The sequence below is a fragment of the Macaca fascicularis genome, chromosome 10, assembly GCF_037993035.2.
Source record: "Macaca fascicularis isolate 582-1 chromosome 10, T2T-MFA8v1.1".
Taxonomy (NCBI): Eukaryota; Metazoa; Chordata; class Mammalia; order Primates; family Cercopithecidae; genus Macaca; species Macaca fascicularis.
The window spans coordinates 54,796,861-54,868,949 of record NC_088384.1 but is presented as its reverse complement, the minus strand read 5'-3'; the positions used below and the strand labels follow the sequence as shown (position 1 = coordinate 54,868,949).

At 42.1% G+C, this 72,089-nt stretch overlaps 1 protein-coding gene, 1 non-coding gene and 1 pseudogene across 2 annotated transcripts; 1 reads left to right on the top strand and 2 right to left on the bottom strand.

Annotated features, from left to right (window-relative positions):
- Positions 1–26,348: 26,348 nt before the first annotated feature.
- LOC135965278 (POTE ankyrin domain family member G-like) lies at positions 26,349–61,713 on the bottom strand. The gene is made up of 15 exons (XM_065521801.1): positions 61,319–61,713; positions 60,845–60,970; positions 56,333–56,447; positions 56,000–56,173; positions 53,025–53,131; positions 51,557–51,694; positions 49,046–49,116; positions 43,123–43,193; positions 41,706–41,750; positions 40,517–40,683; positions 33,477–33,600; positions 32,645–32,821; positions 32,509–32,545; positions 30,947–31,061; positions 26,349–26,433 (listed from the first exon to the last, which is right to left on the bottom strand). The coding sequence occupies exons 1-15, from the start codon at positions 61,711–61,713 to the stop codon at positions 26,349–26,351; spliced, it is 1,947 nt and encodes a 648-aa protein (XP_065377873.1).
- Positions 50,225–50,331, bottom strand: LOC135965783 (U6 spliceosomal RNA). Its single transcript, XR_010578896.1, has one exon. It is a non-coding gene; the product is annotated as a U6 spliceosomal RNA (small nuclear RNA).
- A 3,964-nt stretch (positions 61,714–65,677) lies between the features above and the next one.
- On the top strand, positions 65,678–66,029 carry LOC135965339 (cyclin-dependent kinase 2-associated protein 2 pseudogene; annotated as a pseudogene).
- The last annotated feature ends 6,060 nt before the right edge of the window (positions 66,030–72,089 follow it).

The following is a 72,089-nucleotide window of genomic DNA, read 5'->3' as shown; positions in this document are numbered from 1 at the left end:
AAAATATTTTGAGCAATACCCACAAGCACAGGCAACCAAAACACAAATGGACAAATGGATCACACTAAGTTAAAAAGCTTCTGCCCAGAAAATGATACAATCAACAAAATTAAGAGACAATCCACAGAATGGGAGAAAATATTTGCAAACTACTCTTCCGACAAGGGATTAATAATCAGAATATATAAAAAGCTCAAACAACTCTTTAAGAAACAATCTAATAACCTGGTTTTAAAAAGGGGGTAAAATATTTGAATAGATATTTCTCAAAAAAAGACCTACAAATGGCAAACAGGTATAAGAAACGGTGCTCAGTATCACTGATCATCAGAGAAATGCAAATTAAAACTACAATGAGATACCATCTCACCACAGTTTAAATGACTTGTAAGCAAGCCAGGGAAAGTCTACTTTGATTGACTTATGGTCCTAGTCACCTGGCAGTTCCTTCAGATGTGGCTTCCCAGGTTTGTGTATCCATGTGACAATGTGCCTGTGTGCCCTTGTGTCCACATGACAGTGTCTGTGTGGTGGTATCTGACAGTGTGGAGGTGTGTCCATGTCACAGTGTGGCGGTGTGTCTGTGTGTGTGGCAGTGTCGATGTGGCAGTGTGTCTGTGTGTTCGTGTGAGAGTGATGGTGTGTCCCTGTGACAGTGTGGTGATGTCTCCGTGTGCCTGTGTTCATGTGACAGTCTGGTGCTGTGCCCGTGTGGTGACTTCTCCGTATGTCTGTCTGTCCGTCCATGTGACAGTGTGGCAGTGTGTCCGTGTCATAATGTCTCCGTGTGTCTGTACATGTGACAGTGTGGTGGTGTGTCTGTGTGTCCGTATGGTGATATCTCCATGTGTCTGTGTGTCTGTCCATGTGGCCATGTGGTGGTGTGCCCGTGTGGTGGTGTCTTCGTGTGGCGGTGTGTCAGTGTGACAGTGTAGCAGTGTTCCTTCTCCAGTGTGTGGAGCTGGCACCCTGCCCTCTCAGCCCAGGATGCCCCAGAAGGCCCCAGCTTGGCAGGCAGGAGGTGGCTCCTGTGGAGGGAGGTGCAGGGAGCCCCGAGAGCTGAGTTTGTGGGGTCCCCTACATTGGGTGGGAGTGAGGAGAAAGGCACCCAGGCAGCCAGGAGAAGGCTGGGCCTGCCCTAAGGAGGTGACCCGCTCTGGGCCTGCATTTCCTGGGCCGACTACTCCAGCTCAGTCATCTTGTCCTGAGTCCTTTGTGGGCCTTGGAGATTGCTGAGATTTGAAGAAGGGAAGGTCATCTTTGTTGCGGAAAGCCTGATGTGTTTCTCTATTGCTGTCACTTTTCAGCCTCATCGCTGGTGAAACATCAAATGTCGGACACCTTCTGCCAAGAAAACTCCTGGAAGTAAATGTGGGGACTGGCAGTATCCAACCAGAGTCACACGGGGATTTCTGTTTGTTTGGAAATCTGAGTTTTTCCCTGTGGGTGGCGGAAGCGGAGCAGCTCTGCGGCGGGAAGGCAGGTGGGTTCTGTGCTACAGGAAGGTCCTGGCCTGGGGCGGAGGCGCCAGAGGGGATGGGCGGTCAGGGGCTGTGCAGGCCACCGGGCAGTGTGCATTCCCCCGGCTGGTCGCCCAGGAGGAGGACAGGTCCCGGCCTGGCGGGATCAGAGGCAGCCAGGCTGCGCTGCGGTCTGTGAACCAGGCGTGATGGCTGGCAGAGCGGTAAGCCATGTCGGAGGGGGACTCCCGGGCACCTGCTGTGCATCCTCATGACCAGGACACACACCGGCCTCTGGAGGCCAGGCGGAGCAAACAAGGGGCGCCAGGCAAGGTTTGGGGTTCCCGCGGCGGGAGGTGGGTCCCTGGATCCTGGTGTCCTGCTGCTGTCCGGAACATGGGCCGCCTTCCCTCAGGCGCAAGCCTCCAGGGTCGCCTATCTGCAACCTCAGCACAGTTCCTGGCTGGTGGGAGGATGGGGCGGAGGCCTCAGGGCCCAGCTGGGTGTGCAGTTTCTGCCACTGGCGGTGGCGCAGGGGTGAGCTCAAGCTGTGCCCAGGCAGGAAACTCTCCGACCTTGCCAGCTTCCGCGCCAGCTTTGGTGACTCTCTCCAGCTCAGCTTCAACACCGTTCAACAGTTCTGTGTTCTCTATTATCACAAGAATTCTTTCTGTATTTGCTATCCTTTATCACATAAGAATTTAAAGATGCATGTGGAGTGAGATCACAGTTGAAACATTAAAAATATATAATTTCAAGTGTTGTTTAATTTTAATTTTCTAACAAGTAAAATTATGACCCTAGTGCTAATATAAGATAAACACGTATCAACAGTGTTATTCAACTCAGTAAGCAATGAAGTTTCCAGTAAAAGGTTGAAATCATTGCAAGGAACATTAAAGTAGCTTTACAGCCAATGTTCAGGTGAGATCGTTGGTTAGTTACAATACTAGATAGTATCCAACATAGTCAGAATCTGTCATCTTTGTGAGTTATCTCTTCCATGGCACAGAAATTATGCGTTTCTCTACTGTACAAAATATTTATCTTTTCTACTACTTCTGCACATAAAAATATTGCTAGTCACAAAAGACCAGGATTGCACTGAAAAAAAAAAAAATCTGAGTACTATCTCTCACCTGTCTTCATACTTCTTTTCTTCCTTTATGAAATATCTTTGAACTGCATTTTCTATCTGAAGGTCTCTGGAGAGAGAGAGTAAAATGAATAGAAGCATAGTAAGTGAATATTTTGATAACATTTACAGCTTTATTCATGTCGAATGAACATAAAATACACTACCAATATTTAAAGCGTAATGAGATGAATTTGATGTATACATGTGCCCATTAAACAATCACCATGAAGGGGTCAGTGAGCATATCCAATACTCTCAAAGCTTCTCAGTTCCCCTTGGTAATGCACGCTCATACCTCTCAGGTGTGAAGTACTGAGCTACACACACACACACGCATGCACACACACACACACACACACACACACACACACACACACACACACTGGGATATCTAATTGTTTCAGAAGCAACCCCGTCTCTACTAAAAAAATACAAAAAAACTAGCCGGGCGAGGTGACGGGCGCCTGTAGTCCCAGCTACTCAGGAGGCTGAGGCAGGAGAATGGCGGGAACCCGGGAGGCGGAGCTTGCAGTGAGCTGAGATCCGGCCACTGCACTCCAGCCTGGGCGACAGAGCGAGACTCCGTCTCAAAAAAAAAAAAAAAAAAAAAAGAAAATGTTATGTCCATGAATACTCTAAGAAGTTTATTAAAAACTAGCTGAAAGCTGATATACATGTGTATATCTATATTTGTACCACATTGTCTTAAGTACTGTAACTTGATAAGTCTTGAAACCAGGTGCTGTTAATTATCCAACAGCACCTGGTTTCAAAGTAATTGTTTCCTTTCAAAGTAATTTGCCTTTATAGGTCCTCTACCCATCGACATACATTTCAGAATTTTAGTTTCTCAATTTCTAAAATAAGGAATACAGCTGTGATTTGATTGGAATTCTTATAGATCAATGTGGGAAGAATAGACATTTTAACAGTATTGAGATTTATGACTCATATATTCCATTGATTGAGGTCTCTTATTTATTTTAACAATATTTTGTAGTTTTGTAGTTTTCAAACGTTTCTCTTTTTTGCAGGTTTATCCCTAAGTACTACACGCTTTGATATTTGCAATAATATCAAAATTATGGTAATATTAATGTAAATGTTTCATTTTTTCCTCCAGTAATTGTCAGGTAGCTTTAAATCATAATTTAATTGTATGATACAACGGGGTTTTGAGAAACGTATACACATTGTATATATACATTTTTTTCAGTTTGGCAGATTGACTCCACTATCATATCATAATTTAAAATTGCACTAATTACCACCAGCCTGCTCTCAAGGACAGTACATCAAAATATGTATTACGTTTCAGTTTATTTAGCATCATGAAACTCTCACATTGCACTTACTTTTGGAAACCTGGAATAAAACAATAATGTAAATATCAGCTCACAGGCAACATATGGGTACATGTGACAATTTTCTAAATATCGACCTTTCACTATTTAATTCTCTGTTTATATTGTCGATTTTTTCCCTCCTCTTGAAACTCTCTTACACTGCTTATTAAATTTTGGTTCAATTCTCTCCCTACTTTTTCCAATAATCTACTTTCTAATATTTTACTGATGCTGTGCTCCTTTTCATTTGGACACTTTTAAAAAGCTGCGTAATTTCTCCTTTGTATTAAAATGCAAATCCATATCCAAAATAAATGAGCGCAGGGACCAAACAGATGTTTGTGCAGTGTGTCCATGAGCAATATTATCCACAATAATCAAAGGGAAGGAGCAGCCCATGTGAATATTGATAGATGAGTAGTTAAAAAAATGTGGTATATACGGCAACGTCATAATATTCGGCCTTAAAATATATTCTGAACATGCTATGAAATAGATGAAACTTGAAGATATGCCAAGTGAAATAAGCCAGTTCGAGAAATTCAAACATTCTATATCATGCCATTTCTGTGAGATACTTTGTGAAATTTGTAGAGACAGAAAGTAGAATGGTGATTGCTACGGGGAGGGGGAGGGAGAGGAATAGGAAGTTGGTGTTCAATGAGTACAGAGTTTTAGTTGGAGAAGAAGACAAGTTTTGGAGGTCTATGGTGGTGACTGTTGCACAACAGTGCAAATATACTTAATGCCACAAAACCGTGCACTTAAAGTGATTAAAAACGTAAATCTTTTGTTCTGTATATCTTTCCAGAATTATAAACCTGTAATGACAGTATAGAAATAGAACATGTTATATAGCTTTAGGTGATGATATTTTACACATTTGCACATATAAAATGCTAAATAAATTAAACATGGAATGAAGATTTGTCCTTAAATATAATTTACAAGAAGACTTTGATATTTGTTTTTCACAAGTGAAGCATTCTTATAAAGTGTCATGACCTTTTGGGGGAACCTCTGGGAAAAATGGAGAAACTCTGAAGCTACATTCTCCCTAACCTCTCTTTACAGGGAGCTCCTGCAGCTCCTACAGAAATGAGTGGCTGAGATTCTTGATTGCCTAGCAGAACTTCTCATCCAAACCCTTTCCCTTTTTAGTGTCTCTGTATCAGTATGAAAGTTCTGTAAACTGTAGTTCCTTATTTTAATCCCAAAGCACAGTAACAATATATTTCATCCTAGCATTGACAGTTTCTGTGAGTGTTTTGTTTAATTCTTAAGACTCTATCTTTGGGATTCCAAAGAGCCTAAAAAGTAAAATATTTTAAAAAGGGAAAAGAGAAAAAGAGAAAGAAAATAAAATCAATAGCCCATTCTGTCTCTGTTATTAAACACCAGAATACCTTTCTGTTAATCTAATTAAAATTAGTGACATCATTTAGCATTTATGTCTTGAACAAAAGTTTGGAATCCTGAAAAAGAAATTTAATTTGCTAATAAACATATTTGAGTGGAATTGAAATCCTTATATATTACTTCAAATAAGAACACAAGATGAATTATGATATAGAAAATTCTATCTCTCATTGTCCAAAATCTAATAGTTAAATTGAACTTATTGAATAACATTATTTGCCAGGCATGTGGCTTACATCTGGAATCCCAATACTTTAGGAGGCAAAGGCAGGTGGATTGTTTGAGCTGAGGAGTTGCAGACCAGGTTTGGCAGTACAGTGAAACCCAATCTTGAAAAAAAAAAAAAAAAAAGCCAGGTGTGGTGGCTTTCCTGTAGTCCCAGATACTCAGGAGAATGAGGTGGGAGGATCACATGAGCCTGGGGAAGCTGGGGCTGCAGTGCACCATGATTGTGTCACTGCACTCCAGCTTGAGCAACAGACTGAGACCCTATCTCAAAGAAAGAAAGAGAAAGAGAACAAAAGAACAAGAGAAAGAAAGCAAGAAAGCAGGAAGGAAGGAGGGAAAGAAGGAAGGAAGGAAGGAAAGAAGGAAAGAAGGAAGGAATGAGAAAGAAAGGAAGGAAGGAAGGAAAAATAATGTTTTTGGTGCCAATAATCTTTGTGAAATTATACATGGAATTTTGCTTTAATGAAATAGATTTAACTCAGTTGTGACATGATTTAAGTGTACTGACCCTAGCAATCAGAGACCTCCGAATCTGCACAATGACTTGACAGTTACATTTGACAAGAATTGATTCTCCTATCTTACATACAGCATAGTCAGAATTTCAGAACTCCAACTTTCCCTATGCTATTTGTGCACATTGCTTAATATCTCTAAGACTCGATATTTTTACTCTTAAAATACGGCTAATAATAGTACCTAGTTTTTATAACATGTATCAAAAGCATTATACTTTAAGGCAAATAGTAATTTCTCAGTAAATATTTGCTAATGTGTGTTTTAGTACAAACAGGAAAATTGGATTATGATATTTATGACACTGTTGATTCTCCTTCTAGAAACATTTAATTGTTTCTAAAACTTGTTTTCAAGTAGAGCAGTATTTTGTGTTCAAATTGAAAATAATATATGTTCATACTTTTTTTTTAAACTATTCCTTGAATATTTTCATTAAAAAATTCCTAAATGAGCTTGAGCAAGGAGGACAGGAGAGATCAGTAAAATAAGGTTTTGTGGCATAGGAGACATTTGGTGGAGAGCTTTCAGCTCAAATAAGATTTGAAAAAAAAAAAAAGAGAGAGAGAGAATTTTTATAACAAATGTAAAGGCAGGATTTATCCTGATGAGCTTGTGAAGAAAATACAGAGTATAACGTAATCCAAAAGAGACTAATCAGTCAAAGTAGTTTTGAAGGAAATATCTCGAAGAGAGAGAACATAAAATGAAGATCAGGCATGTAATTATTTTAATAATCTACCCATGAGATAGAAAGTACTGGGTTTTTTTAATTGATCACAAAGGGAAAATAGTTTCAAGAACCATTCTTTGTTCAGCCTAAAGCAGATTTTACATTTTGAAACAATGACATATTGTGCTAAGTAGATAATATCAACATCCGTGTGTATATGAACAATTCTGTTCTCAATAAAAACACTTTATTCACACAAGTGATGATTATCTGCATTTGATTTAGTGCCGAATGACCAAAGGGGGACTAATAAAATTTTAGAAATGCAAGCGGCTTAACTGGAAAATCATGATCATATTCAACTCATCATGACTGAAATAAGAAAACAAAGCAAAAAATAAATAAGAAAAAAATTGACTACGTGAACATTTGCTTCTCTCCTAAGAATCAAAACACTTAATTTGCTGTGGCTTAAAAGCATCTAGGTCCACAAGCCATGCAAAAGTCTACTGTTTCTGGGAGATAAGAAGAAGCAAAACACATCAGCTTTCAGAGAAGGCTAAGAAACCTCTCACACCCTACTCCACCCCACCTGAGACCAGGCAAAGGATCACTGCTTCTAGGGCATGGATGGAGGAAAAATACTTCTCCATCAGGAGAGGAACAAGGATTGTTTTGGGGCCCAGGATTTTGCACTAATGCAGAGTCGTGCTACTGTGGTAAAGGGTTGGAAAATCTCCATCCAGCGACCACAGACAAAGGTGCATTGTTCCTATGGAAGGAGAAAGGAAAGAGTTAGCCCTTATTGTGGGTTTGAAAACTTTCAATGATATAAATCAAAGGTTTTCTACCACTGAGGTGGGAGGAGGCAAGATATTATTTCTTCCTCAAAAACCGACACAGATAAGTGACAGTTTGACTCCCACTGGAATAAAAGTCGTGAAGTGCTAAAAATATCCCTTCTCTGAGACTCTGATGTTGAAACTGGCTCCAAAATAACATGAATCATCCCTCTGCTCCCAACCTCAATTTTCTGCGTAGTCACACACACACAAGAAATGATGTTCTACAGTTAGAGAGGAACAAGAAAGTGGAGAGACCCTCTCTGTGACATAGGTGGTAAGGACTACCGGAAGGTAACTGTGGAACAGGAGCATTGGCATATGCCCTGCAGAGCCTAAGGCCCCACAAAAGGCACATGGTATGGCAGCCTACTGCTGGAGAAATTGAAGTTACATGGTTCACTGAATGTTTCAGACAACACAGCAAAAACCAGCCTTTGTTCCTGCCCACACTAATAGCAGGACACAAACCAAAATGAAACAGAAACATAAAACAATCTTGACATAAGTAATTATCTCATGAGCTACTGTTTTTGTACATCTGATGATTTGCATTTTTTAGAAACTGGGAGACACATAAAAGCAAGTTAGAAATTTGAGTTATGAGTTATAATATTTTCAAAAGATAAAAAGTCGACAGAATCAAATTCAGAGATAATTCAGATGTTGGAACTAAATGCAAGTAATTTAAAATAATAATGATCAAAATGTTAAAGGATCTAGTTAAAAAAAAAAGACATGCATGGAAAAATGAGGAATTTCAGCAGAGATGGGAACAGTAAAAGGCAAAAGCTAGAAATAAGTGAAAGCTTGAGAACAGAGATGAAGAATTACATCAGCAAGCTGATTAGCAGACTGGTCATCAGAGTTAAGAAAGAAGCAGCTAATTTTATATTAGGCCAACACAAATTATTTGAATGGCAGCACAAAGGGAAGAAAGAGGAAAACAAAATAAACCAATGAACCAAGCAAATAAAATACTCCGGTGAGTCCAAGAATTCTCTGCCAATACGAAATTAACTAAAATACAATTAATTGGAATTCCAGAAGGAGATTAAAAACAGAGTGTGAGAGAAGAAAAATTGGAAAAAGATGACTGAGGACCCCAAGCAACCTCAAAAAGCTCCAAGAAAGATTAATAAAAAATTTAAAGAATGCTAGAATAATCACACTAGTCTAACTGATGAAAACCAACGATTAGCATAAATCTTGAATTCAGTTACAGAAAAATAGGAACATTGTGTACAGAGATAAACAAAAACAAACATTACAGTGAACTGCTTGTCAGCAACTCTACAAGTCACAAACCAATGATACAAAATTTTTAAATAACTAAAAAAAAATCAGTCCCCAATCTTATATCCATTAACTATATAACTAAAATAACAATTAAATGAAGACATTTTCAGATTAACACTGGAAGAGTCCTTGCTAACAGGTCTGCACTAAAATAAACATCAAAACGATTTCTTGAAGCAAAAGGAATATGGAAGCAGATGAATGTTGAAACTACTCAAAGAAATAAAGAGTGCCAGGGAAGATATAAAGATATGTAGCCCAATTATTTTACATTGCTCTAAAGATCATGGATTGTCTAAATTTTTTTTTTAAAAGAGTAACTTCACATCATGGAATTCATAATATTTGAGACTATAGTGCATGACATAAATAGTGTAAAGGAGGGAGGAAACAGAAATATACAATTTAAGGTTTTTATGCCATAGTTGATATAATATAAACTGTAGGTTACTGTAATAAGCTAGAATAACATTTTTAAAAGATTATATGTGCATTAATGTTTTCATAGAACTTCTAGCTTTTATTTATTTGTTTTTATTTTATTTATTTATTTATTTATTTATTTTTGAGACGCAGTCTCGACCTGGAGTGCAATGGCGTGATCTCAGCTCACTACAACCTCCGCCTCCCGGATTCCAATGATTCTCCTGCCTCAGCCCCCCGAGTAGCTGGGATTACAGGTGCATAGTGTGTGGATATTTTCTTCCATTCTGTAGGCTGTCTGTTCAATCCCATGAGAGTTTCTCATGCTGTGCAGAAGAAGCTATTTAGTTTAAATAAATCCCACTTGTCAGTTTTCATTTTTCTGGCAATTGCTTTTGAGTACTTACCCACAAATTCATTGCGAAGTGCAATGTCCAGAAGAATATTTCGTAGTTTTTCTTCCAGGATTTTTGTAGTCAGAGGATGTAATCTTATGCCAATGGGTCTTATTAATCAAATGACTCCACAGTGAGAATCATTACTCTGAAAAATCAATTTTGTTATAATGATGGAAATTTAAATACTTGAAAGTAAAAACAGATGCCACCTTATTGCTAGAATTCTACAAGGCAAATTGCTATTAGGGAGGCAGAGGAAATATATATATATCTCCAAAATATAATTTGCAGTGAAATAAATAGAAGCACATTATAAATAAACTTACCTGATTTTGCAAATTAACCTGTAAAGGGATTTCTACTCATTTTTCTATTGCCTGCATTGCGCTTTCTTCTAGATCCAATTTATAATTTTATACATCACCAATTTGTCTTCACCTGTGTGTTCTTTCCATAAGCATCTTAAGATTTAATATTTCTTCTTCCAACATATTTTTATCCTCCTCAAATTTTTTACATTCCTGTTGTACTTTTTTCATAGATAGTAACTCCCATTGAATAACTTGATTTTATTTAGTCAAATAGACATATTTTGAAGATACAGCTCCCAGCTGTGTTGTAATATCATCAAACTACATTAATAAAATAATACAGCTTGATAATGAAGGAGGCTGAGAATAATCTCATACAAAACCAGTAACAAAATTTGAAATATATTTACTTGCAATAAAATGTTATCTATAACATACATTCTTTAAATGTTAACCCTTAAATTACTCAGAAATTCAAGAACAGAGTAAAAGCCACCATGAGTCACAATCATATATTCTTTACTATCATCTTTGCCACAGAACTTCTGCACTTGATCTTTCTTTTATTTTTCTGATAATTTGTGTTTGTTCCTCCTTAAATGGCTCCAAGTTAACTCTTATTAGAAAGTTTTGAACCCCCTTCTCTCATCATCATGCCCCAAAATTTGTCAAAAAAAAGTTTCTGAGATATTATATTGAGTTATTTAGGCCAAAGTCAATAAATGGATCTTAGAATAAGACTTTGAAAATAATGTAATACTCTATGCTAGGCATGGTGGCTCATGCCTGTAATTCCAGCACTTTAGGAGGCTGTGGCAGAAAGATCACATTAGGCTGGGAATTTGAGACCAGCCAGAGCAACATAATGATACTATACTCTCAACAACAACAAAACCACATTTAAAAAACTAGCCAGGCATGGTGCCTTATGCTTGCAGCTCCAACTAATTGGAAGACCAAGGAAAAAGGATGGATTGGACTCAGAGTTCATGGCGGTGGTGAATTACGACAAAATTACTGCACTTCTGCCTGGATGAGAGACAAAGACCATATCTCAAAAAAACACAAAATAATCATATAAATAAGGATTCTAATGCCATAAGCCTTTTCCTAGGCTGTAAATGTTTTATGCTAATTTGAATTGCATTTTAAAACATAAAGTCCTCCTCAAGATGGCTTGTGGAGGCAACCAAGAAGCCTGCAGTGCCATACAAGCCCTGAGGCATGGACTGGAGCCCTAAAGCAAGCACACACCCTGCCACTGAGCCTGCTGCTCATTTCCTCTGTCTGGCTCCATTTGCAGCACAATTGTTGTACTGAGGCTTGTGCATACCTGGCAAGGCCAAGCTGGATCAAAGAGCAATGAGCCAAATCTGCAAGGGTGTGCCAGGAGCCGGTGGACCAGCACACCAACCTCACTTGCTGCCGTTCAGGATACATCATTTCTTCTATCCTAGAGGTAGGGCCTCAGTGCCATCTGCTTTCCTCAGGCCTCTGCTCCAGCAGCCATCAGGTGGCAGGCACTCAGGCTGTGGGAACCTGGGGAATTGACTGGAGCCCTAAAGGCAGTGCACACCCTGCTCCTGAGCCTGCTGCTCCTTTCCTCTATATGGCCCCATTTGTAACACAATTGTTGCACTGAGGTATGTGCATGCCAGGCAAGACCAAGCTGGCTCAAAGAGCAACCAGCCAATTCTGCAAGGGTGTGCCAGGAGCCAATGGACCAGCCACCAATCTCACTGCCAGTCAGGGTACATCATTTCTTCTACCCCAGGGGTAAGGCCTCAGTGCCATCTGCTTTTCCTCAGGTCTCTGCTCCATCAGCCATCAGCAGGCAGTCACTCAGGCTGTTGGAATCCAGCCATCCCTGCTTCCTTGAGTGGGTGAGGTTGATGGGTGCTCCACCTGTTCTGGGTGCACACTTGCAGAGATGGCTGGTGGCCCTTTGAGCCAGCTTGGCCTTGCCTGGCATGCACAGACTGCAGGTACCAAAGTGCTGCTCTGAGAGAGCTTGTCCTGCCTGGGGCCAAATTCTAAGCCTGGCCAGAGCCACAGAAAACCGAGTCCCTTGGGTTTAAATCCTGGCTGCTTTCTGCACTTGAACATAAAGTCCTCCTCAAGATGTCATGTGGTCTCCCTGCTTGCAACCAAGAAGCCCGCAGTGCCATCTGAGCCCTGAGGAATTGACTGGAGCCCTAAAGGCAGCGCACACCCTGCTCCTGAGCCTCCTACTCCTCACCACTATACGGCTCCATTTGTAATACAATTGTTGCACTGAGGCTTCTGCATGCCACGCAAGGCCAAGCTGTCTCAAAGAGCAACCAGCCACCTCTGCAAGGGTGTGCCAGGAGGCTGTGGACCAGCCACAAACCTCACTCACTGCCGCTCATGGTACATCAGTTCTACCGTAGAGGTAGGGCCCCAGTGCCATCTGCTTTTCCTCAGGCTTCTGCTCCATCAGCCATCAGGTGACAGCCACTCTGTCTGTTGGAAACTGGCCATCCCTGCTTCCTTGAGTGGGTGAGGTTGGCAGCTGCTCCACCTGCTCCAGGTGAGCTTGTCCTGCCTGAGGCCAAACTCTAAGTCTGGTCAGGGCTACAGAAGACCTAGGCCCCTGGGTGGAAATTCTTTCTGCTTTCTGCACTTCAATATAATAAAGTCCTCCTCAAGACGGCCTGTGGTCTGCCTCTTGGCAAAAAAGAAGCCCGCAGTGCCATCTGAGCACTGAGGAATTGACTGGAGCCCTAAAGGCAGCTCATACCCTGCTCCTGAGCCTGCTGCTCTTTTCCTCAATATGGCTCCATTTGTAAGACAATTGTTGCACTGAGGCTTGTGCATGCCAGGCAAGGCCAAGCTGGCTCAAAGAGCAACCAACCACCTCTGCAAGGGTGTGCCAGGAGCAGGTGGACGAGCCACCAACCTCACTCACTGCTGCTCGTGTACCTCATTTCTTCTACCCTAGAGGTAAGGCCTCAGTGCCATCTGCTTTTCCTCAGGCCTTTACTCCGTCAGCCATCAAGTGGCAACAAGTCCGGCTTTTGGGACCTGGCCATCCCTACTTCCCTGAGTGGGTGGGGTTGGCGGCTGGTTCAACTGCTCCTGGCACACCCTTGCAGAGGTGGCTGGTTGCTCTTTGAGCCAGGATGGCCTTGCCTTTCATGCACATGCCCCAGCTGCTCCGAGTGATCTTGTGCTGCCTGGGGCCAACTTTTAAATCTGCCCAGGGCCACAGAAGGCAGAGTCCTCAGGCATCTACTCCATCAGCACCTGCTCCAGGCGCACCTTTGCAGAGGTGGCTGGTTGCTCTTTGAGCCAGCTTGGCCTTGCCTGGCATGCACAGACCGCAGGTACCGATGTGCTGCTCTGAGTCAACTTGTCCTGCCTGGGGTCAAATTCTAAGTCTGGCCAGGGCCACGGAATGCCTAGTCCCCTGGATTGCAATCCTGGCTGCTTTCTGCACTTGAACATAAAGTCCTCCTGAAGATGCCCTGTGGTCTGACTCTTGGCAACGAAGAAGCCCGCAGTGCCATCTGAGCCCTGAGGAATTGACTGGAGTCTTAAATGCAGCGCACACCCTGCTCCAGAGCTTGCTGCTCCTTTCCTCTATATGGCTCCCTTTGTAAGACAATTGTTGCACTGAGGCTTGTGCATGCCAGGCAAGGCCAAGCTGACTCAAAGAGCAACCAACCACCTCTGCAAGAGCGTGCCAGGAGAAGGTGGACCAGCCACCATCCTCACTCGCTGCCAGACATGGTAAATCCTTTCTTCTATCCTAAACGTAGGGCCACAGTGCCAACTGCTTTTCCTGAGGGCTCTGCTCCATCAGCCATCAGGCGGCAGTCACTCAGGCTGTCAGAACCTGGCCATCCCTGCTTTCTTGAGAGGGTGAAGTTGGTGGCTGAACCACCTGCTCCAGGCGCACCCTTGCAGAAGTGACTGGTTGCTCTTTGCGCCAGCCTGGACTTGCCTGGCATGCACAGGCCCCAGAAACTGACACTGCTCTGTGTAAGCTTGTCCTGCCTGGGGCTAAATTCTAAGTCTGGCCAGGGACACAGAAGGCCTAGGCCCCTGGGTGGAAATCCTGGCTGCTTTCTGCACTTGAATATAAAGTCCTCCTCAAGACGTCATGTGGTCTACCTCTTCACAATGAAGAAGCCCGCAGTGCCATCTGAGCCCTGAGGAACTGACTGGAGCCCTAAAGGCAGCACACACCCTGCTCCTGAGCCTGCTGCTCATTTCCTCTATAGGACTCCATTTGTAAGACAGTTGTTGCACTGAGGCTTGTGCATGCCAGGCAAGGCCAAGCTGGCTTGCAACCAGCCAACTCTGCAAGGGTGTGCCAGGAGCCGGTGGACCAGCCACCAACCTCACTCACTGCCGCTTGTGTACCTCATTTCTTCTACCCTAGAGGTAAGGCCTCAGTGCCACCTACTTTTCCTCAAGCCTCTGCTCTGTCAGCCATCAGGTGGCAGCCAGTCCGACTGTTGGGACCTGGCTATCCCTACTTCCTTGAGTGGGTGAGGTTGGTGGCTGGTGCAACTGCTCCAGGAGCAACCTTGCAGAGGTGGCTGGTTGGTCTTTGAGCCAGGATGGCCTTGCCTTGCATGCATGGGTCCCAGCTGCTCCAAGTGATCTTGTCCTTCCTAGGCCCAAATTCTAACTCTGACCAGGGCCACAGAAGGCTGAGTCCCTTGGGTTTAAATCCAAGCGCTTTCTGCGCTTGAACATAAAGTCCTCCTCAAGATGGCCTGTGGTCTCCTCATTTGCAACAAGAAGCCCGCAGTGCCATCCGAGCCCTGAGGAATTTACTGGAGCCCTAAAGGGAGTACACACCCTGCTCCTGAGCCTGCTACTCCTTTCCTCTATATGGCTCCATGTGTAAGACAATTGTTGCACTGAGGCTTGTGTATGCCAGGCAAGGCCAAGCTGGCTCAAAGAGCAACCAGCCACCTGTACAAGGGTGTGCCAGGAGCCGGTGGAGCAGCCACCAACTTCACTCGCTGCCCCTCATGGTACATCAGTTCTACCCTAGAGGTAGAGCCCCAGTGCCATCTGCTTTTCCTCAGGCCTCTGCTCCTTCAGCCATCAGGTGGCAGTCACTCAGTCTGTTGGAATCTGGCCATCCCTGCTTCCTTGAGTGGGTGAGGTTGGTGGCGTTCCTGCTGCTCTGGGCGCACTCTTGCAGAGGTGGCTGGCTGCTCTTTGAGCCAGCTTGGCCTTGCCTGGTATGCACAGAACGCAGGTACCAAAGTGCTGCTCTCAGTGAGCTTGTCCTGCCTGAGGCCAAATCCTAAGTCTGCCCAGGGCCACAGAAGGCCTAGGCCCCTGGGTGGAAATCCTTTCTGCTTTCTGCACTTGAACATAAAGTCCTCCTCAGGATGGCCTCCGGTCTGCCTCTTGGCAATGAAGAAGCCCGCAGTGCCATCTGAGCCCTGAGGAATTGACTGGAGCCCAAAAGCAGCCCACACGCGGCTCCTGAGCCTGCTGCTCTTTTCCTCAATATGGCTACATTTGTAAGACAATTGTTGCACTGAGGCTTGTTCATGCCAGGCAAGGCCAAGCTGGCTCAAAGAGCAACAAGCCACCTCTTCAAATGTGTGCCAGGAGCCAGTGGACCAGCCACCAACCTCACTTACTGCCGCTCATGGTACATCAGTTCTACCCTAGAAGTAGGGCCCCAGTGCCATCTACTTTTCCTCAAGCCTCTGCTCCACCAGTCATCAGGTGGCAGTCACTCAGTCTGTTGGAATCTGGCCATCTCTGCTTCCTTGAGTGGGTGAGGTTGGTGGCTGCTCCACCTGCTCTGGGCGCACCCTTGCAGAGGTGGCTGGTTGCTCTTTGAGGCAGCCTGGCCATGCCTGGCATGCACAGACTCCAGGTATGGACATTCTGCTCTGAGTGAACTTGTCCTGCCTGGGTCCAAATTTTACGCCTGGCCAGGGCCACAGAAATCCTAGGAACTTGGGTGAATATCCTGGCTGCTTTCTGCACTTGAACATAAAGTCCTCCTCAAGACGGCCTGTGATCTGCCTCTTGGCAATGAAGAAGCCCGCAGTGCCATCTGAGCCCTGAGGAATTGACTGGAGCCCTAAAGGCAGCCCACACCCTACTCCTGAGCCTCCTGCTCCTTTTCTCTGTGTGGCTCCATTTGTAAGACAATTGTTTCACTGAGGCTTGTGCATGCCAGGCAAGGCCAAGCTGGCTCAAAGAGCAACCAGCCAACTCTGCAAGGGTGTGTCAGGAGCCGGTGGATCAGCCACCAACCTCACTTGCTGCCGGTCAAGGTACTTCATTTCTTCTACCCTAGTGGCAAGGCCTCAGTGTCATCTGCTTTTCCTCGGGCCTCTGTTCCATCTGACATCAGGTGGCAGCCACTCAGTCTGTTGGAATCTGGCCATCCCTGCTTCCTTGAGTGGGTGAGGTTGGTGGCTGCTCCACCTGCTCCAGGGGCACCCTTGCAGAGGTGGCTGGTTGCTCTTTGAGACAGCTTGGCCTTGCCTGGCATGCATAGAATGTAGGTACCAAAGTGCTGCTCTGAGTGAGCTTGTCCTTCCTGAGGCCAAATTCTAAGTCTGGCCAGGGACACAGAAGGCCTAGGCCCCTGGGTGGAAATCCTGGCTGCTTTCTGCACTTGAATATAAAGTCCTCCTCAAGACGGCCTGTGGTCTACCTCTTCACAATGAAGAAGCCCGCAGTGCCATCTGAGCCCTGAGGAACTGACTGGAGCCCTAAAGGCAGCGCTCACCCTGCTCCTGAGCCTGCTGCTCATTTCCTCTATATGACTCCATTTGTAAGACAGTTGTTGCACTGAGGCTTGTGCATGCGGGGCAAGGCCAAACTGGCTTGCAACCAGCCAACTCTGCAAGGGTGTGCCAGGAGCCAGTGGACCAGCCTCCAACCTCACTCACTGTCGCTCGTGTACCTCATTTCTTCTACACTAGAGGTAAGGCCTCAGTGCCGTCTGCTTTTCCACAGGCCTCTGCTCCATCAGCAATCAGGTGGCAGCCAGTCCGGCTTTTGGGACCTGGCCATCCCTACTTCCTGAGTGGGTGAAGTTGTACGCTGGTGCAACTGCTCCAGGTGCACCGTTGCAGAGGTGGCTGGTTGCTCTTTGAGCCACCATGGCCTTGCCTTGCATGAACATGCCCCAGCTGCTCCGAGTGATCTTGTCCTGCCTGGGGCCAAATTTTAAATCTACCCAGGACCACAGAAGGCAGGGTCCTCAGGCCTCTGCTCCATCAGCACCTGCTCCAGGCGCACCCTTGCAGAGGTGGCTGGTTGCTCTTTGAGCCAACTTGGCCTTGCCTGGCATGCACAGACCCCACGTACCGATGTGCTGCTCTGAGTGAGCTTGTCCTGCCTGTGGCCACATTCAAAGCCTGGCCAGGGCCACAGAATGCCTAGTCCCTGGATTGCAATCCTGGCTGCTTTCTGCACTTGAATATAAAGTCCTCCTCAAGACAGCCTGTGGTCTGCCTCTTGGCAAAGAAGAAGCCCGCAGTACCATCTGAGCCCTGAGGAATTGACTGGTGTTGTAAAGGCAGCACACACCCTGCTCCTGAGATTGCTGCCCATTTCCTCTATATGTCTCCATTTGTAAGACAATTATTGCACTGAGGCTTGTGCGCGCTGGGCAAGGCCAAGCTGGCTCAAAGAGCAACCAGCCACCTCTGCAAGAATGTGCCAGTAGGCGGTGGACCAGCGACCAATCACACTCGCTCCTGGTCAGGATATATCATTTCCTCTACCATAGAGTTAGGGCCTCAGTGTCATCTGCTTTTCCTTAGGCCTCTGCCACATCAGCCATCAGGAGACAGCCACTCAGGCTGGGGGAACACGGCCATCCCTGCTTACTTCAGTGGGTGACATTGAAGGCTGGTCCAACTGCTCTAGATGCACCATTGCAGAGATGGCTCATTCCCCTTTGAACCAGGTTGGCTTTACCTGGCATGCACACACCCCAGCTACGGACATGCTGCTCTGAGTGACCTTGTCCTGCCTGGGGCCAAATTTTAAGTCTGGCCAGGGCCACAGAAGGCCAAGTCCCTTGGGTTTCAATCCTGGCTACTTTCTTCACTTGAACATAAAGCACAGGCCACCAACTTCACTCACTGCCGCTCATGGTACATCAGTTCTACCCTAGAGGTAGGGCCCCAGTGCCATCTGCTTTTCCTCAGACCTCTGCTCCTTCAGCCATCAGGGGGCAGCCACTCAGGCTGTTGGAATCTGGCCATCCCTGCTTCCTTGAGCGGGTGAGGTTGGTGGCTGCTCCACCTGCTCCAGGGGCACCCTTGCAGAGGTGGCTGGTTGCTCTTTCAGCCAACTTGGCCTTGCCTGGCATGCACAGACCTCAGGTACCAAAGTGCTGCTCTGAGTGAGCTTGTCCTGCCTGAGGCCAAATTCTAACTCTGGTCAGGGCCACAGAAGGCCTAGGCCCCTGGGTGGAAATCCTTTCTGCTTTGTGCACTTGGATACAAAGTCCTCCACAAGATGGCCTGTGGTCTGCCTCTTGGCAATGAACAAGCCCACAGTGCCATCTGAGCACTGAGGAATTGACTGGAGCCCTAAAGTCAGCGCATACCCTGCTCCTGACCCTGTTCCTCTTTTTCTCAATATGGCTCCATTTGTAAGACAATTGTAGCACTGAGGCTTGTGCATGCCAGGCAAGGCCAAGCTGGCTCAAAGAGCAACCAGCCACCTCTGCAAGAGTGTGCCAGGAGCAGGTAGACCAGCCACCAACCTCACTCACTGCCACTCCTGTACCTCATTTCTTCTACCCTAGAGGTAAAGCCTCAGTGCCATCTGTTTTTCCTCAAGCCTCTGCTAAATCAGTCATCAGGTGGCAGTCACTTAGGCTGTTGGGATCCGGCCATCCCTGCTTCCTTGAGTGGGTGATGTTGGTGGCTGGTGCAACTACTCCAGGCGCACCCTTGCAGAGGTGGCTGGTTGCTCTTTGAGCCAGCATGGCCTTGCATTGCATGCACATGCCCCAGCTGCTCCAAGTGATCTTGTCCTGCCTGGGGCCAAATTTTAAATCTGCCCAGGGCCACAGAAGGCAGAGTCCTCAAGCCTCTGCTCCATCAGCACCTGCTCCGGGCGCACCGTTGCAGAGGTGGGTGGATGCTCTTCGAGCCAGCTTGGCCTTGCCTGGCATGCACAGACCGTAGGTACCAACGTGCTGCTCTCAGTCAGCTTGTCCTGCCTGTGGCCATATTCACAGTCTGGTCAGGGCCACAGAATTCCTAGTCCCCTGGATTGCTATCCTGGCTGCTTTCTGCACTTGAACATAAAGTCCTCCTCAAAATGGCCTGTGGACTGCCTCTTGGCAACAAAGAAGCCCACAGTGCCATCTGAGCCCTGAGGAATTCACTGGAGTCTTAAAGGCAGCACACACCCCACTCTACAGCTTGCTGCTCATTTCCTCTAAATGGCTCCATTTGTAAGACAGTTGTTGCACTGACGCTTGTCTATGTCTGGCAAGGACAATCTGGCTCAAAAGCAACCAGCCAACTCTACAAGGGTGTGCCAGGAGCCTCAGGCCTCTGCTCCATCAGCCATCAGGTGGCAGCCACTCAGTCTGTTGAAATCTGGCCTTCCCTGCTTTCTTGAGTGGGTGCGGTTGGTGGCTGCTCCACCTGCTCCAGGCGCTCCCTTGCAGAGGTGGCTGGTTGCTCTTTGAGCCAGCTTGGACTTCCCTGGCAGGCACAGGCACAAGAATCCAACACTGATCCATGTGAGCTTGTCCTGCATGGGGCCAAATTCTAAGTCTGGCCATCCCTGCTTCCTTCAGTGGGTGAGGTTGAAGGCTGGTCCAACTGCTACAGGAGCTCCATTGCAGAGGTGGCAGGTTGCCCTTTGAGCCAGCTTGGCCTTGCCTGGCATGCACAGATTCGAGGTACCGACATGCTGCTCCGAGTGAGGTTGACCTGCCTTGGGCCAAATTCTAAGTCTGGCCAGGGCCACAGAAGGCCGAGTCTCTTGGGTATAAATCCTGGCTGCTTTCTGCACTTGAACATAAAGTCCTCCTTAAGACGGCCTGTAATCTGCCTCTTGGCAACAAAGAAGGGCCATCTGAGCCCTGAGGAATTGACTGGAACCCTAAAGGCAGTGCAAACCCCGCTCCTGAGCCTGCTGCTCATTTCCTCTATGTGGCTCCATGTGTAAGACAGTTGTTGCACTGAGGCTTGTGCATACCAGGCAAGGCCAAGCTGGGTCAAAGAGTAACCAGCCACCTCTGCAAGGCTGTGCCAGGAGACAGTGGATGAGCAACCAACCTCATTCGCTGCTGCTCATGATACATCAGTTCTACCCTAGATGTAGGGCCCCAGTGCCATCTGCTTTTCCTCAGGCCTCTGCTCCATCAGCCATCAGGTGGCAGCCACACAGTCTGTTGGAATCTGGCCTTCCCTGCTTCCTTGAGTGAGTGAGGTTGGTGGCTGCTCCACCTGCTCCAGGGGCACCCTTGCAGAGGTGGCTGGTTGCTCTTTGAGCCAACTTGGCCTTGCCTGGCATGCACAGACCTCAGGTACCAAAGTGCTGCTCTGAGTGAGTTTGTCCTGCCTGAGGCCAAATTCTGAGCCTGGCCAGGGCCACAGAAGGCCTAGGCCCCTGGGCGCAAAGCCTGGCTGCTTTCTGCACTTGAACATAAAGTCCTCCTCAAGACGGCCTCTGGTCTGCCTCTTGGCAATGAAGAAACCCGCAGTGCCATCTGAGCCCTGAGGAATTGACTGGAGCCTAAAGGCAGCCTACACGTGGCTCCTGAGCCTGCTGCTCTTTTCCTCAATATGACGCCATTTGTAAGACAATTGTAGCACTGAGGCTTGTGCATGCCAGGCAAGGCCAAGCTGGCTCAAAGAGCAACCAGCCACCTCTGCAAGAGTGCCTCTGGAGCAGTTGGAGCAGCCACCAACTTCACTCGCTATCGCTCATGGTACATCAGTTCTACCCTAGAGTTAGGGCCCCAGTGCCATCTACGTTTGCTCAGGCCTCTGCTCCATCAGCCATCAGGTGGCAGCCACTCAGTATGTTGGAATCTAGCCATCCGTGCTTCCTTGAGTGGGTGAGATTGGTGGCTGCTCCACCTGCTCTGAGCGCACCCTTGCAGAGGTGGCTGGCCTCTCTTTGAGCCAGCTTGGCTTTGCCTGGCATGCACAAGCCCCAGAAACAGACACTGCTGCATGTAAGCTTGTCCTGCGTGGGGCCAATTTCTAAGTCTGGCCATCCCTCCTTCCTTAAATGGGTGACGTTGAAGGCTGGTCCAACTGCTACAGGCGCACCCTTGCAGAGGTGGCTGGTTGCTCTTTGAGTCAGCTTGGCCTCGCTTGGCAATGCACAGACCCCAGCTACGGACATTCTGCTCCGAGTGAGCTTGTCCTGCCTTGGGCCAAATTCTAAGTCTGGCTAGGGCCACAGAAGACCGAGTCCCTTGGGTTCAAATCCTGGCTGCTTTCTGCACTTGAACATAAAGTCCTCCTCAAGATGGCCTGTGGTCTCCCTCTTTGCAACCAAGAATCCTGCAGTGCCATCTGAGCCCTGAGGAATGGACTGGAGCCCTCAAGGCAGTGCACACCCCGCTCCTGAGCCTGCTGCTCATTTCCTCTATATGGCTCCATTTGTAAGACAATAATTATACTGAGGCTTGTTCAGGGCAGGCAAGGCCAAGCTGGCTCTAAGAGCAACCAACCACTTCTGCAAGGGTGTGTCAGGAGCCAGTAGACCAGCCACCAACCTCACTCGATGCTGCTCAGGGTACACCATTTCTTCTACCCTAGAGGTAGGGCCCCACTGCCATCTGCTTTTCCTCAGGACTCTGCTCCATCAGCCACCGGGCAGCAGCCACTCAGGCTGTTAGAATCTGGCCATCTCTGCTTCCTTAAGTGGGTGAGTTGTCAGCTGGTCCAGCTGCTACAGGTGCGCCCTTGCAGAGATGGCTGGCTGCTCTTTGAGTCAGCTTGGCCTTGCCTGGCATGCACAGACCCCAGCTACCAACATTCTGCTCCGAGTGAGCTTGTCCTGCCTTGGGCCAAATTCTAAGTCTGGCTAGGGCCACAGAAGACCAAGTGCCTTGGGTTCAAATCCTGGCTGCTTTCTGCAATTGAACATAAAGTGTTCCACAAGATGGCCTGTGGTCTCCCTATTTGCAACCAAGAAGCCCGCAGTGACATCTGTGCCATGAGGAATTGACTGGAACCCTAAAGGCAGCGCACACCCTGCTCCTGAGCCTGCTGCTCATTTCCTGTATAAGGCTCCATTTGTAAGACAATTGTTGCACTGAGGCTTGTGCATGCCAGGCAAGGCCAAGCTGGCTCAAAGGGCAACCAACCACCTCTGCAAGGGTGCGCCAGGAGCCGGTGGACCAGGCACCAATCTCACTCGCTGCCGGTCAGGGTACATAACTTCTTCTACCTGAGAAGTAAGGCCTCAGTGCCATCTGCTTTTCCTCGGGCCTCTGCTCCATCAGCCATCAGGCGGCAGCCACTCAGGCTGTTGGAATCTGGCCATCCCTGCTTCCTTCAGTAGGTGAGGTTGGTGGCTGGTCCACTGGTTCCAGGTGCACCCTTGCAGAGGTGGTTGGTTGCCCTTTGAGCCAGCTTGGCCTTGCCTGGCATGCACAGACCCCAGCTACTGACATTCTGCTCTGAGTGAGCTAGTCCTGCATGGGGCCAAATTGTTAAGTCTGGCCAGGGCCACAGAAAGCCGAGTCCCCTGGGTGGAAATCCTGGCAGCTTTCTTCACTTCAACATAAAGTCCTCCTCAAGAGGGCCTGCGGTCTCCCTATTTGCAATCAAGAAGCCTGCAGTGCCATCTGAGCCCTGAGGAATTGACTGGAGCCCTAAAGGCAGCCCACATCCTGCTCCTGAGCTTGCTACTCGTTTGCTCTATATGGCTCCATTTGTAAGCCAATTGTTGCACTGAGGTTTGTGCATACCAGGCAAGGCCAAGCTGGGTCAAAGAGTAACCAGCCACCTCTGCAAGGCTGTGCCAGGAGACAGTGGATGAGCAACCAACCTCATTCACTGCTGCTCATGATACATCAGTTCTACCCTAGATGTAGGGCCCCAGTGCCATCTGCTTTTCCTCAGGCCTCTGCTCCATCAGCCATCAGGTGGCAGCCACACAGTCTGTTGGAATCTGGCCATCCCTGCTTCCTTGAGTGAGTGAGGTTGGTGGCTACTTCACCTGCTCCAGGGCCACCCTTGCAGAGGTGGCTGGTTGCTCTTTGAGCCAACTTGGCCTTGCCTGGCATGCACAGACCTCAGGTACCAAAGTGCTGCTCTGAGTGAGTTTGTCCTGCCTGAGGCCAAATTCTGAGCCTGGCCAGGGCCACAGAAGGCCTAGGCCACTGGGCGCAAAGCCTGGCTGCTTTCTGCACTTGAACATAAAGTCCTCCTCAAGACGGCCTCTGGTCTGCCTCTTGGCAATGAAGAAACCCGCAGTGCCATCTGAGCCCTGAGGAATTGACTGGAGCCTAAAGGCAGCCTACACGTGGCTCCTGAGCCTGCTGCTCTTTTCCTCAATATGACGCCATTTGTAAGACAATTGTAGCACTGAGGCTTGTGCATGCCAGGCAAGGCCAAGCTGGCTCAAAGAGCAACCAGCCACCTCTGCAAGAGTGCCTCTGGAGCTGTTGGAGCAGCCACCAACTTTACTCGCTATCGCTCATGGTACATCAGTTCTACCCTACAGGTAGGGCCCCAGTGCCATCTACTTTTGCTCAGGCCTCTGCTCCATCAGCCATCAGGTGGCAGCCACTCAGTATGTTGGAATCTGGCCATCCGTGCTTCCTTGAGTGGGTGAGATTGGTGGCTGCTCCACCTGCTCTGAGCGCACCCTTGCAGAGGTGGCTGGCCTCTCTTTGAGCCAGCTTGGCCTTGCCTGGCATGCACAAGCCCCAGAAACAGACACTGCTGCATGTGAGCTTGTCCTGCGTGGGGCCAATTTCTAAGTCTGGCCATCCCTCCTTCCTTAAATGCGTTACATTGAAGGCTGGTCCAACTGCTACAGGCGCACCCTTGCAGAGGTGGCTGGTTGCTCTTTGAGTCAGCTTGGCCTCGCTTGGCAATGCACAGACCCCAGCTATGGACATTCTGTTCCAAGTGAGCTTGTCCTGCCTTGGGCCAAATTCTAAGTCTGGCTAGGGCCACAGAAGACCAAGTGCCTTGGGTTCAAATCCTGGCTGCTTTCTGCACTTGAACATAAAGTCCTCCTCAAGGTGGCCTATGGTCTCCCTATTTGCATCCGAGAAGCCCACAGTAACATCTGTGCCATGAGGAATTGACTGGAACCCTAAAGGCAGCTCACACCCTGTTTCTGAGCCTGCTGCTCATTTCCTCTATATGGCTCCATGTGTAAGACAATTGTTGCACTGAGGCTTGTGCATGCCAGGCAAGGCCAAACTTGCTGAAAGAGCAACCAGCCACCACTGCAAGGGTGTGCCAGGAGCCGGTGGACCAGCCACCAACCTTACTCGATGCCGCTCATGGTACATCAGTTCTACCCTAGAGGTAGGGCCCCAGTGCCATCTGCTTTTCCTCATGCCTCTGTTCCACCAGACATCAGGTGGCAGTCACTCAGTCTGTTGGAAACTGGCCATCCCTGCTTCCTTCAGTGGGTGAGGTTGGTGGCTGCTACACCTGCTCCAGGGGCACCCTTGCAGAGATGGCTGGTTGCTCTTTCAGCCAGCTTGGCCTTGTATTGCATGCACAGACCACAGGTACCAAAGTACTGCTCCGAGTGAGCTTGTCCTGCTTAGGGCCAAATTCTACGTCTGGCCAGGGTAACAGAAGGCCTAGGCCCCTGGGTGGAAATCCTGGCTGCTTTCTGAACTTGAGAAGAAAGTCCTCCTCAAGACAGCCTGTGGTCTCTCTCTTGGCAACAAAGAAGCCCACAGTGCCATATTAGCCCTGAGGAATTGACTGGATCCCTAAAGGCAGCACACACCCTGCTTCTGAGCCTGCTGCTCCTTTCCTCTATGTGGCTCCATGTGTAAGACAGTTGTTGCACTGAGGCTTGTGCATGCCAGGCAAGGCCAAGCTGGCTCAAAAAGCAACCAACCACCTCTGCAAGGGTGTGCCAGGAGCTGGTGGACCAGCCACCAACCTTACTCTCTGCCGCTCATGGTACATCAGTTCTACCCTAGAGGTAGGGCCCCAGTGCCATCTGCTTCTCCTCAGGCCTCAGCTCCATCAGCCATCAGGTGGCAGCCAGTCTGGCTGTTGAAACCATCTCTGCTTCCTTGAGTGGGTGAGGTCAGTGGCTGTTCCACCTGTTCCAGCCACACCTTTGCAGACGTGGCTGCTTGCTCCTGGAGCTAGCTTGTCCTTGCCTGGCATGCATAGACCCCAGCTACCACCATGCTACTCTGAGTGAGCTTGTCCTGCCTCGGGTCAAATTCTAAATCTGGCCAGGGGCACAGAAGGCCGAGTCCACTGGGTGGAACTCCTGCCTGCTTTCTGCACTTGAACATAAAGTCCTCCTCAAGATGGCCTGTGGTCTCCCTCTTTGCAACGAAGAAGCCCACAGTGCCATCTGAGCCCTGAGGAATGGACTGGAACTCTGAAGGCAGCGCACACCCTGCACCTGATCCTGCTGCTACTTTTCTCTGTGTGGCTCCATTTGAAGCACAGTTGTTGCACTGCAGCTTGTGCATGCCAGGCAAGGCCAAGCTGGCTCAAAGAGCAACCAGCCATGTCTGCAGGGATCCGCCAGGAGCAGGTGGACCACTCGTCAACCTGACCCACTCAGGGAAGACGGGAATGCGTGTTTGTACCATGCATTTCACTGCAAGTACCTTTCTCTGCAGTTGGTGACCTAGGTTTTCTTCTATAGGTTTTTTATGGTTTTAGGTTTTGCATTTAACTCTTTAATCCATCTTAATATAATTTTTGTATTAAGTGTAAGGGAATGGCCCAGTTTCAGTTTTCTGCATACGGCTAGCCAGTTTTCCCAACACCATTTATTGATAGGGAATCCTTTCCCCATTGCTTGTTTTTGTCAGGTTTGTTAAAGATCAGACAGTTTTAGTTGCATGGTGTCATTTCTGCGGTCTCTGTTCTGTTCCATTGGTCCATATATCTGGATTGATATGAGTACTACGCTCTTTTGGTTACTGCAGCCTTGTAGAATAGTTTGAAGTCAGGTACTGTAATGCCTCCAACTTTGTGCTTTTTGCTTAGGATTCTCTTGGCTGTGTGGGCTCTTTTCTGGTTCCATATGAAATTTAAAGCAGTTTTTCTAATTCTTTGAAGAAAGTCAGTGGTAGCGTGATGGGAATAGCACTGAATCTATAAATTACTTTAGGTGGTATGGCACTCAGGCACAGAAATGTTCTTGAGTAGGGCAATACCATTCAGGACATAGGCATGGACAAAGTCTTCATCACTAGAACACCAAAAGCAATGGCAACCAAAGCCAAAATTGACAAATGGGATCTAATTAAACTACTGTGTCTGCAGAGCAAAAGAAACAATCATCAGAGTGAACAGGCAACCCACAGGATGAGAGAAATTTATTGCAATCTCTCCATCTGACCAAGGGCTAATATACATAATCTACAAAGAACTTAAACAAATTTACAAGAGAAAAACAAAGTACCCCATCAAAAAGTGGGCAAAGATATCAACAGACACTTCCCAAAGAAGACATTTATGCAACCAACAAACATGTGAAGCAAAGCACATCACCACTGGTCGTTAGAGAAATGGAAAGCAAAATCACAATGAGATACAATCTCATGCCAGTTGGAATGGCCATCATTAAAAAATCGGGAAACAATAGATGTTGGAGAGGATGTGGAGAAAGAGGAACACTTTTACACTGTTGGTGGGAGTATAAATTAGTTCAACAATTGTGGAAGACAGTGTGATGATTCCTCAAGGATCTATAACTAGAAATAGCATTTGACCCAGCAATCCCATTACTGGGTATATACCCCCAAAAATATAAATCATTCTAATATAAAGACACATGCACACATATGTTTATTGAGGCACTGTTGACAACAGCACAGACTGGAACCAACCCAAATGCCCATCAAGGATAGACTTGATAAAGAAAATGTGGCATATATGCACCATGGTGTACTATGCAGCCACAATAATGGATGAGTTCATATCCTTTGCAGGGACATGGATGAAGCTGGAAACCATCATTCTCAGCAAACTAACACAAAAACAGAAAACCAAACACCACGCCTTCTCACTCATAAGTGGGAGTTGAACAATGGGAACACATGGACACAGGAAGGGAACACCACACACCAGGGCCTGTCAGGGTGGGGAGCTAGGAGAGGGATAGCATTACCAGAAATTCATAATGTAGATCACGGACTGATGGATGCAGCAAGCCAGCATGGCATGTGTATACCCATAAAACAATCCTGCATGTTCTGCACATACACCACAGAACTTAAAGTATAATTTTAAAAAAGGAAATTTGCTTTTAAGTAAACTTTTAATCATAGAATTTAAAAAAAAAAATCCTTTTGAATCTTTTACTACCACCTCATAGCTTGGACAAACTGCTGATATTTTAAAAGTAACACAAACATCAAACAGAAAGAACTAGACTTAGGAACCAAACTCAGGTTTCTGTAGTTAACAGGCAGAATCCTAACACTGGGTCACCAAGACTACTCCTTCAGCCTGGCCTTGGCTAGCAAAAGATGGCCTTGTTATGTAGGTGAGCCCACTTATGTACAAACAAAAAAAATAAAAACAAAAAATATTTTCTGATAACTGGAATTTTTTTTTTTCATTTTTGCAGCCACAGGGCTTTTAGCCAATTCAGATGCCTTGCTCTCCACAATTTGGAACATTCCCTTGGATTTGACCAAGTCAGGAAGAGATGGGAGAAAAGTGAAACAACAACAATAAAACCCCAAACACAAACACACACAAAGAATTGAGCAAAACAAACAAATGCACCATTTATATGATTACTGAGTGTTCTCATGGTAAGGAGAAATTAAAAGTAGCTGGTGGATAATCTTAAATTTTAGTCATTAGAAAAAATTTTAAGACAAAAGTCTAATTCAGTTACTTACCTGGAAATAAGGCTCAGGCTGGTGATCGTTCTCTGCCATCTGAGAAGCTGGAAAAAACTGACACTCACCTTTCCTGTCAGAAGCAAGCCGAAACTCAGGAAAGGAGGTGCCTGCTCTCCATTGCCATGGAAGCAGGAAAACTTGCCTTCGTTGTTGGAAATGAGTAAAACTTCAGAAAAGGACTTGTACAGCAAAATCAACTTTAGATCTCAACCAAATTTTGGGAGATCAGGAACTCTCTGCAGGGGAGAAGCTCCCCAACCTCAGCAAATTATCCTATTGGTTTGGGCAATAAAGATAGCCCAGGTTGGTATCAATCAATAATGAGATTTATCAAAGGTCAGGACCACCTTTGTAATCTCCTTCTTTTTTTCCTTTTCTTTGAGATGGAGTCTCGCTCAGTCACCCAGGCTGGACTGCAGTGGCGCGATCCCAGCTCACTGCAAGCTCCGACTCCCAGGTTCATGCCATTCTCCTGCCTCAGCCTCCCAAGTAGCTAGGACTACAGGCACCCGCCACCGTGCCCGGCTAATTTTTTGTATTTTTAGTAGAGACGGGGTTTCACCGTCTTAGCCAGGATGGTCTCGATCTCCTGACCTCGAGATCTGCCCACTTCGGCCTCCCAAAGTGCTGGGATTACAGGCGTGAGCCACTGCGCCCAGCCCTCTGTCTTTTTTTATCTTTATTGCTATAGTCCGTTTGGTCAGGAACTAGGAGTGTAACACTTGCTTTTTTCTGTTTTCCATTTGCTTGAAATATTTTTCTCCATTCTTTTATTTTGAGCTTATGTATGGCACTGCATGCAAGATGGGTTTCTTGAAGACAGCATACTCAAATGGGTCTTGGTTCTTTATCCAGCTTGCCCCCGTGTCTTTCAATTGGAGCATTTAGCCCATTTCCATTTAAGGTTAATCATGGTATGTGTGGATTTGATCCTGTCATAATGCTGTCAGCTGGTTATTTTGCAGACTTGTGTATGTGGTTGGTTTTTGGCATCACTGGACTGTGTACTTCAGTGCGTTTTTGTACTGGATGGTGATGGTTTTTTCTTTCCATATTTAGTGCTTCCTTCAGGAGCTCTTGTAAGATAGATCTGGTGATAATGAATTCCCTCAGCATTTGTTTGTCTGAAAAGGATCTTATTTCTCCTTCACTTATGATGCTTCATTTTACTGGACATGAAATTCTGGGTTGAAATTTCTTTTCTTTAAGAAGTTGAATACCTTTTCTGGTTTGTCGGGTTTCAGCTGAGAGGTCTGCTAAGTCTGATGGAATTCCCTTTGTAGGTGACCTTGCCTTTCTCCCCAGCTGCCTTTAACATACTATTTTTTCATTTTGACCTTGGAAAATCTGATGACTGTGTGTCTTGGGGATGATCTTCCCGTGACATATCTTACTGAGGTTCTCTGGATTTCCTGAATTTGATTGTTGGCTGTCTGGTTAGGTTGGGGATATTCTCACGAATGATATTCTGAAGTACGTTTTCCAAGTTGGTTCCATTCTCCTCATCCCTTTCAGGTACATTAATTCGTCACAGATTTGGTCATTTATATCATCCCATATTTCTCAGCTATTTTGTTCTTTGCTTTTCATTCTTTTTTTTCCCCCATTCTTGTCTGCCTGTTTTATTTCAGAAAGCCAGTTTTCAAGATCTGAGATTCTTTCCTCTGCTTCGTCTGTTCTGCTGGGTGGTTTTGCACATGAGATGGAGCTGGTCAGACCTCTGCCGTCCTTAGTCTGTTTGCCTCTCCCAGGACTCCAGCCTGGGCACACTTGTTTACAGGGCACTCTCGGGTGCCCACACACACTACAATAATTTTCATAATGCCATCACACACAATCACCATGTGACTGCATTATGAAAATTCTTGTAGTGTGATTTACAGCTCTATCAGGTCAGTTATGTTTTTCTCTGTACTGCCTATTTTGTCTGTCATCTCCTGCAGTGTTGTACAATGATTTTTAGCTTCCTTGTATTGGATGACAACGTACTTCTTTCACTCAGTGAACTTTATTCCTACCCATATCTTGATGTTGACAGGGATGGGGTTTTTGGCTCTGTTCCAACCACAGCTTCATCTTCAGTGGCAGTTGGTGTGGGTTGGGGTGTGTGCTGCACTCCCATGTGCTATCAGGGTACGTACAGAAAAACCCACCTGTGTAAACACACACAGCAAAGGGATGTGAGAAGTTTCCATATAAAGGGCTGCAGTATGGAGAGGTGATGTGCAGGCTGGTGCATGGCTGTAGGGGCCACCTTGCTGCAGCTCTCCACTAATCAGGCACGGTCCACTGGTACAGAAGCTATGGTGTGTGCACCCGAGAGTGTCCTGTAAGCAGGTGTGGCCTGGCTGGGGTCCTGGGAGAGGCAAGCTGACTAAGGGGTGCTGAGGTCAGACCAGCCTCACCTGATGTGCAAAACTGCCTAGCAGAGATCAGGTCTCAGAGAACTCTCTCAAAAGTGAACCCCAGCACAGCACAACTGCTCTACACAAACATGGCCAGACTTCTTTTTTAAGAAACTCCCCTTTTTAAAGAAGGTAACTCTTAGACCTGATCTGTGCTGGGCAATCTTGCACATGAGACAGGGCTGGTCTGACCGCAGCACTCCTTAAGTGCTGGATAAAGTGTCTCATAAGAGCACGCAGAGCTAGAGAGATAGCTGTCCCTGCCCTCTGGGCTGCATATCATCTGACTTGTTGCTCTACAACTTTGTCTCCTGGAGGCTCCACCCGAGAGAGATGTAAGTTAGCAGTTACTTAATGTAATCAGCCCAGGATGGAGGGTCTGTGCTGTGAGCCCAAGTCAGGGTTCCCTGTCTGGTGATGAACAGTGCAGGGTGTGTGGTACCTGTGGGAAATGGACTGGTGTGTTCCTTGGGTCAACTGCAGCTTGTTGGAGGTGTCGATATGGCACTTAGGGTCTTTGCTCCCTTGATATTCTGAGGGAAGCAAGGGCAGTTCCACTGCAGAGGCAGCGGCAGAGAGGATTTCAGTTGCTCCTGGAAGCTCAGTCTAGGGAATTGCCAAGTTGCTACAGGCTTGATAGTTCCAGTGGGGGGCTGGCTGGAGACCCTGCCAGGAGGGCCTACCCATTGAGGAGATAGGGAAATGGGCACCCACATAACAGTCTGGCCACTTTTCTGTGGGGCTGCTGTGGTATGCTGGGGGTCCACTCCAGTCCCCAATGGCCTCCTATTTTCCAGTGCCTGAAGGTATCAGCAGTGAAGTCTGCAAAAAGGCAAAGATGATAGCCTGCCCCTTCCTCTGGGAGCTCTGCACCTCGGAGGTATGAACCTGTTGCCAATCTGTACACACCTGTAGGATATGGCTGGAGGCAAGTTGAGAAGTCCTGAACAGTCAGGAGGAACAGGAACAGGGACTTGCTTAAAAAAGAAGTCTGGTCACATTGTTGTAGAGTGGCTATGCTGTGCTGGGGGTTCACTTCAGCCCCTGGTTGCCTCAGACACTCTGAAACTTGAAGACTGAAATGGCTAAGTTGTCCAAACGGCAAAGATGACAGTCTGGTCCTTCCCCTGGAGCTCTGACTCAGGGAGGTCTGAAACCTCTGTCAGCCAGAGAACAGCAGTGAAGGTGGCTGGAGACCCTGGTTGAAAGCCTGCACCCAGTGTTTACAAACGTGGTTGGAGACTGACTTAAACAAGAGTCTGGCCACGTTTTTGGAGGGTGGCTGTGCTGCACTGAGACACCACTTCCACCCCTGGTCAGCTTGGGCTCTCCAAAGCCCATGGGCCAGAATGGCTAGGTGCCCAAACAGCAAAGGTGGTGGCCCTCCCCTCTCTCTGAGAACTCTGTCCCAGGAAGGTTTCAAATCTCCGTTGGTCAGGGAACACTGGTGGGGGTAGCTAGAGGCCTCAGGTGGGAGGTCCTGTCCAGTGATGAGGAACAGGATCAGGGCCTGCTTACAGAAGCAGTCTGGCCATGATTTGGTAAAGCAGCTGTGCCGTGCCACAGGATCTCTTCTGCCCTTGATGGGTTTGTAGTCTCCAAAGCCCACACACTAGAATGACTAAGTTGTCTGAACAGTAAAGATGGGGGCCTGCCCCATCTTGTCTCTCAGAATTTATCCTGTGTGATGCAGCTTAATGTTTAGGCTGTTAATTTTGCTGTCAACATTAGAGTTGTTCAGAAAGAATCTCACTGTTATCTTTTAGGTTAGATATATGAGAATTCATTTTTTCCTGTAAATAAACCTGTTCGTGTTTGTTCTCTGTAAAGAAGTCTCTTTCATCTATTTGACATTGATCACAGTCATGTAGGGCAGTAGTCAGTCTAAAGCGACATGATAGGATTTCCATTTCCAGTGTTTCCTAGCTGTGTCTTACATTCTGCAATTCAGAACTGAGCATTCTCAGCGGTCAAAATGCTAAGCTGTCCACTCTACTGAAATACTGATTTTTGCTAATGCTTCCTCATTCAATTTTACAGCCTTAAGAAGTTTATCATTATTCTCAGTTGTCAAAATGCTAAGCTGTCCACTGTACTTAAATGCTGATTTTTGTTAATGATCCTCCCTTAATTTTACAGCCTTTAGAAGTTTATCTTTCTTTGCTTTCACACTTTCAATTTCCTCCAAAAGATTCTTTTCCCTTAGCTGGCTCTGCTGTTTTATTCTGTCTACTTCCAGTCTCAGCATGGCAATTTCTTCCTGCAACATGCGATTTTCATGCAAGAGATCTTTTTCTTTCTTATTGGTAAGAGAAACCTAAGTAAACAAAGGGAACTTTTAATTAGCACTCAAGAGAATGACATATCATGATTTCTTCTGAAATTAAAGTATGACATTTATATTTGTATAAGGAAAGAATTCCCATAGTGGATATTTAACGGGAAAAAAGTTGGACAAAACTTCAAATCTAAAAATGTGTAAATTCCAAAAAGTTGAAATACTTATTTAAAGACCATGAAAAATAAGTCACTAGAGGATTTTTAGAATTTCAGAATTGGAAAAGCCTTTCTCTGAATTATAAAAAACCCAAATGCATAAAATATAAGATTAATATGCTTGAGTATATTTTTTAAATTGGGTTTATTCTCTGATATCTAATCTATCAACTACACCATTGTAAGAACCTTAGCTATGCATATATTTGGACAGAAGCAATTTCTTAAAGTTCTTTAAGTTCCTTTTACTGAATAAAGTTTTATCAATATACTACTTTTCTAATATTTTTACAGTCAGTTATAAGAATTGCATTTATTCATAACTGTTTAAGCATTGTACCCTTCCACAATGTACACGTAGGCATCTAAACATTGCACTTCTGTTTTAAAAATCCTGTGTACTTTCCAAAATACATAAAGTTGTCTTTTAAATAAATACACATATTAAAACATTTGAAAATGACTAAAGAAAATACCTCAGAATTCATTTTCTTTTCAGCCACTTCCATCTGCTCTTGTTTACCAGTCAGAATCTCTTCTTGTGATATTCCAGCATTCTGTTCTTCCGAAACTTGCTTCTGGGTATCATTTTGTTCATCACTAGAAGAAATTTTGATTTTCATGAAATACTGGAGGTGTCCCTAAAATGATCTACAGGGCAACATGGTGCCATCAGATGTCATTCACACAATGCATATCTGCACGTTAATCCAAGACAAGGCAAAGGGGTCTCACATCTCTTAACCCAGTTCTCCCCAACCATGTTGGCACCAGGGACTGGTTTTGTGGAAGGTAATTTTTCTGTAGACCTGAGTTGGGGGATGGTTGCAGGATGACTCAAGCACATAACATTCATTGTGCATATTATTTCTATTATTACTTATATATAATGAAATAATTACATAGCTCACCATAATGTAGAATCAGTGGGAGCCTCAGCTTGTTTTCCTGCAACTAGATGGTCCCATCTGGGGGTGACAGTAGATGGTGACAGATCATAAAGCATTAGATTCTCATAAGGAGTGAACAACCTAGATACCCTGTGTAAGCAGCTTACAACAAGGTTTGAGTCACGCTCCTATGACGATCCAATGCCACCACCGATCTGACAGGAAGAGGAGCTCAGGCAGTAATGTGAGTGACAGAGAGTGGCTTTAAATAGATGTAACTTTGCTTGCTCACCTGCCACTAGCCTCCTGCTCTGTGGTCCAGGTCCTAACAGTCCAGGGACTGGTACTGGTCCATGGCCTGGGGATTGGGAAGCCCTGTGATAACCCATACTTTTTATATTTATTTTTGGGAAACACTTTCCACTTATATTCTTGATTCCTCTGTATTTTATAGACAACTTAGAAATTCCTTTTGGAACAAGACAGGGTCTAATATTGTGTTTTTAACATACAACTTTGAATTAATTTTATCTGTGTATGCGACAGAGATGTGAAATAAAGTAATCATTAATCACTTTTGATTTTACTTTTATTTCATGCATGTTAAGAATAAAACTGGGAAGTCCTAGGCAGAGCAATTGGGCAAGAGAAATAAAGGACATCCAAATTGGAAAAAAGAAAGTCAAATTATCTCTTCACCAATGATATGATCTTATCCCTAGAAAACCCTAAAGACTCCTACAAAACACTCCTAGACTTGATAAATGAATTCAGTAAAGTCTCAGAGGCTACAAAATGTACAAATACCAATGAGTAGTACCACTATACACTACCTACAACCAAGTTGCGAGTCACGTCAAGAACCCAGTCTCTTTGACAATGGCTGCAAAAGAGTAAAATACCTAGGAAAATATGTAATGAAGGAGGTGAGTCAACTATAAAAGGATAACTGGAAAACACCACTGAAGAAAATCAGAGATGACACAAATAAATGAACATACATCCTATGTTCCTGGACTGAAAGCATTGATATTGTGAAAATGATCATAGTGCCCAAAGAAGTCTACAGATCCAATACAATTTCTATCCAAGTACCAATGTCATTCTTCACAGAGTTATTTTAAAAAGCTGCCATTCATGTAGAACCACAACAGAGCCTGAATAGCAGCACACACACCAAGCAAAAGGAACAAACATGTTGGCATCACATGACCTGAAAACTGTAATTATTTTTAATGAGGTAAAAATGCATAAGAATATTACTGTTATTGTACAGAGAAGACAGTGAACAAGAAAAGGAATTTAAAAAGAGAATATCACAACCATATACTTATATTAACTGACAAAGAGACTAAAATCTCCTACTGGAGTTTATGTTAGGACTTGAACAAAAGCTTCTAGAAATACCAATAACAGAAACAAGGCAATTAATTTTAAGGAATAAATTATGCAAAGAAATATGTATTTTAAAAAATGTAAATAGATCTTCCTGAGAGCTATTATTAACCAATTCATCGTGACCACAATTTTAAAATGAGGTCTAAAATTCTGGAATATAAAATAGTTTCATTTTGAACATAGTTAATTGAAGGCAATTTTTAAACAGAAAATGTTCAGTTAAAGTTGAGTGTAACTTAGGAAAGAAATGACCTGTACCAATGGTAACAAGAAGCCACCCAGAGCCAGTTTGAAATCTAATCAACCAATCAATGACCACTGGTCTTGCTCACCAACCAATACAGATGTGAGCAGCTTGCTTCTGAAATACAGCCAAGCAGCAGCACCTGCTCCATCAGAATAGCCAGTGCCGGACCAGTATTCCTCTTACTATAGGAAGCAAAAAATTTCCAACTCTGTCTTTTTATTTCAAATACCAAAGGTTCATAATCCCTTGAAAAGAATTTGTAAGTCCATTAAATGTGCCACCCCATTTTTTTTTTTTTTTAAAGCAGGTGGCCAGGTGCAGTGGCTCACGCCTGTAATCCTAGCACTTTGAAGGGCCAAAGTGGGTGGATCACCTGAGGTAAAGAGTTCGAGACCAGCCTGCCCAATAAAGTGAAATTAGTAGTCTCTACTAAAAATACAGAAATTAGCCAGGTGTGGTGGCATGCCGCTGTAATCCCAGCTCCTCAGGAGACTAAGGCAGGAGAAATACATGAACCCAGGAGGCGGAGGGTGCAGTGAACTGAGACCCCACCACTGCACTCCAGCCTGGGCGATAGAGTGAGACTCTATCTCAAAAATCAAATCAAATAAAATACTAGTAAAGTTTGCAATTCCTCTGACTCAGTTTACCATAATTACAATTATGATTATAAATAAAAGAATAAATAATGAATAACCACAATATTGGGCTTTTCTCCCTAAATAAAAAAATTAATATAAAGAATGTAGCTTATTATAAAAAGCCAAAACAATAATTAAAATGCATATAATTACCAGACAAAACTAATAGAATGACCCATGTCAAAATTTTAAAGTGAGAATCAATCAAACAACATACCCAGGATAAACTCCATTCATTCATTTAATAAGGATTTATTAGGTAGCTACATCCAATACGCTAGGCCTTTTTCTAGGCAGTGAGGATATAGTAGTGAAAAATAAAATCCTTATTCATGAGAGTGAGATAAACACACAATAACAACAGACAGAGAAGACAAAGTATACAGTACGTTAGAGGAGAAAAAACTAAAGCAGGAAAATGAAATGTTTATGTGTTTGATGGGGAGGGTGGTGGGAAAGTTGGGATGGTCAGAAAAGTCTCTGCTGAGAAAGGGGATTTCTTTCTTTCTAATACAAAAAAACCTTTTATTTGTATATCAAAGACTCTAAGAAATGATGATATAAGGTTAAGAGTGTTGATGTCAAGATACAAATGGATTTGAAGTTAGAGATGATAAATCACTTTGTTTCATTGAACCTTCCCTTGGTTACATTAGAGAGCCTCCCTGGTACACTCCCAGTTGAATCTTAAGCATGATGCATCTGGGTAGTACATGGTTCTTCCTCAGAAAGTGGTTGTTCCATAATGTGTTTCTTTTTACCCTTTTTCTACTTCTTAGCAGAAGGGAGGTTTTAAATAAAGAACTGAAGGAATGGAAAGAGTAAGCTAGGAGGATATCCGGGGAAAAAGCATTCCAGACACAGGGAACTGCCAAGTACAGAGGTGTGCTTGGAGTCTTTAAGCACTAGGGGTAGAGAAGGGATGGCAAGAAGTTCAGTGTGGCTAAAGCAGAGCAAGGGAGAGAATTAGGAGGAAATTTGACACATACTCAGAGTGAAATGGGAGGCAATCAGAAGGGCTGGGGCACAGGACTGACACAATTTGACTTATATTTTAAGTATATCCACTGAGTTAAGAATTGATGAAAAGGGAAGTTTTTAAAAGCCAGGACTATCAATTACCAGTCTATGACACTCATGTAGACTGCAGATGAGGGTGGCTCAGATGTAGAAGATATGACTGGTTTCTGGACATATTCTTCAGATAGACCTGACAAGATTTACTGAGAGAATAGATGTAAGGTGTCAGAGACGGAGAGAGAGATGAGTCAAGAATGACAACGAGATTTTTGGCAAAGCAACTGGAAGAGTTGCCCTTAACCAAAGTAGGAAAGACTACATGAGGGGTAAATTTCAGGAAGGCCATCAGTAGCCCAATTTTGGGTCTGACAAGTGTGTGATCCCCAATAGCTAACCAAATAGAGATATCAAGTAGGCAGGCTCATATGGAAATCTGGAATTAGGGAGAGAGATCTGAGCCAGAGACATACATTTGGAAATCACTAGCATATACACGGTAGAAAAAGTCACAAGGGGCTGGGTGCAGTGGCTCATGCCTGCAACCCCAACACTTTGTGAGGCCAAGGCAGAGAGATCACCTGAGGTCAGGAGTTTGAGACCAGGCTGGCCAACATAGGGGAATGCTGTGTCTACTAAAAATACAAAAATTAGCCGAGCATGGTGGCACCAACCTGTAATGCCAGCTACTCAGGGGGCTGAGGCAGGAGAATCACTTGAACCCAGGAGGTGGAGGTTGCAGTGAGCCGAGATCACACCACTGAACTCCAGCCTGGGTGACAGAGTGAAACTCTGTCTCAAAAAAAGAAAAAGTCATGAGAGAGAAGATTGAGGACTGAGCCCTCGGAAAAAACAATGTCCAAATGGAGAAAGATGAGGAGGAGCAAGCAAAAGAGGCCATGATGAATGGATTAGAAAGGCAGGAGGAAAAGCCTGAGGGACTGAGGTCCTGGAAGCCACGTTGAAGATGCTGTTATAGAAGAGATGTCCTCCATTGGCTCAAATTCTGCTAACAGATTAAATAAAATGAAGTGTACGAAAAATGCCTAGATTTATTACAGAAAAAAAATTAGTGATAATCTTGAGGAAAAACAACGTTGGAGGAGTACTGAAACTGAAGACTTACTGGTGTGAGATCAAGAGTGAATGAAAAGATAATTGAGTTCATGAGTTCTTTTAAGGACATCATACTTAGACAGTTCTTTTAAGGACATCATACTTAGAAGTCATGGCTGAGAATGTTGTAATTTTCTTCCACAGTCATGGAAAATAATAGACAATTAATTTCTAATTTTATATAACAGGTGTAGTCTTCAAATTTTACATAACAATTATATATTTTAAAAGTTACAAAATTATACACATGTGGCATTAAAAATGCCAGACTGAGGTGTTAAATCCTTAAAACTATAGAACTAAAAGTCACCTTAAACAATTCTAGATTCCATAAGCTGAATATCACTTTGTTCATGCTTATACATAAAGACCAAGAAACACTAAACGTTTCAAGGAGAGTATTTCTGGCTTGATAAAAATCAGCCAATTCTAGAACAGTTGATACTCATCAAATATACAAAGTAATTGATCACAGTAAACTACTGAGTTCTATTAACAGGAATAAAGTGGCAGAAATGCAGAAAATAGTCTTATGTTATAAATGAAATTTTAAAAATTATATGAAGTCACTGTGGAAAAATGTGGTGTGGTGAATACTGAAATATATCCTTTTCTAAAAGGAAGGATAATGTCACACATGCCGGACACTTTTATGAATAAGAGTTACTGCATTAGTAGCACCTTCCTTTTAGCACAAGGTCAGCACATTAGCACCTGTGGGCCAAATCCCACTGCCTGTTTTTGTAAGTCAAGTATCTTGGAACCCAGCCATGCTTATTCACTCTACAGTTCACAGAGTCAATTAGCTGGGTGTGATGTTGCACACCTGTGGTCCCAGCTAGCAGAGAGGCTGAGGTGGGAGGATCACTAGAGCCCAGAAAGTGGAGGCTGCAGTGAGCCATGATCACAAAACCGCACTCCAGCCTGGGCAACAGAGACCCTGTCTCAAAAATATATATACAGTCTGCAAAGCCTAAAATATTTACTAACTGACTCTTTGCAGAAAAATCTGACAAAATTCTGGTTTAGTAGATGAAAGATCCTTTGATACATTTTAATAAAAGTTTTACCCAATATACTGAAATGTTTATATTAAATATAGATCCCCATACAATCCCTTGGCAATATTCAGATTGAAGATCCAATATTTCAGCACTCAGGCACTGACAACAAAAATTTAACAACTAGCAATCAAGGTACAGTGTCAATGGAGCATGCAGCTTCCATTTGCAACACAGCAGATATTACAAGAATTCTAACAAAATTATCTTAAGATGTGTTATCAAAGCAAAGGTTTTAAATACATTTTAATTGTGAAATAATCCGTATACTCTAGATCTAACCTCATTTGTAAAAAATGGTTCCATACTACATTATTTTCTGGGAATGAAAATTGAGCTATTTCCTATTGGTAAGGATTTGCTTTTAATAATGATAAATTCCTACTGATAAGGATCCATCTTTTGATATAATGATGCTGTAATAAATGTTCTTATATGTAAGTATATACGTAACAAATCTATACAAGTATCCTTAATATACATATATATCCTTACTATGTTATATATGTGTGTGTGAATATGCTACTCAATTAATGTTCGAAATGCATTTACCAACAGTGTACGACATGTCTTTTTCAATGAGACCATTTCCTTTGCAGCAACACAGATGGAGCTGGCGGCCACTATTCTAAGCAAACTAATGCAGAAACAGAAAATCAAATGCCACATATTCTTACTCATTTAGTGGAAACTAAACAATGAGAACTCATGGACACAAAGAGGAAAATAACAGGCAAAAGGGTCTACTTGAGGGTGGAGCATGGCTGGAGGGAGAAGACCAAAAAACTACCTTTTGGGTATTTTGCTTATTATGTGGCTGACGAAATAATCTGTAGCCCAAACTTCCATGATACAGTTTACCTATATAACAAACTGCACATGTACCTCTGAAGCTAAAATAAAAGTTCACTAAAATGTAAAGAAATTCCTTTCCCCTCACATTTGCCAATACTCGTTATTTTTCAAATAAATTAATGACTGGAAAAAATGGTAACTCATTTTTTGCTGATTTTCATTTTTCTGATTACCAGGCAAGGCTGAATATCCTAGGAAAAATATAAAATTTTTAATCATGAATATTAGCCCAAATTAGGATTAGTTTGACAGCATATGGCTGTCTCCTATTAAATGTTGTCATAGGCTTACCTGTGATACTCTTCATTCTCAGTGTCAGGAAATTGCTGACTTTCAGGTGTTCTGCTCTTGCTTTGTGGAATTAATCCATCATCACCATTGCCAGCAGTGGCATCATTAGTCAGGTTTTCTGGTAATCCCATATTATTACTTCCGTGCTTCTTCATGTCTTCTTCAGCCTTGAGTGGAAGTTTGATATTAAGGATATTCACTTTATTGAATAAAAAGAACCTTTTTGATTGATTTTATCAATTGACTCAGTTTGTCATTATTGTAGTCATTAAAAATATTTCACACTTAAGTTTGATCATATATACAGAACAATTACCCTCTAATTTTAAGATGTAATTATCATATCATTGTAAAGTTTGCTTCATTTCTGCTTGACTGAATAAAACAGAATTTTTCAAAATTCAAAAAGGGCCCTCCTTCATTTTGTGCTTTTATTCCCAATGACTCTTCAGAATCTTATATATGTATTTATCCCATTTGACTCGTGGGAACACACAAATAAAAGGACAAAGATGCAAAATGTGTCTTCTTCTGTCTTTACCACCTAGATCTCACATTAAGCAGTCAGATTTAGAGGATGAGACACTGTGGGGCTTCAGGAATAGAAAGGAAGATTGCCCTTTTCTGCACTGAGATATTCTTCTCCCCCACTGCCTTTGATCATTTTTTTTCATTTGGTCCCTGGGATATCAAAAACATGATGGTTCTCACTGAAACATGGGAACCAAAGTTCGCCACAACACAAGGAACAGAGTGAAACTGCTGAGGTACAAGCGTGGATGCCCAGAAAATAAGATGTTCCCCAAATTTCACATTCGATAGCCGTACAATTTTCTAGCTGGAAGATACACAGAATAAGAAATTATCTTCTTTAGCCACATTAACTATTGATAATCAGACTAAAACCAAGAAAGATAAAATGATTGATCCAAAGCTCCTAAAGTCGCATGACCTAGCACTTTACGGCACCATTCAGGATTATTCCATAATAATGAAAGAATATCTCTGGGGTTTGTATCTCTTTAAAACTCAATCTACAGAATTCTTTCTGAGTTAAATATTAAATTTTTCACTGATGATTTATGCTACTTACATGATAGGATCATGTGTGCCTATACTTACAACACTTTATTAAACAACATAATGTAAAAATCTAATTCAACAGAAACATTTGAATATAATGGTATACCTCTCTATCACAATCCTTGTTTATTTCTGGTTCTTGAGACATTTCCTGCAAATGCAAAAATAGAAGGTTAATTTGCTTGTTGTATTTCTGTGATGTTTCCTCTTTTGGAATGCATGTTTTAAAAATAATTTTATTTTAAGTAATCAAGTATAGACAATGAAAAATTAGAAAATAATTAAAATTAAAATTTAACTGTTAAAATAAATAATTAATTAAAATTAAAAATTAACTTTTTAATCTACGTTCAGCTATTGCCACATCACTGGCTTCTGACTAACATGAGAAAAATAATTCACCTTAGCCAATGGGAGAAGATAAACATGAACCAGCAAACTTAACTTTGTCACCATTTGTTTGGACTCCACTTAATTTATTACGTGTTAAATCTGCCAAAAATGCATCAGCGGATGATTTGTAGTGTTGCAAAGTCTTCCTCACTTGAAAAGAGTTTACCTCACCAAACCCTAACCAGTGAGCCTCTACAGATTACTAACTGAATTGTAGGCATGCTTTCAGTTATTAGGAGCTGAAATCAACACCAAACAGAAAGAAATGCAAATTCTTAAATTTTAATTGAAATTATATGTCGTAATATGATAGTGTTGTGTATCTAGTTTATCTGCTTAAGTCCAGTTCTAATATATTCTAATGTGTACTAATGACAGTGGATAAAAATTTTAATAATCTGTACTCATTTTCTGCAACTGCAGTAAGTTCAAATGTTATTGTGTTTCTGCACTAACACCAAAGGTCCCACTCTGCAAGATACGATTCTTGTAATAGGCATTTGGGTTGCTTTTATGACCTGGTTCCCTCCCTGAAGAGAAACGCTGAGGTCAATGAGAGATCACAAGGCAGAATATATCTTTCACCTTGCTATCAGTGACTGCAATATAAAACTGCAGATTTTCAATCACTGGCCATGATTACTCTTCAACCACGAATCCAGCTCAGGGACCATCAGTGTTACATTGTTCATAATTCTATTGCTTAATAATATAATCCAATAATTGATGTTACTTTCTTTATCATGTCAGGGTGTTGTAAGAATAAAAGAACAAAGTTCTGGAATTTCTTTTGCCTCTATTACAAAAGGAAAGATTACCTATAAGCTAATCAAAAAGGCAGATAAGAATATTTTAAATAAGAATATTGTAAAGTAAGAGTATTTTAAAGTTTATAGTGGTTATGTTTTTTAAGTTAAGTTTCAAATGCTAACTTAGAATCTATTGATTCTTCTGTTAATGAGGTTGCTGAATTTATTAAATTTTATGAATCTATTAAAAAGTTCTTAGAAAAAAGAATCTATTCATCCTCAAAACCTAGTCTGAAAGATAATTTCATTTGGACTACCTAATATTATTAAAGCAAAGAAAACAACATTAAATCAAACATTTAAATGTAAAATTTTCCATGCCTCTGGCTGGCTATTTTCACTGCCTTTAAGCCTTTGTGATTCTTCCTCTGATGTCAGCTTTAAGTCTTGTTCTGTTGAGAAATCCATATATTCAGTTAAAATGAACCACTTAGAACAGTTAAAAACTATTGCCTTTATAAAAATAGATTTAAGACAACATTTTATGTTATCTCATAAATTGAGTGTTTAGTGTTTCATGAAATAGTTACTTAGGAAATCACTCTCTAAGACTTCAACAAACCACTTGGGGAGACGCCTGATGAGATTCACTCACAAATTCATCCACCCAACATAAATGAACAAAACCACCAGAAACACAACTTTAAAATACAGTAGAAACATATAAGGTAACACAGAATGTTGTTCTCCACTTCCTAATCATGAAGCAGTAAATGTAATGAAAAGGAAATTTAGTTTTAAAGAGAAACAAGTTTTCCTGCACTTAACTACTCTGACTCTAAGGATAGTAACAGGCAGGGCCCAGGTAAGGTTGTGTTGACCCTGTCCAAGAAGCCAGAGTCCACAGGTATGGGTCCAGACATCCCAGAGCAAGGTTAAGAAAACAAATTCCTTTACCGTCTCCCCTTCCCCTCAGCATTTACTCATAGCTATTTGTACAAATGTATATATTTTGCAAGTTCTTCTTTTCCTTCAATGTAGTTGCAAAGTCACAAGCTATGCTGAGGTTGCAAAACTGTCACTATATGATTAACTGCCTTTGTTCTGCTTCTGTAAGCTTGCCTTTATAAGCCAGGCTCTGTCTTTGTTCAGGACTCAGCATTTGGATGCAAATCCACTGAACCGGTGTGCACCTAAATAAAATCCTCCTGTTTCACCCACTGGGTCTCTCCCTGCCTCCTGTTTTCTGCAACAATAGTACCTTATAAATGATTTCCAAAACTACTACTGACACCTTTATTAGTGCACAATGTCTTCCTAATATCTAAAATGTTTCCCTCTACTATTCTGACAAATTTATTTTCTTTTCTTTTTTTTTTTCTTCTTCTTCTTCTTTTTTTTTTTTTTTTTTTTTTTTTTTTTTTTTTTTTTTTTTTTTTGAGCCAGGGTCTTTCTCTGTCACCAGGCTGGAGTGCAGTGGCACAATCTCAGCTCACTGCAACCTCTGACTCCCTGGTTCAAGCGATTCTCTTGTCTCAGTCTCCCAAGAAGCTGGGATTACAGGCATGCACCATCATGCCCAGCTATTTTTCATATTTGTAGTAGAGATGATGTTTCATGATTGGCCAGGATGTTCCTGATCTTTTGACCTTGTGATCCACCTCCTCCAGCCCCCCAAAATGCTGGGATTACAGTTGTGAGACACAACAACTGGCCTTATTTTCATCTTTTAAAACAATGATATGTGAAGTCTTCCTTGATTCTGCATGTCTTTCCCCAGATAAAAAGGTACCTCCTTCTTGAGGCTGCCTTCTGACTTCACTGATTTTTCTACTGCATCTTTACCACCTGAACTCTACGTTATTCCGCCACATATCTGTCCCCTCTGCTCCAAGACTGCAGAGAACAGTCTTGCACATCATCTTTGTAAAAACAGTCTTTATTTTACTCAGAAATTTCTTATTGAGTCCTGCTACATACATGCTAGGCATTAGGGTTTAAAAACAATGAAAATAAAGCATATCAGGGATGGCTTTTCTAGAACACATGCCCAAGCACAGACTGAAATATTGAGGCTAGCCAGATTAAAAGCGGTAGAGGGAAGGAAAGGGTAACAGCATTCCACACAGCAGCAAGAGCAGGAGTGAGGCCTGAAAGAGTGAACGAGTGAGTAGGACATTACCAGCAACTCAGTAATGCCAGAGAAAGGGCGCACAGGGAAAAGGGCTAAAGATGGAGAGTGGGGCAGAAGTCAGATTATGAAACCTGATGTGTAATTTTAAGATGCTTGGACATTAATGTTCAAGAGTGATCCCTGGTCCTATCTGCATTTAGAAAAATATCATTTTAATGCCAAAACCAATATTCCTAGTGAGCCAATAGTCATTAAGACAAGGTGACAGATAGCTCTTGTGGACACAGCTGAGATGTTACTATGTAGCAAATTCTCAATAATTCTCATGAGCACTTGGAAAGTCAATTCTATAATAAGTCAAAGAAATTATAATCAATCACTTAATATTTGGTTTGGGAAGGTGCTTTCTAAAGTTATAGTGCATACGAATATAATTCATAGTTGTGAATTCAGAGATGTGACAATAAAGCAATGAAACTACACTGTGTTTGAGTCAGTAATCTTCAGATTTCTATCTCGTCTTCCTACCCGGTCTGTAAATTCTAAGTATAATCTTGGTACTCACTCTCAAGTTTATGTTAAATACGAGCCTATAAAAAAACACACTTTCTCTTACTTCTTTTTGTTATTTATATGTTGCTGTTATTAAAGGAAGAACACAAAAATGCCCCACTGAAGGGATTCTATTTGGTTGCAGGCTACAAGAGGGGAAAAACAGAAAGCATATTTTGCAGAAAATAGTATTTCAGAAATCAGAACTATGACATGAAGTCAAGCAGGGCACTCTAGGACTGAATTTGCTGTGCTTCTTTAATACACTCCTTGCTCTCTTTCTTTTCTGGCAGCCGTGACTCACACAGGTCATGGAGACTATCATTCCCTAAGAGGAACACAATTCTGATATTCATCTTTATCTATTAAGTTCACCTATCCCAATTCTGTGTTCTGTGGATGCCAACTTTCGGTCACTGATGGTGATACACATGGACAGTTTCATCAACTTTCAGATTCTTTGATCTTTGATAAGTCTTGTTACTGAGAGTCAAAGTAGTAGGATGTGAGTTATAAATGCTGGTTATCCAATTACCTACTCAAAATATACTACATGAATATTCCATTAAACATGCATAGGAAAAAAATGGTCATTCCTGCTGACCTGCAGCTCTTTGCTCTTCTGTATTCACCAGAAAATTTCCTACTCCTTCCTCATGTCCAGGTTAAATACTAGTGTACGACCTGGAAACCTGTAAATCATCTGACATTTCTCTCGGTCCCCCAAGCCTTTCTCATTCAATTATCACTAAATCATATGGACTATACCTCTCTTCTGCCTCTGCTTTATATTCCCACTGCCACTGGGAACATAAACTTTACAAAATGGCTTCTATTTAAAAGAAAACCGTCAACTACTAATGTTAGTTCTTACATGAAAAAATTAAGCAAAACAAATAAAAAGGCATAACACCATAAAAACAAAGACCAACATATTAAAATGAGTAACTGAGATTCCTAACTTTATTCCACCATGGATGGGTGAAAACCTTATAATACATTGATACTAGTCCAAGGACGTGTGACGAAAACTATAGGTGACTATTGCAAAAGCTTCCTTTGTCTCCTGGTTTCTTTCCATGGTAACCTTCCACCAATCCCAGGAAACTATAGGCCACAGTCCAAATTAAATCTGCCTTATGGTTTGTAAATAAAGTTTTAAAGGAGCTCAGTCATGCCTGTTTGCTTACATAGAATCATGGTGGCTTTCACTCTACAACAGCAGACAACAGCAGGGGTAAGTAGTTATGACAGAGACCACATAGTCTAAAATATTTCCCACCTGGTCCTTTACAGGAAAAGCTTGCTAACCCATTTTACACCATAACCAGAATGCCTTAATACTCACATTTAATCTTGTGACTCCCCTGCTCCCATGTCTCCAATGAGCCCCTGCAGCAAACCTTGTCGACTCCCTACCAATAGCCATTCCTTATTCTTTCTTGCAGAAGAAACACAAGTCTATTGGGATGTTTATTATCCCAATCTCCCTCCTCAGCCTTAGAAAGGGAAACGTTAATTCTAAGCTAATCACGTGTTTGCATTCCCAGTGCCTGGTTTGGGAATGAGCAGGTAGTGTAACACAGCCAATGAAATGTTACAGGAAGCCCCTTGTGTACTTCTAAGTTTTCTCCCTGTTTAGAAAACACAGGTGAAGAAAAGAAGCCCTTGAGATGTTGTGTTGTGAGAACAAGATGTTTGGAGCTGTTGCAGATTACCCAACCATGAAAGGAGACATGAATAAAACACTGTCGACAGCACAGAAAGAGGGACAAGAGGGATCCCTAGGATATCACTGAACAAACAAAACAACTCTGGTTCCTACTGTTTTCGCCACTGCTCATCAGTATTTGCAGTCCAAAGCATTCTACCTGGTAAACTTCCCATGGCCCACAGGATAAAATCTACTCATCTCTGTAGTATTAAAAAGTCTGTCATAAACTTGCCTTACCTAAGTATTCACCTCATTCCCAACCTCTGGTATCTAACACTTTTGGTGCTAGCAGAACTGAACTGCTCAGAAACCCTGCAAAGTTCACTCAAGCATCTTGTCTTTTGCACTTGCTGCCCTTCCTGCCAAACAGGCAATCTCCTTAGATGTTCCTTCTGGCCAACACACAATCTTGTTGCATGTTTCTTCTGTCAAACATTATTCTTCTGCTTCTTTCCCTAGAAAAATTCTTCTCACTCTGCATGCTTCCCTTGAATCATACCTACTTTTTTTTTTTTTTTTTTACCAAAACTTTCCTTCCTCATCACTTATGTCTGGCACATAATCAATATATAATAAATTATAAGCTTCCAGTGGGCATCTAGCACACAGTAAGAACTGAATAAAGTAGTAAAATAAAAAAATAATGACAATGATAATAACAAACTCCTGTCTGTATTTTTAATTGTGTTCTATTGCATTAGAAAAATGCTTAGTATCTAAAAGACATTCAATAGTTATTTGTTAAGTGAAGTGAAAACATAAATGGAAATATTTTCTTTGTAAATTCTATTGAAAAAGCACAGAAATGAAATAGAGACAGCTCTATTATGAGCACCTTAAGGATCAAAACTACATCTGCTCCATCTTTATCTCCTGCAACTTATAAAACCAAACTTATAAAAGTTCTTTGATAAATTGATGGCTAAATTAAAGGTGTTCTCATATCGTTTGGGTTATACAATGTATTAGGTGTCCACAACCAGGTAGCATACTAGCATTTTTGTTATTGTGAAACATTTTTCTAATTTTATTATAATCTCCTGAGCCTAGAGTTGAGAAATTTGTATATTTATTATGACAATCTTTTGGCAAATGGTAGCAGAGCATTTGTTCTAACAAAATTGCTGTTATCATGACAACTAACCAGCAGGTAGAAGAGCACATCTTCCTCCAACAAAGTAAATGTGTCTCTTTCCAACTTCAAATGAGGAGGAATGAAGTCAGTAATAGTGAGACCTTGTTGGGACAAGCATATGTAACATAACTTTGCTTCAGCATTCTTTTGAGATCAAAAGTTCCTTACTTTTACTTTTTTATCTATGGTAGGACCACCCAGAGCAGGGGTCCTCAACTCCCATGCTACAGACCGGTAGCAGTCCATGGATTATTATGAACCACACCACACAGGAAGAGGTGAGCAGTAAGCAAACCAGGGAAGCTTCACCTGTACTTATAGCCAACCAATAATAATGGCTCATATTATTGCCTGAACTCTGCCCCTTCCTAGATCAGTGATAGCACTAGATACTCATTGGAGCATGAACCCTGTTGTGAACTGCCCACCCGAGGGATCTAGGTTGTGTGCTTCCTATGAGAATCTAATGCCTGATGATCTGTCACTGTCTCATGTTGCCCCCAGATGAGACCATCTAGTTGCAGAAAAACAACCTCAGATCTTCCACAGATTCTACATGATGGTAAGTTGTATAATTATTTCATTATATATTACAATGTAATAATAATATAAATAAAGTAGCACAATAAATGTAACATGACTGAATAATCCTGAAACTATCCCCACCTTCCCCCAGCCCATAGAAAGACTGTCTTCCACAAAACTGGTCCCTGGTACCAAAAAGATCAGGGACAACTGACCTAAAGTAATTCACTATCACAAGGGTTACCTGGATTGCTGTTTTCAGAAGAGATTTTTAGCATCTGTTTTTCTTCGTAGTCAGAAAGTAATTGGCAAATTCTATGTATAAAAATGTAATAAACCAAATTACTATTTTAATACTGATGTAAAACACTTACCAAATGTAAAATTCTTAGAGTATTTCAAACAATATCATAATATCAGAACTTAACAGTATTATCCCATCCACTTATGAGTACATTCTACAAACTTCTCTTGAAGCTTCTAAGTAAAGAAGACAAAAATGTAGGGTGAAATGCTCATAAATCGAGAGCAGTGTGACCCAGTAAATTAGCTTGCATTAGCATGACATAATAGAAAGCGTTCCAACTCTGCTTAAGTCCTAGCTCCATAATGAACAGCTGCTATTTGTTCTTGGATGACTTGCTTATCTTCTTCAACAAAGTGAGGACTCTGCTACCTTCTTTCACTAGGTTGTTACAAAGATTTAACAAGATAACATTTTTTAAATGCTCAGAGAAATAGTAAAGCAAAGTAATAATCTGTTCCTAAACATTATAACTAAAATTATCTTGGAATCCCAAATAAAACCCAATGCATATTTTGTTCATAGGTTCTAATATGCAAATGTTATAGTTTTCAGCAAATGTTATTAAGTCTTAATTTTGCTTCTTAGTTTTCCTGCTCCTTAGGGCTTATAATTCTGGGCATCTCAACTACGTCTTAGTTTGTAACTAAATTTACTCATAAATATCTCATTAAAGTAGATAATGTGAGTGTCCACTATTACGGAGTTGACCAATCACACCAACGGCAGAAAAACCAATGGATGTTAAGACCTGGCTTGGACCAGTGATCCTTCTGTACCGACTCCAACTCTGAGCCAGCAGATGTTTCTTAGGATAATGGTTTATATTGATGTTCAATTCCACCTGACATGGAGACCAAAACTCTACCTATATGTTTTTTAGTTTCCATGAAGAAGTTGTAAGTTGACATTCTCTAATTTTTGACATACACACTAACAACATATTTTGCACCAAACACATTATTCAGCTCTGAATCACCTCATAGACCATCTTACATGACTATTTTTTTAGTACAAATCACAATTTCAATATTTTGGTGGCACCCATTTTTTGCTTTGATTCACACTGTTTCCTCAGAGCTAGTCAGCAAATAGTCAAATGACCTTCCAGTGACTGACCAAACTATGGAATGCTTCAAAAATTTGTGCTGCTTCCTTATGCAGAAGCCATGCTAATTTTCTCTGTATTGTTCCCATTTTAGGATATGTGCTGCGGAAGCAAGCACAAAGCCCTATTTTTACACATGATTAGTGATGAGTCATGCACAGGGCTTGGTTCTGTTAAGTCCAACTAACCTACTTGAGATTCTGAGAATTCTCTTCAATGGTTCCCTGTGAGGTAGAATTTGAAGATATTTTAAAATCTTGAGTTACAGATGAAAGTAGCTTGGACGATTTTCATTATCATGTAAAACAGATCACTCAAGGGCCGACCACAACTGGGAGCCACTGCTTGGAGAAGGTTCATATGGGACTTTCTACTGCCTAAGGTTCTATAGAGAATATAAAGGTGCCTCACAGTACAGATCTGATAGCAAAGAAGAAGAAACAAACACTGATCTCTTTCTGTCACATTATTTGAACCCCTCTGACCCTTTAGAACAAGCCCAATTAATATCTGCCAGAGAAAAGACCAACAACGGCCTCAAAGGATTTCGTACCATGAAGGTCTCAGCTAATTCTTGGCTAAGATGTGGTTTCCACATTAGGTTCTGAATATGGGGGCAAGTGTCATTTTGCTCACTTTGTCTGCAGATCAAGTCAGGATGCCCAGCTGCCAGAGCAGGGTGCTGGTGCTTTGGGAACAATGGCTGAGCATAGAAGCATAGATACGGGAACTTAAAGACTTGAGGGATCTGAATCAGTAAGGGCATCTTGGTGTCAAAGGTCAACCATTACCAGGCAACAGGACCAGTTTGAGTGGCAACAACGCAGCAACAGAAACAAGGGAAACATCAGAATGACTGGAATGTCCTTTTTATTCTCCTCCTTCTGACTTGATAAAAGGGACTGTCTTCCTTGGATTTAGTGAATCCCTTCAGTTATTGAAAAATTCAAGGAGTATGTAGGAAATAGTCTCCAGAAGACAGTACAAGGTTTTCTGTTAAGCTGGACATTTCAAGACTCAAATAACTAAACAGAAAAATGAAAGATATGACACTGTTTTTTAATCCCATCCATAGGTGTTATACTTGGATGAAATGAACAATGTTGGGATCTCTAAGTATCAAGGTCTTAAAAGTCCTGAGATAAAGAATCCTGTATCCATTGGTACTTCTAAATCGTCTTGCTTTTTTTTTGATTTCTGGCTGATGCAGGGGACTAACTGACTGCCACTCTAAAACTAGCTGAACCGCACTATGACATCTCACCTGATATGTAAGATGCTATTGTTATAATTATTTTAAACCTCAATTTAGCATTAACTCGCCTTTTAATGTAAACACTTACACATTATGATGACTAGAAACAGCATAGTCTCTGGCTGTCTGTCCAGACAGATCTTTAGAAGAGACATCAATATTTTGCTCGAGTAGAAGGCTGACTATACTTGCTGATCCACAACGTACAGCAAGTATGAGAGCATTTCTAAAATGACAGAGATAATTTCTCCCTTAGGAACTGTAATAAACTTATTTTAAAAGCTAATTTGATATACTTTATCAACTTAACATCTTACCTGTCCATACAGAATTAAAGATTTACATGCACTAAAACACACAAGCACTTGGGTGCTTAAGTGTTCATCTTTGTAAAATACCAACAAGGTTTAAAAGAAGGGACAACAAGGAAACCTCTTATCTCGGTGAGGTATTGGAAAGTAGAAGACATTAATTTAAAGTCTTTCAATGGGCAAAAAACAATGCTAGGGCCACTTATCTGAAGTGGACAAAGTTATAAGTGAAAATTTCCTTACAGCTTCCCTAGACTGATATGCTGTAATAGAAAATCAGCTAGAGGGTAAGATAAGTAAGACCTCTCTGCTTGCTGAAAGCAGTAATATTAATAATAATGGTAAGAATAGACATAGGAGTTTCAGTTAATGATGCCAATAAGCATGTGCTAGGCACTCAATTAAATGCCATATATATCTTCCTTACTTATGCACAATCAATTTGAAGGATATATTCTCCTACTTTTCATATATGACAACACATTTGGTGGTAAATAAGATTCCCAAGGTCACACACTTACCAAGTAAGAAAGCTAGGGATTAAACCCAGTCTTGTGTGAATTCAAAGCCTAGCTCTTTTCTCCTTATCACCCACCTACGGCTTGCCTTCATTAAAGGAAAAGTGTATCCACTTAAAACTATCTTCACTCCCTCTCTCCATACCAATTAAAAATAAAACCATCAAAATACACTGGAAATAAAAAAGGAAAAGCTGTTGGACCCACAGTATGTGGGAATAGGAATTAATTGTCAAGTAGGGATAAGCTAACATTAATATTCTTCAAACAAGGCAACTTAAAGCAGAGTCATTGAATAGAAAAAAGGATTTTCAACTCCTATTTATGTTTCATGCAGCATATTTAGCAGAAAAGCATATAAGACACAGAGGTTAAAAACTACTAGAAAAGGTTAAGAAGTTCAATACTGGGTCATAAAGTAAACTAAAAGCTAAAGTTCACATTTCATAAAATTAACATGAAATCCCTTTAACTAACATAATCTCATCTAACCAAAAACATCATACAACAAATAACATCAGTCAATACAATGAGAGAAGATGAATCCTACTAAAACTGTTCTTCATGTTGCCCAGTCCAAATAATTGTTTTTCTACTTAACTGATTTGTGTTGATACTCATCACTATGTCCCAATAAGTATAATTTAATCTTACTAATTTATTATTTATGACTTGAGTGACTGCTATCAATCTCGAACAACACACAGATTAGAAGAAATAACTATACCTTCCACATCTGTCACGTGCACTTAAATTAGCTTTTTTCTTGATTAAAAATTTCACCACTTGCTGTTTTTGTCCATGTACGCCAAGCAAAAGTGGTGTGAGGCCATGCTGTAAAACAATATAAAACAAAAACAATATGTAATTCAAAAAATTACCTATTTCTCAGCTGAACTGGAAACTTTATATAAGATCCCGTGGACTTACACTCATAGAAAGTAAATCAAATGTAGCTGCTTCCATCTTACTCTTCTGTGCTTTCCCACATGCTGTTGCTTCCCTTGGAAACACCCCTTCGCTGCCTGACCACATCAACTCTGATCATCTCAAAAACTCACTTTCAACATTTACTGCTTCTAAGACTCTTTGCTTCTAACCCAGCATTTGGCATGGCACTTTTGGATGACGATTTTTTTTCCATTTAAACAAAGAGCTTCTTGAGGGCAGGAGATGTATCTTTTATCTCTATATTATCCAACCCTAAGACAAAATTCTTGTATATAAAGCAAGAATTTGAATGTAAAATATTTCTTTAGTTTCACATGTTTTACCAAAAGTTCAAGCTCCAATGTGCAATAAAAATTGCTATTAATACTCCTACTGCCCATTTGAAGAATTTTTCCATTCATTCATTTAAAATCTATTTGTATTTACTTTTTCCAGATTGTTAACTAAATCATCAGTTCATAGGATTACTGAAACTAACAGAATTCCCGTCTGTATTCTTAATAACTCCATGGTTTTTAGTGTTTAAACCTGCCATCTTGATTATGTCAAAGCTCTGCAAACATAAGAGACATAATGGATAGTCCACAATACAGCTTCAGTTGATTAAAAAAAAGGTTTAGAATTTGCTACAATTCTAACTGAGAAAACTCTGCTCTTAACAATGACTTACTGACCTAAGCACTTGAATAAGTGAACAAAGAGACACAAAATCCTGAGAGGGCCATTCTCTACTTAATGAAAGACTACTCACTGCAAATTTCTAAAGACCTTCTGAATGGCAGGGAATAACTGAAGGTATAAAGGAAAAGGTATTATTCCGTAAGCTGATAGTGCCAATAATATTCATTTTAATGTCTCATCCACATATAAAAGTCAGACTTGGCCAGGAATGGTGGCTCACACCTGTAATCCTAGCATTTTGGGAGGCTGAGGTGGGTGATTCACTTGAGCCCAGGAGTTCAAGGTCAGCCTGAAAAGCATGGCATTAACCTCATCTCTACTAAAAAACAAAAAAAAACAAAAAACAAAAACAAAAAAAACCACTGAGATTGGAGAACCACCTGAGCTTGGGGAGGTCAAGGCTGTGGTAAGCTGTGATCACACCACTGAACTACAGCCTGGGGAATTATTGAGACCCCACCTCAAAAACAAACCAAAAAAAAAGTTAGATTAATGTTATTGGAAAGGAAAGATTGAAAGGAATTAGCACATATGCAACTCCAACTCTTCTGGAAATATCTTAAGTTTCTGAGACATAAGAATTTACATATTACACTTATGTATTCATGGTTCTTAAGCAGAAGTGTATCCAGATTTTGAGAAATTTGTTGTTGTTGTTGTTGTTGTTAGAGACAGGGTCTCATTATGTTGACCAGGCTAGACTCGAACTCCTGAGCTCAAGCAATCCTCCCACCTCAGACTCCCCAGCAGCTGGGACTACAGCCCTGCAACACCACGTCTGGCTTCAAGGAAACATTTTTAAATGTACATATTAGACTTACTCTATCAAAACCTTCAGGGGAAAGCCTAGACTTGTGGATTATTTAAAAATTTTCCTGAGGTAACTGGAATGCACAACTCTAGCTGGAATCTAGTACAATAGATGATTACTTCAGTCTCAGCGCTCATCCACATAACCAATTCCCTTTACCATTTGAGGATTTGGCCAAAAAGAGGAAAGAGTAGGAGAGAGACTCATTTGCTGAAAACATCACATAATTTTCCCCGGTAAGAGTAGAACAAGGTCTAGTAAACTCAAAATCCAACCTGATCTTGCTCCTTATAAGCCCCTTATCACCCACCTTCCCATCAAGATATTCTAGAGTTGAAAGCAGAGTTGAGACTCCAATTGGCCATTTTTACCAGAATAGGACACTAAGTCAGTTAATTACTTGTCGTTCCCTCTGCTCAAGTGTTTCCCACTACATTACCACCTATTCACTGCCTATCTGGATCCTCAGAGGCTTCCTGAAATTGATCTCTAAGCAGTTTACAACCCACTAACTCCCTCTCCCAAACTGAAAACTGTCATTCTCTAAAATTGAAAAGAACCTTGTCTCACCATACAAAGGAAACAAATGAACGATCAACAGCAACACACACACACACGTGCAGAGACACACACACACACAGAAAACCTCTTCATGGTCTTTCCCTCCATTACCCAATTTCCAAATTGGCCTTGATATTTCTGATTGCTGTCTTTTTCCCTTTCCGCTTCTGCCTCATGTGCAATCAGAAATATCTTAAGACTTGTCACTGAGAAAAAGACTTGTCACTGAGAAATCCATCACCTCATATCTATTACTGTTTTTTTTTGTTTTTTTTTTTTGTGTTTTTTTTTTGGAACTTGCCAAAGGGGCAGGATTACTATTCACTGAACTCTGTTTGAGTTTTCTTGGAGTTTTAATGTAAAACCTATTTCCAGGGCAAATTTTGTCATTTTACATTTATTAGGGGAAAAAAAAACCTGGCATGAAAAAAAAAAACAAAGTATTACCTTATACAAATTCAGTGTTTTTAAAAAAAACATAAACCACAAGAGCATTAAAAAAAAAAAAAACTGTACCCTCGAATGCTTCTTTAAAAGTAACAATATTTAAAATAAAGTCTTAGATAATTAACTCATTTCAAACTATTTTCATTCAGGTTATGCTTGAGCTTCCAAATATGGAAAACTGGCCCTTACCCAGGTCAATGTTAAAATGAATGCATTTCAGTATTTTGAAGATGAAATTGGTAGACCCATACCTTGTTTTTTGATTCAATATCAGCACCGTATAAGAGCAGTGCTTTCGCCATTAATTTATCTTCATTGTAGATAGCATAGTGTAGAGCAGTATTTCCATACTCATCTGGAATATTTGGATCAGTGCCATGTTCCAGCAACATTAATGCACATTCATCTTCTTGGTATTGTACAGCCTGTCAGTATTAGACCAAAAATAAATTATAAGTCCTGAGAATTAAAACTAACATTCCACAGCTTTCACCAACTAGTTCCATTTAAATGAGAAAACTCATTTTTATGCTATGTATTGAAATCAAAGCCATCTCATGCTGATATAGTTGACTACTGCATACCTTGATCAGAGCTGTCCTCTTTTTGTTGTCAAGGACATCAAGTTGGCATCGTCTGTCCAGCAGGAGTTTTACTATTTCTGAATTCCCATTGGCAGAGGCCAGATGTAGAGCAGTCCTATGAGAGTGAGAAGACTTTTTAGGAAATTGTAGTGCACTATCTACAGCTACATCAATGATTCATGCAATAGCAAACACAGAAAGCCTGCTATTACTCTGCCTTCAAAACAAACTTAATTTCCCTTTGAAGAAAGCACACTACTTATTACCTCATGACTCACTGTATGAATGAAAGAGCAGCCTATTTGAATAGGAAGACCAGAGCCCTTGAATGGCATTCAACGTGGGCTGGAATCCTACTTGAAGCTCTGATGCTTCCCAGCTGTTGCTTACCTATTTTGGCTCTCAATTTCCTCATCAATAAAATGGGAATGAAAAGAGTCGATTTCTCAGAGGAAACCACAGTAATGCTTAAATAAGACTCTACATGAAAGATATAGAATAGTTCCTAACACAAATAACAGCTCAGTAATTGTAAGATATTATAATTTTTACTAATACCACTAAAGACAACATTTGAATTCAATGAGATGATACAATTATACCTACACTTTCAGGTATGTTTTAAAGATTACAGGTAACGATGTATTTTAGTGATTCTAAGATGATCATTGTCTCTATGTTTCACCATTTCTCACACTGAAATACCACTTATAATTCATGATTTACTATAACTATAATTGGCAGCATTTAAATAATTCTCTTATTGAGACATACAATAATGGGGCATCATACAATCCCTGGTGCCTTACATTAAGTAGAATATGTTACAATATAACACGTCTGGGGCGGTTCCAGTCAGATGACTAGCATTTAGATAAATTTTAGTTCTTAAAAGAAGTATGGAATAAGAGGGCTGAGGTGAAAACACAAACAAATTTCTAAAATAATCTATTTCTTACTTTGGTTTTCAAAAACTTTAAGCCAAAGAAAGCTTGAAATTCAAATGAATGGCATGGGCTCATTTTTATCAATACTTAGATTTATACAATGTATGTACATTAGATATTTCCAATCATTCATATTAGGATTTAAGACTGTTATAATTCTTATCCTTTTAAAATGAATTTATGAAACTATTTGTGGAGCTTTTTTTCAACGTTTACTTTCAGGGGTACAGGTGCAGGATGTGCAGGTTTGTTACATAGGTAAAAACGTGTCAAGGGGGTTGGTTGTACAAATTATTTCACTACCCAGGTGTTAAGCCCAGTACCCATTAGTTCTATTTCCTGCTTCTTTCCCTCCTCCCACCATTCACCCTCTGATAGGCCCCAGTGTGTGTCGCTTTCCTCTAGATGTCCGTGCGTTCTCATCATTTAGCTCCCACCTATAAGTGAGACCATGCGGTACTTGGTTTTCTGTTCCTGTATTAGTTTGCTAAGGATAATGGTCTTCAACACCATCCATGTCCCTGCAAAGGACATGCTCTCGTTTTTCTTTTATGACTGCATAGTATTCCATGCTGTTTGTGTGCCACATTTTAGTTCTTAAAAGTACTAAAACAGTCTTTACCCAAGACTTATACATTTTCAGAAGGGTAGTTGAGGGTTATCTTTTACTATTGTCTACCTTCAGAAATGCTTTTGTTTGAAAGGAGGGAAGAAAAGTTTCAATTGAGATTACCTCCTAATGCCCCAATTTTAAATCTCTCAACTTGCTCAGGCCCAGCAGGTAAATATGAAGTTTTCAAAGACGGAAGGATCCTGAGAGATGGTAGAATATGCCTTCCACATAATAGGTGTCTGGCTTATGTTTGATGACTAAACGGATTGAAAGATGCATAAACACAGCTTGGGAGTTCAATATTTTTAAAGAATGCTCCTGTTGAGTAGAGCAATACATTTACAATAGTAATGGTCATTTATATTTGCTATTTTAGTTTTCATAAATATATAACTAAAATAAAATAATTCATACCTTTTACACATGTTTATATATATAATGAAAAGATAATTTTATAATAAAATGTATATACAATAAAATCTACAGGAACAGGTAAACAGAAACCCTCTACTTCTCAACAGGGTAAAAGTTCACAGAAGATAGCTATCCACAGGAATAAAAATAAATAATAAAATGTGAGAAATTATTTGTATCTATGCAAGTAGCACATTCCTTCTCTTCCCAAGGATTATTTCATTACTAGTGAAATTTAACTAAAACTTTTCAGATATTCATTGCAGAAATCACAGATAAGAGAAAGGGAAGAACTTCACTTACAAATCCCCAGAAATAAGTTTGATTATGTTTTCTACACGTTTTCAGGTAACACAAGAGCAGATTCTGTTTGTGTAGGTGTATAACAAACTGATTTTTTCCTCACTTGATATAGCAAAGCACATCTTTGCACAACATATCTCTGTATCTACTGACACCTTCAATGGTTACATGTTATTCCATCCTATGGATGCACTGAAATTTTTTCATAAAATCTTTATGTGAGCTCTTCTCAATACACTGCTATTTTAAGCAATACTAAGAAAAACATATGTGTCTATTTCATATAGATATTTCAGTATAATAGAGTTGATAGGTAAAAGGCATACACATTTTTAACATGTGGTTCTTATCATCTAAGTGTGTTAGAAAAGTTGCAGCAGCTTAAACTTTCAGCAACTACATAAATACCACTGTTCTTCACCCTCACAAACTTGGTGGATAGAAGACAGTATTTCATTCCTTTATTTATTTATTTTTATTATTAATTTATTTATTTATTTTTGAGATGAAGTCTCATTCCATGATCCAGGCGGGAGTGTAGTGGTGCAATCTCAGTTCACTGCAACCTCCACCTCCCTGGTTCAAGCAATTCTCCTGCCTCAGCCTCCTGAGTAGCTGGGATTGCAGGTGCATGCCACCATGCCTGGCTAACTTTTTGTATTTTTTAGTAGAGACGGGGTTTCACCATGCTGGCCAGGCTAGTCTCAAATTCTTGACCTTGTTATCCACCTGCCTTGGCCTCCCAAAGTGCTGGGATTACAGGCGTGAGCCACCGCGGCCGGCCTTTCATTCCTCTTCTAACTTCAATAGAAAACAGTATTTCACTCCTCTTCTAACTTAAATTCCTTCTCTTGCCAGGAACACTACGTTTTCCTATGTGCACAGGTCACTGGTAGATATGCAAAAAAGTACCTTGCCCAATCTTAAATTGAGCTTATTTTATTATATCTGCATATATATGCTTGGTTCAGTGGCTCAGGCTTGTAATCTCAGCACTTTGGGAGGCTGAGGCGGGTAGATCACAAGGATAGGAGTTCAAGACCAACCTGGCCAAGATGGTGAAATTCTGCCTCTATTGAAAATACAAAAAATTAGCCGGGTGTGGTGGCGGGCACCTGTAATCCTAGCTACTCAATAGGCTGAGGCAGAGAATTGCTCGAACCCGGGAGGCGGAGGTTGTAGTGAGCTGATATTGCGCCACTGAACTCCAGCCTGGGCAACAGAGTGAGATTCTGTCCCAGAAAAATAAATAAATAAATAAATAGTTGCATATATAAATAGGCTTTTGTGTTTTCTTCTGGTATTTTTCTCCTTTTGTATATTTAAAAATTTTAATCTATACTCCAGGAACTTACTTTTGTGACATAAAAATCTAGCTAGTTTTCTCCAAACAGCATGCATTTCATTTATTAATGATTAATCTTGCTTTATCAATATGAAACATCGCCATTATCAAGTGCTAAATTCTTACATATATTTGGGTATTTCTGGATTTCCTATTCTGTTCTATTCATTGATACTTTTTCAGTTGTTAGTAAACAATTTATGGAAATAGCACATTCACATTTTGATATCTGGAAAAGCAAGTCTTTTTCCATTCTGTTACAAAAAATTAACTTATTACAGCAATAAAATACAGGATGTGCAGTGTAAAAATGCTAAAACTTTGCTATTTTTATTTGGCTTACGTAAAAGTGATAAACACAGAAAAAGCTCACATCTTAAGAAAAACGAATCTTCCTATTCAAGGACACAAACCATCTTCCCATTTCAGTTTCCTTGTAAGGTTCCTCAGTAAAGGACATATTTACATAGGGTACATTGATATAAAATCCATATTGGATTTTATTTGAAAAATATTTAGCCCAGAAGTTGATATATTATGGGACTTAGTTCTCAATATACACCTTTCTATAATGTATAGAACATTGTTTTAAAATGTGTACATTAAAAATAATCTGCTGCATCGACTTGATTTTGCGAGTTAAGTCACTTTCATACAGTCTATTAGTGTTCTATAAGGGAAATTATAATCGGATAGGAAATCAGCTAAAGTTTTGTTTCTGTGTTGTTGTTCATAAAGGGCCTGTGCCCTGACCTCTCTGAGGTTTCCACACCCAGGGTGGTGTGGGGCCTGCGGAGGAACAGAAAGCCAGGACCCCGATCCCGCCAGGAGGGTATGCCCCCATCATCATTCCCCCATGTCCCGCCTCCTCCCAGCCCAGGCCCGGTTACCTCTTTTGTTTGTCCGTCTTGTTCACGTCAGTGTCCTTGAGCATGACGATGAGATCCTTTCTGGGGACTTTACCCCACCAGGCAGCTCTGTGGAGCTTGTCCAGATCTTCTCCACGGACGTGGTACCTGGGCTCCATGAAGGCGCTGTCGTCGTAGTCTTCCCAAGCTTCCACGTTGCTCTCCCCGCGCCCCTTGCAGCTGGGGACGTGGTACCTGGGCTCCATGAAGGCGCTGTCATCGTAGTCTTCCCAAGCTTCCACGTTGCTCTCCCCGCGCGCCTTGCAGCTGGGGACGTGGTACCTGGGCTCCATGAAGGCACTGTCGTGGTAGTCTTCCCAAGCTTCCACGTTGCTCACCCCGCGCCCCTTGCATGGGGGGACGTGGTACCTGGGCTCCATGAAGGCGCTGTCGTCGTAGTCTTCCCAAGCTTCCACGTTGCTCTCCCCGCGCCCCTTGCAGCTGGGGACGTGGTACCTGGGCTCCATGAAGGCGCTGTCGTGGTAGTCTTCCCAAGCTTCCACGTTGCTCTCCCCGCGCCCCTTGCAGCGGGGGAAGCAGTGGCAGCACCACTTGGCCATCTTGCTCCTAAGTGTCTTCATAGCAGAGGCATGGTGGTCCCCAGAAGTGCCCACATTGCTCTTGCCGCTCCTCCTGCAGCAGGGGAAGCAGTGGCAGCACCACTTGGCCATCTTGCTTCTAAGTGTCTTCATAGCGGAGTCGTCCTGGTCTCCAGAAGCACCCACGTTGCTCTTGCCGCTCGCCCTGCAGCAGGGGAAGCAGTGGTGGCACCAATTGCCCATCTTGCTCCTGAGACCACATGGCTTCTTCACAGCGGAGGCAGCGGGTATTGAAGAAACCTCAGCCACCATCTGCTTTGAACAGCCAGGGGAGGCCGGTACTAGCGAGCACATCGCGTCTACCAACCAGTTTCACCAACTAGCAGGAAATTCTGGGTTTCCGATCTGTTTGAAGAGAAAGGTCAATCCCAGCCAAAACCTGCCAACCCCAGCAGGGGAGCCCAGCCCACCCCACCCGGGAAAACCCACACCCAGCCGGGGAAAGCCCACGCCCACCCGAGGTGATCCCACGCCCCCCCCCCAGGAAGGGCCAACCCCCGCCCCGCCCCGCCCAAAGGAAACACCCAACCCAGCCAAGGGAATGCCAAGCCCAGCAGCGAAAAGGTCAAGCCCAGCAAAAGAACGCGATGGAGGAAACGTCAATCCAAGCGAGAAACACCGGGCAAAGCGATTAACGCCGAGCCAAGCGAGGAACGCCAAGCCAAGCCAGGAACGCAGAGCCAGGCCTAGCCGTTACAGGCAAGCCAAGCCGTTACGCGGGTGCGCGTGCGGTGTGCGCGCCTCAGGCGGCGTCATTGCACGTGGCACAGACAGTGGCCAATGTGTGCAACCTGCGCACAAGTCTTGGTGCCACGAATATCAGTGACAGCCTTGCGTTCCCGGCAAACTTCGTGGGAACTGGCCGAGCCTTAAGGCTATGGAGGAGAGGCCTCTGGTTGGAAAAAGCCTCTTGAAGCAGGACAGGGGCTAGAGCGCCTGGAACTGGAGGATGCTGACAGGCTCCTCTGAGGAAAGCCCGCAAGACACTGGTGGCGGTGCTGTTGCCGGTGGCCACGGCTGCCGCTCAGAGCTCGGGCTTCTTTCTTATATTTGTTTTGGTTTTATTTTGCTACTATTTTCTACTTTCCTGATGTGATAGCTGAAATTTTATTTGAGAAATTTCTACTTTTCCGTCATACACATTTAGTGAAACACATTTTCCTGCCAGCACTGGCTTTACCTGTGTTGAATCAAGTGTGATATGTCGTATTTTTATTCAGTTTAATATATTTAATAGTTTCCCTTGAGACGTTTCCCTTAGGAGTGTGCTTGCTGTTTAGCGCTATTCACAATAGCAAAGACATGGAATCAATCCAAATGTCCATCAATGATAGACTGGATGAAGAAAATGTGGTACACATACAACATGGAATAGTATGCAGCCATAAAAAAAGAATGAGATCATGTCCTTTGCAGGGACATGGATGGAACAGGAAGCCATTATCCTCAGGAAACTAATGCAGAAACAGAAAGCGAAACACCTAATGTTCTCACTTATAGTAGGACCTGAAGAATGAGAGCACATGGACACAGGGAAGGAAACAACACACAATGGGGCCCCTGGATGGGGGTGGGAGAGGGAGAGCATCAGGAAAAATAGTTAATGCATGCTGGGTTTAATGCCAAGGCAATGGGTTGATATGTATAGCAAACCACCATGGCACAAATTTACCTGTGTAACAAACCTGCACATCCTGCACATGTACCCCAGAACTTAAAATAAAATAAATAAAAATGTAAAAAAGAAAAAAACCAACAAAACTAAAATGTGTGCTGTTTATCTTTCAAGTATTTAAGATTTTGCTGTTATCTTACTTTTTTATTTTGAATTGGATGCCATTTTGGCTGGAGGATACATTGTACATGATTTCAGTTCTTTTAAAACTCTAATGTTTATTAAAATGCAGGACACAGACCATCTTGGTTTATGTTCTGTGGGTACCTAAATGTTCTGCTGTATTCTGATGCTAGGGGGTGGAGGAGCAGGGGTTTTTGTTGTTTCGTTTTGTTTTGTTTTTTTGAGGCAGAGTGTCGCTCATTTTGCCCAGGGTGGAATGCAATGGCCTGATCTCGGCTCACTGTAACCTTCGCCTCCCGGGTTCAAGCGATTCTCCTGCCTCAACCTCCCCAGTAGCTGGGATTACAAGCACCCGCCACCACACCCGGCTAATTCTAGTATTTTTAGTAGAGGCAGGGTTTTGCCATATTGGCCAGGCTGGTCTCCAACTCCTGACCTCAGGTGATGCACCCGCCTTGGCCTCCCAAAGTGATGGGGTTACAGGCGTGAGCCTCCGCACCCAGCCAAGGGTGGAGTACTTTATAAATGCCAGTGAGCGGCAGCCGCCAACATCAGTAGCTGCTGACACTGCTAGCGACTGGGGCGGACAGCGGCCAGAGCCGGAACCCAGGCTTCCTGCCACCTGTGCGTGCGGCGCACACCTGGAAGCTGTCCTCCCACAGCCTACACCGGGGGGCACAGCAAAGCTGGGACTCATGTTTGAAGGAAGGAAAAAAATCGAACAAGTAACCCAGCACTGTTCTTTCCAGATCCATCCCGCTGGCCCTCTTGTTTCCCACGTTTTTGAAAACTGGCTACTCTGACCTCAGATCCCTAAATCGCAGCCACTGAGACCTGGCTCTCAGAAGCCAAAGCCCTGGCACTTTCCAGGCTGAGCAGGAGGAGGTGAAGGCAGACTGGAGGCTGGTCCAAGACAGCTGAGGGCTGACCATAGGGGGTCGTGCAGAGGCCACCACTGGGGCCGCTACACGTGACATGGGATTTGGGCCATTGGGTAGAAGGCGTGGAGATGGGGCACTGCCAGCGGAGCCAGGGAGGAAAGAGAACACTCTCCAAATTGTCTTCCAGGGTTTCCATGAGGATTTTATTAACTCAGAATCTGTCAGGAATAATACTAGGGAGTTACCTTTCCCTGAAGATGGCTCTTGTCAGAGTAGTGAGATAGGTGTGGGGGGGGGGGTAGGGGGGAGGAAGAGGAATGTGAGGCTCAGTTTACACATATTAAGATCAGCAATGGTGTGCCGCTGGCAGGAGCAGAGCGAGCCTGGAGATTTGGGTGGCTGCAGTTGGTAAGTGGTTGCAATCCAGAGAGTGGGACTGAGATCCTCTCTTGTCATGTTAGCATCCCGTTTCCTGGGCGCGGCTCTGACATCCTGCAGGTGGTCATTTCACTCATGGAGGCTTTGTCTCTCTTCCATCACCCCAGACTCAGCTTCACACTCCAGGGCTGCACACCACCAGCCACCGTCATGTTAACCCCTTCCCAGGTCAATGTGTCCCTCACCTGGAGCCCAATCTGCTGGACAGCCTTGGACCGTCCATTTTCGGGGTGGTGGGCAACCTGGTGGCCATCGTGCTGCTGTGCAAGTCGCGCGAGGAGCAGAAGGAGACCGCCTTCTACACACTGGTATGCGGCTGGCCACCAACGACCTGTTGTTCACTTTGCTGGTGAGCCAGGTGACCATCGCCATGTACATGAAGGGCGGGTGACCTGGGGCCAGCCCCTGTGCCAGTACAGCATCTTCATCCTGCTCTTCTTCAGCCAGCCCGGCCTCAGCATCATCTGCACCCTCATATCTATACAGGTAATTTGTGTTCGACATTCTCAGAGGAGTTTCATAAGCTTTATGTTTTATCTGGGTTATAAACAGAGTCCTCAAATGCGTAAAAAAGAAATCATACCAGGATTGAATTTCAGCAGGAATAAGTTTATTTTACCTAGTCAAAATTAAAATACTTTTGTTTTGTTTGATAATGTTTTTGTTAAAGATATATTTTTGAAAAAAATTTAGGTAAATATTTAATAATGTCCCCTTTTCTATCCCAAGAAGTAATTTCATAGTTTATTTAAATTTTTTTAACAAAAATGTAGCATAGATTTTTTAAAAAAATAATGCATATTTTAACTCAATAAATCCAAAATACTGTGGCAACATGTAATCAATGTAAAAATTACTAGAGATAGTTTGCATTCTTTTTTCTTATGAAATCTTTGAAATCCATTGTGTATTTTACATTTTAGTACGTCTCAACTCAAATGTGAAATTTTCATCGAGAATATCTGAACTGTATTTAGATTAATAAAAACGGCAGTTAAAAAATTTAACATAGATTTAGTACGGGGTGTGCAGCCAGCTTGCAAATCAGATCTCGGCTGAGCGGCCAGGCAGCCAACCCCCGAGGAGCGGCCTGCTGGCTCCGCAGTGCCCAGAAGTTGAGGATGTTCTACAGATCCATCATGCCTGCCCCCAGCAGCACCCCAGGCTCCAGCACCCCTGGGCCGGGCACCCCGGTCCCTACAGGAAGCGTCCTGTCGCCGTCGGGTTCAGTGCCAGGAGCCGCTGTCCCTTTCAGACCGCTGTTTAACGACTTTGGACCGCCTTCCATGGGCTGCGTGCAGGCCATGAAACCACCTGGCGCCCAGGGCTGCCAGAGCACCCACACGGAACTGCTGTCGGTCACAGGGGAGATGGGCAAAGGGATCCGGACCACCTTCGCTGGCAGCAAGAGCACCACGGAGCGCCTGAAGAGAGGGATCATCCATCCCTAGTCAGAGTGCCTGGCGGAGACAGAGCGGAACCCACACTTAACAGGAAGCTCCTAAGCCTCTGTGTCTGGACTTTTTCCGGCCACTCCAGAGCACCTGCTTCTCCCTGGCCCTCATCCCTAGTTGCACTAACCATCCTGGGCTTCCTGGGTCCTGTGTCCCTTGATGGTGCCCTCAGGAACCAAGGGGTGGCTCTCACTGCAGGTGGCAGCACTAACGATCCTCCCTTCCCCCCACCCCACTCCGCCAAAGCAACAAGAGTTAGCAGGGAGGTCCCCGTGAGTCCCACCCATGACCTGCCCACAGTGTTGCCCACTGGAACTTTCTGTGGGCCCCACCACTCAGCCCTTCCCAGCACTTCTCCCACGTGCCCCCAGCCTCCTTCTCCCTCAGCACGGGCTCAGGCCTCAGGCCTGACAGTTCCCTGCCTTGTGTCTTTTGCTAAATATGACCTTTCTACTTTCTACATTAATAAAAGATGATTTGGAGTTGTGCTCTCTAAAAAAAGTTTAATATAAAAGAGAAATAAAAGAAAATTTAGCAAAGGAATATATCGATGAATATTTAAATATTTAGATGACATTACTACCAGACATAATGAGATAATCAGATATTTCATTTACTTATGATTAATATGTTTGTATTTATTTTTTTATTTTATTTACGTATTTATTTTTAGTATACTTTAAGTTCTAGGGTACATGTGCACAACATGCAGGTTTGTTACATATGTATACATGTGCCCTGTTAGTTTGCTGCACCCATTAACTCCTCATTTACATTAGGTATTTCTCCTAATGCTATCCCTCCTCATGCCCCCCACCCCATGACAGGCCCCTGTGTGTGATGTTCCACGCCCTGTGTCCAAGTGTTCTCATTGTTTAATTCCCACCTGTGAGTGAGAACATGCAGTGTTTGGTTTTCTGACCTTGTGATAGTTTAAACAAACTAGCAAGTTCAGAAGTCACTTTATAAGAGAAATAATGAAAAATAAAGTATTACTGACATTGGTAACAGAATAAAAGTTAGAGTTAGACAAAGTATTAACAAATAAGCTTATTTATTTATAAGAGAAGGGAAAATATTAGAAAGGATTAAATGACGTCTTGTCAACATGAAGAAAAACTGTATTATATATAATTCATTTGTTAACTTATTATTGTGTTTCCTTGTATAATTTTCACTTGGTTTTGTCAGTTTTACTACTTGCTTCATTAGTTAAAAAACTACATCTTCATAGACCATTTCAGCTTTTGCTGTGTGGGCAGAATTATAAAACCCAGTTTCAAAATTTCAACTGAACGTTGTCAGCATTTTTCTTTGGGCTTTTTATTAAAAACAAAACAAAACAAAAAAACCCCCAAGTAATTGTGTGTGTGTGTATTTTAGCATTATCATGAATGTAATAACAATAAAATCAAACAGAATCAAATGGATAAGCAATATGTTGGACTAGCATCTCAAGTATGAAAATGGCATTGCCAACAGTGATATGATTTTTTCAAAATGGTCAACTTTTTAAAGTATAATCTTATTTCAACCTAAAATCTTACTATCGGAAAGTGTAGTGTACATTAAAATGTTCTGAAATGCCTTTATTCACATATATTAAATGGTCGTACTCATTCAGTTATCTACAAATTGGTTTTTCACTTCTGTAATTGTCTTATAGAATGTTCAGAAGTTATGCAGAATGTGAGATAATTTTCTATTGAATATGATCATTTTATCGTTGCAAGACATCAAACATACCTGTTGCAAGCCATTAAACACCCCTGTTTCCTACCAAATAAATGTACAATAGTGATAAATGTAAAGATGTTTTTCAAAAAAGACACATTTTTGAGTTATAAAACAAGGATTTTAAAACTTGAATTGTTACAGTGAATATGTCTTAATATAGGCTACGGTCACTTTAGATAAAAAAAATTACCTCACGTCTATTTTCAGTATTACTTAAAGGTATTTATGTAGTGGCAAAGAATTTTTTTTTTTTTTTTTGCCTAGAGGCAGATATTTTTCCACATGGCTATTTATGGTATGAAACTGTATTTAAATGCATGTATACATATAAAAGCTGCCACTGTGGCTGCAAACTATTAAAAGTTATAAAGATTAAAAAATAAATAAAAAATAATTGTTTTTCTATGAAATGTCTTTATTCAAGTCCAAATTTAGAGTTTTAAATGCTTGAAATGAATAAAAGTGAGTGTTTCACATATTTCAGTCGGAATGGCCTTTGTCCTAGTTTTATTAGTGAAGCAGCAGACTGCATTTTTTTTGCTCTCACACACCTTCAAAAGCTGGACAGAAAAATTTGATAAAACTTCTAGGACATTATGTGATGAAACACATTAAACACTGAAGGAGAAATACAACCTCACTGTTTATAAAAAACATATAAGAAGGAATCCTGCATACATATATCTATCAGTTTTGTATTTTCAAAAAGTATTTGCCTTAAAATGAGCTTCATTAGAATATGTGTTCTCCCAGAAAGCCAAGGAAAGTACGTTAGACACAGGATCTGGAAGTCTACATGTGTGATGTAACTTCATTGAATACATTTCACAAATAAGGCAGAAATGTATCCGTGTGACCCAAAATATTCTCTAAATTTTCTCAAAGCAATGTGGCCACATCTATTATCTTTTACCATGACTAGTGTTCATTCCAGGGGTTGGATATTACCTCGCCCATTTGCAGACTCCTATCTCTGCGATTAATTATGGCTAACATTCTCAGCAGTCAAACATCTTGCAAGTGACAACTTGAAAAGGCCTACCAGCATGATGTTCACTCTGCCAACTGACTAGCTTGTCTTCCATCTACACATTGCAGTATTTAGAAGAGCACTTTAGTATTGTAAATTTGATCCAACATGTGTTCAACGAGATGAAATCTTCAATATTGCACTACCTGTGAATCGGGAGAATGTTAATTTGCTTCTGTAGTTTTAAGTGTATTCTCAGAGGTAGAGGAAGCCATATTATATCATTGGATTCAAGAAGTAAAGTAAATAGAAGAAAAAAAGATGTTATTCTAGTTTGGTTATGTTTATATCTTAAGTTTTCTTTTCCAGATATATGAGAACCTACTAAATACACTGAATAAAATGTGGTAGCCATGGGTTAAATATCATACTTTATGTTTTGCTAATTAATTCCAAGATACAGTAGAAAAATAAGCTCTCTTATATAATACAAAAATGATATGGGGGAAAGAAGTAAAAAATTAACTTAGAGACATCATTAATTAATTTCTTTTCTAAATGAAACACTAAATAATTTCTATTTGTTTTGACAAATAGATAATATATTTAGAATCAATGCTTTATTACTTGGAAAGTGGAGTAAAATTTTAAATGTATTATTCAGATTGTATTATTACTATTTACTACAGATCACATACATTTGTCTTTTCTTCATATTAGACATTAATTAATGGCAAACGTCCCTTCGAGGCCTATTTAATATGAGTAGTAAAGTATCTGGAATTTCTGAAATAATAAAAGTGACCTAAATCACCATGTTTGGTAAATTCACAACATTCAAATGGCAGGAGGGGAGTAGTGGATGTAGGGAAGGGAATGCTCATGTTCTCATTATTCCCAAACGGATTCTTACAAGTCTTCTCACTCGGCACATGGATGCATCTCAGTAATACACAATGTCTTACTTAGACAGCCACAACTGTCTGCAGTTTTTAACAAGGTACAATTCAACATTATTATTCCTTGCCACCTCAATATCAGATATTTTCTCACGTCATCTTTTACTTCTGAAGAGCTGAATTATTGATTCATAAACTGAATCCATAGCTACATATCTGTGGATGTTTTTAAATTATGTGAAAATTTTGTATATGCTTTCTTCTGGGGAAAGTATCGAACCTGGTGATTGTAACAAAAACAATCACTCGTGTTAATATTTAAGTCTTAATTAATTCAGAAAACTTTGCACACACCTTAAGGTCAGATATTATTTTGTACCCTACATATAAAAACTTTTTTTTTTTTTTTTTGAGATGGAGTCTCACTCTGTTGCCCAGGTTGGAGTGCAATGGAGTGATCTCTGCTCACTGCAAACTCCGCCTCCCATAACATTAATGATCACTGATCAAAGATCACCATAACAAATATAATAATAATGAAATATTTAAAAAATTGTGAGGATTACCAAAATGTGAAACCAAGACACAAAGTGAGCACAGGCTGTTTATTAAATGGTACCAATAGACTTGTTTCACCTGGGTTGTCACAAACATTTCATTAGTAAATAAAAGAAAAAAAGGCCATATCTGTGAATAAAGAGAAGTGCAATAAAACATGTTTGTATTAATTTGGTTAACTTTATTCCAACTTAATGTAAACTAGTTTGTTTGTTTGTTTGTTTGTTTGTTTATTTATTTATTTATTTATTTATTTATTTATTTATTTATTGAGACGGAGTCTGGATCTTGCCCAGGCTGGAGTGCAGTGGCGCATCTCGGCTCACTGCAGGCTCTGCCTCTGGTGTTCACACCATTCTCCTGCCTCAGCCTCCTGAGTTGCTGGGACCACAGGCGCCCGCCACCACGCCCTGCTAATTGTTTGTAATTTTTAGTAGAGACAGGGTTTCACCGTGTTAGCCAGGATGGTCTTGATCTGATCTCGTGATCCTCCCACCTCGGCCTCCCAAAGTGCTGGGATTACAGGCGTGAGCCACCGCTCCTGGCCATAAACTAGTTTTAAAACAGTTTATAAAACTCTAAAATGAACCTGGCAAATTTAGAACAATAATAAAATGATTTAAATTAGAGAAGTATTTTTTAAAAAGGTTAAATAACAAATGTCTCATTGGAATTATTCAAGTTGTTTCAAGCTCAGCTCTGAGGTTCTTAGAAACTAAAGTAAAAAGTATGACCAGTTTCTGAAGTCAAGACAAAATCATACAATCTTTAACTTAGAAAATTATCTTCTGTGTTGTGTCCTAAGCATAAAACAAATGTAAGGACTTGCCCTGACACTCTGTAAGTCGTTCCACTCCCATACGCACTGCAGAAATGTTTCCTGGCAAGAACAGCAAGTCAGAAGCCTTTTCAGCACAATAAGGAGGGATACGCTACATATAAAAAAATAGATGAGGAGGGAAAATAGCACCTTAGAGAAGTGAGAAGTCTCAAAAGAGACATGCATAAGGAGAGAAGTTGCAATTATAAAGAGCAAAATATGGAATGATGAAAAAAGACACTGCAAAAAAAGTTTTCCTCAGTACTTTGCAATACTCTTGCCACCTTCTGAAGAAAGCTGGCTCCTCCTGGAAACAGGGTATTTGGACCCAGGCTTTGGAATGGAGTGACCATCTGCATCGAACTACCTTAAACTCAACTTTGTGAGCATAGGGTAAGAATAATTGGGATACATAAAAGTCAATTTTAATCTAAAATGTCATTCGTTAGTTTGACCAACTTTCTTTACCACTGGCCACTTGATTATATACACAGTATATAATGCATACAATGTATGAGGTATGTGTGTATGTGTTAATTGACTATTTATGTTATCAGTAAGGTTTCCAGTCAGCAGTAGGTTATCAGTAGTTAATTTTGGGGGGAATAAAAAGTTATGCATGTATTCTGAACTGTGTGGAGGGTCAACACCCCTAATATCCGCATCATTGAAGGGTCAACTGTATATATTTTACTCAGCATAAAAGCCTATATGAGGAAATGAAGACCCAAAGAGGTGGTTAAGAGTCCAACTCGTTATTTATTGAATTAAACATGAGTGGGTGTGAAATGTGGTGAGTCAAAGGGGCTTGGGTTACAGTAATTTATTGGTTAGAGAAGTGACTAAGAAGAAAAAGGTTAGTTTAACAAGATTTATTTGTGCAGATTTTCCTCAGCTTTACCTTCCAATCATTAATGGCAAGAACGCTACTACTTTTGGTATAGAGAATATGTATTACACATGGTAATTTCATCTCTTGTTTTTTAAAAAAACAGAGTTAAACTAAGAGTGATCTTGAACCTGCCTTGGGTTTTTTTGTTTGATTGTTTTTTGTTTGTTTGTGTTTTTTTTGT

Coding starts and splice junctions, on each gene's coding strand:
- LOC135965278 (XM_065521801.1), bottom strand. CDS start 61,713: ATGGTGGCTGAGGTTTCTTCAATACCCGCTGCCTCCGCTGTGAAGAAG. Junction 60,971..61,318: donor AGCGCCTTCATGGAGCCCAG/GTACCACGTCCC, acceptor CATGGAGCCCAG/GTACCACGTCCGTGGAGAAG. Junction 31,062..32,508: donor GGAAGCATTAGCAAAAATCA/GTATTTCAGTAG, acceptor CTGCCTCTGCAG/TGGAACTGCCCTTGCTTCCC.